Source organism: Rhineura floridana, chromosome 1 (genome assembly GCF_030035675.1).
Source record: "Rhineura floridana isolate rRhiFlo1 chromosome 1, rRhiFlo1.hap2, whole genome shotgun sequence".
NCBI lineage: Eukaryota > Metazoa > Chordata > Lepidosauria > Squamata > Rhineuridae > Rhineura > Rhineura floridana.
The window spans coordinates 30,026,139-30,087,695 of NC_084480.1; the positions used below are offsets into that span (position 1 = coordinate 30,026,139).

A 61,557-nucleotide genomic window follows, 5' to 3' on the forward strand; every position below is an offset into this window, starting at 1 on the left:
ATTTTATAGTGCAACAGATTATTGCCATTGTTTAGTGAGAGGGAAAGTGCAGTCCATCAAGCTAATAATAAAAGGTCATTCATTTATTGTCACCAAATATGCAACATGTGACCTTTTTGAAAAGGCAGTGTAGATTATGCATGAACTTTAAGTGATCCTGGAAAGTTTTGAAATGTCACCTTAGGCATTTCTGTCAAGTAAAATGCCCATACTTCCATAATAGAGCAAATTATGGTTGAGTCAATTCAACCAAAATGCTCAAAATATAATGCATCATAATCAACATTGTAATTATTTCATACTAGAAAGAAAATCATCTACATATTAAATGGTGCCTCTTGTCCAACAGCAACAGCAATAACATTTGCAAAAATTAGTTTTTCAACTTTAAAATTTTCAAGCTTACAGTATTACATCACTATTTCCTGCCACAAACATGTAATCTGTGAGTGTCATACACATGCTTTTTAAAAACGTCACAGATGTATCAATATGGTGTTTAAAATGTATGTACATTGGGGTGAGCAGATTTCAGGTTTGCAGGATCTACTTCGTTTACTACTAGAAACCTGAGATCCACAAGTTGGACACAGGTACAAAAGACATACTGTTTGAATTAAAGAGTTATGAACACAGGAATTTATCTTGAGTACCTGACCTGTGTTCACAGTCTTTCCACAGAAAAATCCATTCCTGGTTACCTGCTGACCCACCCTTTCTTCATTTATGCAGCATTTTTCCTGTTTTTTTTCTTCTTTTGTTTTTATTTTGCAGATAAAAAAATTGTTTACTTAACTTTAACAATAAAACTAATCCACCAATCTGTACTTACATATGTAAGCAGTCCAAATAAGTATCCAAATGAGATAGGTGATTACAAAACAGACATTTAAACACAGAAAAGGCTGTAAGACCATACCACTGAGCAGTAGATTATGAGGGTCTGCCCTTCCAGCACTTAGTCTCATTGTTTCCATAAGGGCTTGCAGGATCCATTTTCATTGTCCACCTCCTAGTCCCAGGAATATGGTGTAAAAGTGTGTGGACATCCACAAGTATGGGCTCCCGATGGGAGGAAGGGCAGGATATAAATCAAATAATAAATAAATAAATAATAAGTATCAAGGATTTTTCAAAAAAAAAAGTCATTATGAACAATAATTTCTATCCAGAAAGGGGGAGAAAAAAACCCCAGGACCCACTCACGTCATATGTCAGAGTGACATTATAAGCATTGCATTGCCAACATCTATCTGAACTAGCCAATTCCTTCCTATAAAGATTGTGTGGAGACCAGCATACCAAGAACATCAATTTTTATTGAATCAAACTCAGTTTAAAATCTTCATATAGATGCTAAAGCTATGGATGGAACTCTCTAAATCCCTATTCCATTAATCTCTTAAATTCCTAAACATTCCGTTTACAACGTTCCAACAAACTTTTATAAACTTCTACAATGGGTTTAGCCTTCCAATTATTTCCTCCAGCAATGTGGGAGATGCCAAGGCATTTAAAGGTGACTGTCCATAGACACCAAAAGTTGCTGTAGTTGAAGATATTGCTATTGAGCAGTGGCAAATTTCAGCAGTATAATTTTGGGGTGTATTTGTGTGTTCATTTCGTGGTTGCTTTTGTTTAGTAACTGGCATGAGAAATCCTTGCTGATCTGTTAGAAATCACACAAAGATCTACCAGGCACCTGGTTGGCCACTGTGAGAACAGGATGCTGGACTAGATGGGCCACTGGCCTGATCCAGCAGGCTCTTCTTATGTTCTTATGTTCTTATCTTGATCCACCTTCTGCCTAGTCATGATGTACATAATGAATTATTGTATGCGTATGTGTGAGGGTAAGGCTTGTTGAAGAGATGGGCTTGCTGTCAGAAATGTCAACATGTCTTGCAGCAGATCAAATATGAGGAGCCACTTCTGGAGAAAATATTGCAAAAAAGAAATTTCCAGTATACAACAACTTTATAGAGTGAGATTATCTGGGTCAAGATTGATGAATAGGGACAGAGTATGGCATCACTTGAGCCTTCTGTGAGCAAAACATGAGCTGGTGTTTGGCTAACATTCCAAACATTTGTTTCAAATTACCACATTCAGTACATTTTCTAGGGTTGTAAACCTATTAATTCTGCTGAGCCATGGAAATAATAAAGCAACAAAATTGATTGCAGCATGCCTCTCCATGTTTGGAATGAGCACACCCAATGAGTATAATACAGATGAGTGTATAGACTATCTTGCATTGTAAAAATAAAGTTTGATTTAGAGAGTTTAGGTAAAAATTTATGTAAGGCAGCAAGAGATCTAAAGAATATGAAGGGTCTACTCCAAGCATCCTGCTTGTTACTTGAGGGAAAGGGAAGAGGTTGAGGTGAGAGTATGCAACCCCCAGGCTCTGCTCAGGTGATTGCTGTAAAACCAAACCATGGTTTAGCATTAAGTCTGAATGCATCCAGTAAATGCGGGACTGAATAATTCTGTGCAAGTTTCATTAAGTAACATCCACCCTTATTTCAGAATATTAGTGCTTTCAACATCAGAAGTGGAGAACCTTGTTCACATACAATTGCACTGGTTTGAAATGAGGACAGAGGTACAATGTCCTTTCCAAATGAAAAGAACACTATCCACTCAGGATACTGTGCTTTGTACAAAGTGGCAGTAAGTAGGTGGACTTTTTACAAGGTCTGCTTCCTTTAGATGAAGGAACACTAGAAACTTAGGTTGTCTTTGTAACATCTGTTTATTTACAAATACTCAAGCAGAGCATATTGGAAGCAGTCACCTAAAATAGGCAACACAACCAATAAGCATCAAACCTCCAAATCAAACAGAGTGCCATTGAAGGCCCCCAATACCATTTTACCTTCTTGCAAACCAGCTGTGAAAAATGATAGGAAGCTACTTTGTACTGAGTCAGACCATTGGTCTATCTAGCTTGGTATTATCTACATTTATTAGCAGTGCCTATCTAGGATTTCAGACAGGAGTCTTCCAGCCCTGGAATTGAAGTGCCAGGAATTGAACCCGCACCTTTTGCATATAAAGCATGTGCTCAGAGCTTGGAAGATTACTTTTAAAAAGTAATAAATTACAGTTACAGTTACATGGCCCAAAAAAGTAGTAATTAACATTACAATTACAATTGCTCTGAAAGTAACTGATTACTTTACTTTTTCTCAAAAGTAATCACTACAGTTACATTTCAGTTACTTTTTTAAAAAAATGCCTACAAGGTGCTGGCCTTGGCTGCTGCACATCTAAGAAGCCTAAAACAACATTAAAAATAAACACACACATACAGATGTAGTAGAATAATTCTTTTTATCCATAAGATAGCAATGGTTGGCTCTCCACTGGTAAGGGAGGGAGGGAGGGAGGCAGAGGCCACAACTCAGATCTTTGCACATCAAATCAAGTGCAACCCCCCCCTCAGCCAGCCAGCACAATCTCTCTCACTTAACCACCTCCTGGATCCTGCCCTGCCACCAACTAAGGGACACTTACCCAAGCAAATATTTTCCCTGAGATGCAAAAAAGTTAAAATACTGCAAATGCAGCACAGTAGCCAGAGACACGTCGTCATCTTTCACCTCCACAGTTCTTTATCTCCATTCTGCTTCTTCCTCCTTCTCCTCCTTTATCCATGTCCTTGCCCTCTGGCTCCTTTTTCCCTCCACTCCATTTTTTAAAACAGTTGTTTTCTCCACTCCACCCCGTCTCACTCTCCACCTCCTCCCTTGTCCCCTCCTACCCACCCACAGATCATGACAATAATAAAAGTTAAAGAGGAAAGCACAAAAGCAAGAATACAGCTGAACGTCAAGAAGACTAAAATAATGACAACAAAAGATTTATGTAATTTTAAAGTTGACAATGAGGACTTTGAACTTGTCAAGGATTATCAATACCTCGGCACAGTCATTAGTCAAAATGGAGTCAATAGTGAAGAAATCAGAAGAAGGCTAGGACTGGGGAGCGCAGCTATGAGAGAACTAGAAAAGGTTCTCAAATGCAAAGATATATCACAGAACACCAAAGTCAGGATCATTCAGACCATGATATTCCCGATCTCTACGTATGGATGTGAAAGTTGGACAGTGAAAAAAGAGGATAAGAGAAAAATCCACTCATGTGAAATGTGGTGTTGGAGGAGAGCTTTGCGCATACCATGGACTGCAAAAAAGTCAAATAATTGGGTGTTAGAACATATTAAACCAGAACTATCACTAGAAGCTAAAATGATGAAACTGAGGTTATCATACTTTGGACACATACTGAGAAGACAGGATTCACTAGAAAAGACAATAATGCTGGGGAAAACAGAAGGGAGCAGAAAAAGAGGAAAGCCAAACAAGAGATGGATTGATTCCATAAAGAAAGCCACAGAGACCTGAACTTACATGATCTGAACAGGGTGGTGCATGACATGCTCTTGGAGGTCACTGATTCATAGGGTTGCCATAAGTTGTAATCAAGGAAGGCACATAACAACAAAAATATTTAAGGGGAGGGAATTCCAAAGGGTAGGCGACACTACACTTAAGATCCATTTCCTATGTTGTGTGGAACAGATCTCCTGATAACATGGTATCTGCAGGAGGCCCTCACCTGCAAAGTGCAGTGATCGACTGGGTATATAAGGGATAAGACGGTCTGTCAGGTATCCTGGTCCTAAGCTGTATAGGGCTTTGTACACCACAACTAGAACCTTAACATTACCCCAGTAGCAAACAGGCAGCCAGTGCAATTCTTTCAGTAGTGGAGTGACATGTTGGTGACACCCTGCTCCAGTGAGCAGTCTCGCTGCTGCATTTTGCACCAGGTGCAGCTTCCGAACCAACGTCAGGGGTAGCCCCACATAGAGTGCATTACGGTAATCCAATCTGGAGGTTATCAGTGCATGGACAACAGTGGTCAGGCTATCCCTGTCCAGAAACTGCCACAGCTGTCTTACCATCCAAAGCTGGTAAAAGGCACTGCTAGCCATGGAGGTCACCTGGGCCTCTAGTGACAAAGATGGATCCAGGAGTACCCCCAGACTATGACCTGCTGTTTCATAGGGAGTACAAAAATTACTTGTGCCTTCCATTAGGGTCATTCACACCTACAGTACACAGAGGCAAACCTGAGTTTGCAATTGAGTGTACTCCCATCAGAGGAGGCATGTTCAGGTGTTCAGTTGAACTTGTGAATCCTCAAAGTGTGGACAGGGGTAGGGGCGTATACGTAAGCCCCACCCCAATGTCCCCATGCCCATTGGCCTCACCTACTCAATCCCTGAACTTAGTGAGAGGGAAGGTCTGAAGTGGCTTTTACTTGGGCTCACATGAACATGAGCAAAAGCATCCATGTGGTTGAGGACCCTGCTTTCTCAGGGTCCTCAATCGTGCAAAGGTCTCAACTCATGTTTGAACAAGCACCGGTAAAGTCTCCCTTCATATATTCCCTGCTCAACATGGAAAGGTTGAGGGCTGAATGGGCAGGACTAATGTGCACAGGGACTTGGGGGCAGAGCTTATGGGTGCACCCCTGCTCCCATCCACAGTCTGAACACTCACACTCAAGTCTGAGTATAGACATTTGGATGATTAAGTGATATATAAACTCTATTAAATAAATAAATGTGTTCTGGTAAACACCTGAACACACCTACAGCTGCAGCCAGCTCTTGGCTCCCTAATTAATGGACCAGTCTAATATATGTGTTTACAAACACATATTCACCTTTCTGCTTTCCTTTTTTTTAAAGATGTACAGCTAATGATATAATGTGTGAATGCATTTAGAAAAAAAAAGGGTCTTAGAGCTAGTGTCAACACTTACATTTGATTTAAACACATTTCCCAGTCTAGGGAAATTTTTGAATCATATTTAGCTATCTTCATGTTTACAAATTATAAAGTGGCTCTATCTGTTTGAAGATGGATTGATTTTGGAAATGACATCATTCAAAAAAAGAGCAAACAAACATGAGCAGCATCCTAGAGGCATTTGGGTCTGAAACTGAGAAGTGATATGGTAAAAAGAAAAGGAATAGCAGCTGTGATGATTTTCCTTTGACAGCAATACTAATATGTAGTCTAAGTAGGACACCTAAATGGGATGCTTGCCCATTTTGCTTATTTTCTTTTTTTGTCTCTGTGGTAGCTCATCATAGATGAGCCATATTTTACTAGAACATCACAGTAGCACCAATTCATTGACTGCTACTCTGGAGCCAGTCATGGCATTACTTCTCTCTACTCATGACTTTAAGATATAAGTATGGAAGAACAAATAAAGCAGAGGTTGCCAAGGGATGCCCTCCTGGTGTTGTTGAACTCCAACACCCATCAGCCCAGACAACAGGTATCACGGGAGTTATAGATCCAACAGGTTTAAGCTTTTCCTCTCACAGCTGTTTATAATTCCTTTTGTTGGTTTAGCTACACTTCTTGTAACATCTTTGGCTGTATTATGTGATTTTTCAGATGGAGCAACCAGAATTGAATGCCATATTCTAAAGAGGGGTGGCCCAAGTCATTTTGCTGCCTTAGGCAAAGAACAAAATGGCACCCCTTCCCAACTCCATGTACAGAATCTGACTGGACAGACAGATGAATCTTACTTCAATAATAGCAAAGGGACAGCATCCTCTACCACACCTGACACAGCAGACCAGATTACAGGCCCAGGAGAGGCTATGGGGCAACAGAGGAACGGCTGGGTGGGCTCAAGAGGAATAGCCAGGAGGAATAGCTGCTACTGTTGCTGCTGAGCACCTGCCAACTAAGGTGGCTGCCTCACTCTGCCTAGTGGTAGGGCAGGTCATGATTCTAAAGGAGGACTTTTTTTAATAAGGAGACTCATAAATTGAATAGAATGAAACATAAAATAAAATAAGGTCCATGATTAAAATAAAGCTCAACATAACACAGACGAAAAGCAATCTGTACATCTTGAACTTTATTAACTTTACCAAAGTTGCCTACATTTAAAGGATGTTTTAAAAGAAGCACTTTCCAAGCTTGGTAAATAATGTTTATCCTGTTTCTTCCTTAGCGCAACACTGGAATGGCTAGTCCTTCTCATGGCCACCCAACTTGCTTTATTTCAACAGCTTTAGCAGTATGAAAACAAATTAAAGCCATTTATTTCTAAAGTTCTGCACCCTGACAAATTTTCCTCTTTAAAAAACCCTCTGCTTATAATAGGGGGGTTTTTTTGGAGGGGGGGGGTTCTACAATTAACAAACTTATCTCAGGAAAGAAAAATTTCAGACAAACCCAATAGGAGTGCTGCCATAATGTTTATCCCCAAGATAATTTAGCTTGGCCAGCAATTTTCTGAACTCCCATAGCTCTTGCCGCACAGACATCTGAAACTATTTCAATCTACCACATTACAGAAAGGGATAATACAGACTCTCAGAAAGCTTTCGGGGCCTAAGAATAATGCCCTCAAATTTATGACCCAATCCTGAAACTTTCTGTGCCAGCATATAAATTCTATAGAAGGGGCATATCAACAACTATTCCAGAGCTTGGAAGAGCTTGGAGGGAAAGCCAGTGACAGGCAGAGGCGGGGGGGGGAGAGCCAGTGACAGGCAGTGGCGGGGGGGAGAGCCAGTGACAGGCAGTGGCGCGGGGGGGGAGAGCCAGTGACAGGCAGCGGCGGGGGCGGGAGAGCCAGCGACAGGCGGTGGCGGTGAGGGAGAGCCAGTGACAGGCGGTGGCGGTGAGGGAGAGCCAGCGACAGGCGGCGGTGGGGAGGGAAAGCCAGCGACAGGCGGCGGCGGAGGCAACGACAGGCGGGAAGGGGGTGGCAGGACGAGCGGTGGGAGCGCGCGCACACACACTATCATCACTAACCTCAGCTCTTCTGCTTCTGCCTTCTCCTTTCTTGCCCTCCGGTGCGATCTGGCTCTCCGCTTCCTCCCTCGTGCCTCCTAATACAGAGCACGAGGGAAGAGCAACACTGGACAGAAGCCTAGTGTGAGGCACATGTCTTTTTCCACCAATCACAGGAGCAGACTGCCCCTGTTCCCCCCCGCGTAACGTCCAAATGTAACGCGGGAAACGTTATAGTTACAGCTAAAAAGTAATAAAATTACCACTTGTTCTCTTACAAGCAAAATGTAACAAAGTTACCCATTCGTTACGCAAAAAAGAAACAAATTACAAGTAACTCGTTATTTTTAACGAGTTACTTCCAAGCTCTGCATGTGCTCTCCACTAAACTGGAGCCCTTTCCCAATCATTCCTGCTGGCTACATATCAGCTCTGGAAAGGAGAAAGCTTTTAGCATCTCAGGAAGACCATAGCACACTCATAAGCAATCTAACTCCCAAAGTTCAAAGGCTTAGCTAAAATGAAAGCAGGAGTCTAAGACACACAAATACGACAGCCTTTAAAAATCAATCCTGACAAAGTGCTGTTTGATTGCTATACTGGCTGCAGGACTTTGAAAAGAGATGTCATGTTTTCACTCTTTCCTTAAAAAAAATCAAATGGCAAGGCTAATAGCTGAAATATAGCTGATAAACCAGCTACATTGGAATTCTAGCTTGCCTGAGCTGTGAATTGCTGCCTACTTTAATCCCAAGTAATGAAAAATCTCTCTTGTCGCTTGACTTTAAATTCACTTGAAAAAGTCTGTCCCCTCCCCCACTCCTTGAAGCCTCTATAAGGACAGGTTTGTCCTATCTAGCCCTTCTAGCGGAGGTGTTAAGCCAGGATGTTTGATCAAATCATGCATTCTGGATAAAAAGCATTAAAGTTGCCATGGGCACACCATGATAATGCCTACACATTTCCTGATATGGATCTACCCTCACATATACTCCTGTATGGAAATAAATGAGTTTTAATTTGATTCTGTGCTTATAAATGAATATTCTCTACATCAAGTGAATGTTCCCAATTGTGAGGGTAATGGTCACACAGTAAAAAATGTAATGCCAGATATAAAATGGGAGCACATAGACAATAAACAATAAACATAGAACAAGGGTCTTCATGTTCACAATGGTCACATAACATAAATCTGATCAGTGCAAGACAGTGTCTCTGAAAATATTTTATATTCATCACTGATCTAATATGGTATTATTATAAGTATAGTGACTGAAAATAATCCAAAAATAAACATGCATATTTCTTGGTTATGTGTTCAAACTGATACTATATTATGAGATATAAAGACAATCATGGTAACTATTTATGAATATTTATGCTTGGAAAAGTCACAACTGCATACAAAAATGTGTTTATTAGAAGAAATTCGCACTAAAATGCTGGAGACATTTCGTGAGGATTTTTTTTTAAAAAAAAATGGAAATTGCTGTAGAAATATGGAGAACTGAATTTAAGACTGGAAAAATTAGAAACTGAGAGTACTGAAATTGACAGATCTTTTCATCCCTAGTTGCTACTGGGATCCACTTTTCATTTCCCAATCCATCTGCTGGACTTTGGATGGCTTTGAAGAGCATTTCCCCAGATATCTCCTCCCCAATAGATTGCACACATAGTATGCTGTTTGAGAGCCACCACCTGTGTTGGTGAAATATTCTCCAGGGATTGTGCCATGCTTCATTAACTTTGCACAATATTTATTTATTATTACATTTATATCCTGCCTTTCATCCAAGGAGCTCAAGGTAGTGTACATAGTTTTCCCCCTCTCCATTTTATCCTCATAACAACCCTTTCAGATAGGTTAGGCTAAGAGGCAGTGACTAGCCCAAGGTCACCTAGTGAGCTTCATGGCCGGGTATGAATTTGAACCCTGGCCTCACAGGTCATGGTCCAACACTTTCACCACTTCACCACACACTGGCTCTTCAATCCACTGGTTCTGTTATGCAGAAATACTACAGACCTTTCAAGTAGCACCGTGGTAGTATCAGGCATAGGGATGTAGGAGAAATTTGATTCAGTTTGCATTTAAAACTGAATTTATCAAGTTTGCACCTTCCAAAACAAAATGAGAACCAAAGCCACCCTGCAAAATTCTTACTTATCTGAATTTTGCAGTGCAATTCTCCAACCAAACGTTTACAAAAATTCATATATTATGGGGAAATTGCATAGAAAATGAATATATTAGTGAAAATAAGGTACAAAATTCATTATATTAGGAGCAATTGCTTGCAAAAATGTGTGCATTAGCCAAAACTGCATACAAAAATGTGTTTACTAGGAGGAATGCCCATTAAAACACTGAAAAATATGGATAGGATTTTTTTTTAAATCACAAATTGCTGCAGAACTGAATTTAAAATTGGAAAAATGAGAAACTGAGCAAACAGAAATTGACAGATTTTTGTCTATCCCTAACCAGGAGTATATGTTAGGGCTTTTGCCAGTGTCAGAAATGCATCTGCGACATCTGGAAATATGGTCCATGTCCCAGGTCACATCATACCCAGTGAATGCAGGAAACATAGTTAATGCTGATGCTTTCCTTGGTCCCAAAGGGATGGCAATGTCATATGCTGCAATGTACCTGTGGTTCTTGCTCACACCAAATGATACCCATACTCAGTTCACTGGAATGTGTTGCAGGCTGAACATAATTATGACAACCACATCTGTGTCTGCTGTTCTGACCATGATCTTTTGCTTCCCACTATGAGGTGCATCTGACAGATGCAGCATTAGATCTGAACTGCGGCAAGGGATTTCAGACCAGACCAGCTTGGAGAACCCTTTGTTGTGCAGAGAGCACCATAACATCTCAAATCAAGAGCACTACTGTACCTTTGATGATTTTTAAACAATTATCTAAAACACAATGTGTGACCACACTGGTGTGCTTGGCAACTAGTGCTTTTCTGTGCAAAAAGCAAGGAATCAACTATGCACATGGAGCAACTTAGCAAACAAGCTGGATCAATCCATATTTCTTGCTGGTCATAGTTGCTGCACTATTCACTGGTAGACTGAACCAATTACTCCAGATTCATCTTCATCATCATCATCACCATCACCATCATAATCAAGAATTATATCCTAACTTTCTACAAAAGTCCCCAAGACAGCTTACATAAATCAATAAAAAAGACAATCTAAAAACAAAGTTGTCCAAAGCTTTTGAAAATATTGTTTTCCACAACAGCTGTTAGCAGCTCTTTGCAAAATAGTGTTTCTTCCTCATTTTCTTCTTCCCACACACATACCATATTCAAGGAGAAAGCACACTTTGAGATGTCTGTTGACTCATCTAATTGTATTGCAAAATGAACCTTTTATTTTCTGTAGTGGAGTACTGGTAGTTTTAAATGATTTATTAATTATTTGTTTTATTAAGATTCTATAAACTGCCCTTCATCAAAGATATCAAGGGGACGAACTATTATTACAAAAGCAGCCATACCATCATTAAAAAAACATTCAAACCCAATAAAATGCAATCATAAAACAGAATTAAAAGGCAGGAATGACACAGAAGGCTGATCTGTCTAACTTAAAATGTCCAGGCAAACAGAAAAGCTTTGACCTGGCACCAAAAGCATTGCCAAGTGGATGCCAGTCAGATCTCTAATGGGAGGGTGTTCCACAACCAGGAACAAAATCAGAAGTGCCATCAGATTTTTTTAATGTGATATATGACAAAGTGTTCAGCTGTAACGATGCCTACATGCTTTGCTAAGCATTTAGGAACACAGGAAACTGCCTTATGCTGATTCAGACCATAGGTCCACCAAGCTTAGATGCGGGGAATCTTTTTCACCCCAAGGGCCATATTCTCTTCTAGACAAACATCTGGGGGCCACATGTCAGTGGTGGGTGAGGCAAGAAAAAAAAGCAACTAATTTTTTTTGGGGGGAAAGCAACTAATAAATATCATTAGTAAATAAATAATAATAACTAAATAAGAAGCAAAAGTGGGTGGAGCAACTAATGCTCATTTTACCATTGTACAGCAAGCTTGTGTCTACACACACTGAACCATCCCTCTTTATGATTCATCCTGGCAAGCAAGAAGAATTGTTAGAGTTCAAGGGCAATGACCAGATAGAAAAGCCTGGAGGGCCACATTCAGCCCTCAGGCCTGAGGTTTCTCTTCCATGTTTAACTGGAGATGTTAGGTTCAACAGAGATAAAAACAAAGGACCTTTGGCATGCCAAGTATGATCCCTCTCCATGTAGCTTGATAGATCCCATATATGTTCTAACTGCCTTAATGCACTAGAGTTCCTCCATCTCAGACTAATTTTGTTCTAAATTCAGTCGCTGTTGAAGAGCAAAAGTACTGTACTAAGCAAACTTGCCTTGTCAGGTTTTCACATAGGGAAATATTATTTAAACAAAACAGCAGGTTCACATGTGAAGTTCTCATACCTGAGGTAATCAGCAATGTCTTCATTTCTTTCTACAGTGTCAACCAGTTGCCAGAACAGAGTTGCACTACCCACATAAAGGGTCATATGACTGTCCCTGAGACTTTCTGATGGATGTGTAAGAATTTTCACTTGATCAGCCTTTAGTAAGGATTCTCTCTCTCTCTCTCTCTCTCTCTCACACACACACACACACACACACACACACACACACACACAGAAGTTGTTCATCTTCACATGGATTACAGCTGGTTCCAAGACTCAGTTAATGAAATGTTAGTTGATTAAATTAATTAAACTCATTAACTAGTTTGAACTGATTAATCAACTGATGAAATCACTGCAAATTTGCATATGACTACAGCAATCCTTTCAGAAAAGGCATTCCCTTCACTGTGAGAGAAACAACTGGACCGGGGGGGGCAGGGAATGGCTCTTCTAAGGTGGGCCCTGCCATCTACAGTTTCTATACATTAAAAATAACATTTTTCTAAAAGATATTTTTGTCAGTTGGGGACGCTTTTTGTCAGTTAAAAGGTTTTATCTGAGTAAACGAACTGATTAATCAATGAAAGGTTGCAGCCAGTTTTATGCTTTGCTGAGGCGTATTACTCAAATACAGTGGTGGCTTGTGAGGGTGTGTGTGGCGGCAGTGGTAACCTCCTGGCGGTGGCTCTGTGCTCATTGGGTCAGGGATGTGGCAGGGTGAGGTGAGGTGGTGGCAAGGTTGTGGGGAGTTCCGGGGTTGGCACAGCACCCTTGTGGGGTCATCACCACCAACCTGGAGCTTCCCCAACCTCGCCACCACTGCCATCCTGATGAGCAGAGTGCCCATGCCGGAAGGTCACCACTGCCTTCCCAATCCCCTCATAAACCCGTCCTAACAAGCGAGGCACTTCTTCCAGGAGGACAACATTATCCCCGCCCCCACTCACAGAGCCCCTGGTGATCAACTATAGATGGTTAACTGGTAGCCTGGAGTTCTCTTTCGGTGCTTGCATGAGGGAGGGCAGGAGTATTTATTTATTTATTTATTTAACTTGTATACCACTTTATATTTCAAAAAATTTCAAAGTGGTTTACATTTCAACAAAAATCAATATAAATTCGACATTTAATACAGTTGCTAGTAATAAGAACAACAATAATCCACATTTTAAGTAACATAATTGAGCAATAAATCTCTAAACAATCTACATAAAATGAAAACAAAGTGAATCATATACAAAACAAAACAAAAAACATTATAAAATGTATCTAAAAATTCTCTTGAATATTACAAAAAAAGCATTCTCACATCTAATAATGCAGATCAGGAATTCAAAAAAAGATGTATATATCCTGTTAGTTGTCTTGTGTTGTATTTGTAACATGGCATGGCTGTAATCCACTGGGGTTCATTCTGGTGGTGGTGGGGATCCGGTAAAGACAAAGAGACAGCAAGGAGGAGGAGACATCAAGAGCAGGCAATGGGTCCTCAGCTGGGATGTGGATCTTAACATGTGCCCAACAATGCCGATCCCTTTGGTCTTCCAGAACCTTTCTTTAGAAACTTGAAGCTGACTAGAGTGATTGGTTGCTTCATAAAAGACATTGCTTCCTTGATGTTGTCTTGCCAACAATGGGCTTTCTGAAATTTTTCTGTTGCATCAGCCAGTCTCTTTAATGCCTGGACTTTTTGGCCACCAGACCCTCAATGTCCCCTGCCACTTTCCCCACTATTTTCTTTGGGACGTTCTCTCTTATTTCAAACTGGTTCTTTTTTTCATTGTAGAGTGCACTGTCTGTCTGCCCCATTCTGACACATTGCTATCTTCTTTTTTCCCCGGAGTTAGAAGGTCGGTTTCTAAAGAAGAGAGCCTCCTTTGCTCTGAGTTGGCAGAATTATAAATTGTGTGGAGAGCCTCTGCTACCCATAGAGGCTCCCCATTTCATACATTCACCCTCCAACTCATGGCTGAAAAAGTCAGTGATTGTAATGCCGAATGTGTTGGGTCTCATTGAGATATGCAGAGTCCAGCAATACATCCCTTTAATGCCCTAAATAAGGGTCTGAAACTGCTTAATGATATGTTATATGATATAAACATATGTCTTTGTAATAGGTAGAAGCTTTAAAGCTATATCCTGTAAAGAGTTAATTCTTTGTAAAAATGGATGATGTCACATGATGTCATAAGAGGGGAGTGGCCAAAGGCAGTCTAATTAAAATAGATTAGGAAGAGCTAGAGGCTCCATGTCATAGACTCACAGACAGGAAGACGGGGGTTTACTGGGCAGTGCCAGACAGGCAAGTCCCATATAAGGAACCTGTACAGGAAGCACCAAATATGGGGAAGCCAAATATGAGTAATTATATTGACCAAGCCTACCAAGCAATTAGTCATATGGGTTCGAGGCTGGCTCATGCAGTGGCTGGCTGACTGTCATGAGGATGGCACATGACTGACTCTGATTGGTTGCACAGGAGGACAGCTCCTGGGAAGTGGGGACAGCCCACTAATATATAGGTGATAGTAGCCCATTGCTCCATGAGATTCCATGAACCAGTGTTAACACTTAGATGCAGGAAGGAGTGTGTGACTAATGACCCAGCAACCGCTACTGGTAAGATCTAGGAAGGAGTCTCCCAGTAGCTGAAAAGTGAAGCATAATATTTCTTGTTGTGTTAAAAGCTAAGTAGCTCTGTAGAATTGAGTGCCTTGATTATACTGTTAATAAACCAAGCTAATTGACACAGCTGGTGTTAATTTTCATTGCTTATCTGGATTTGTTTAAAAGAACCATTCGCCAGTGAAAGATTTATGGCAAAACAGTGATGTGCTGCACGCTTGTGCATTACTTGACTGTGCACTCGTGCAATACAAATCAAATACCCAAATAGGACTTCAGGCTCTCTAAACACTGCAGAAATACATTGATAACACAAGCAAAGACCAAAACCGTAATAGTAATTCTCATTTGTCATGCTTCATCACATTGAATGCTAATACCAACCAGATGCATTCAAGCTCCTCAACAGGTCTCTGACACTGCTAGCTGTATGTCCACTGAAGTTATGGAGTCATTCTACCAGCTTGTTCAAGTCCACATTATCCTATTTCTTCTTTTCAATATGCTGCTGACTGGTTATGTGACAATTTCCCCTCAGTGTGTTCACTGATGCGCGGATACTGACACTCATATGCGTAATGCACACCCAGACTAATTGCAGTCTTGTTTACTGCTCTCCCTTGTGTCAGCCCCCCTTATGTTATAACAGTTCTCCTCAATGCTTGTTTTGTGACAAGGGCTGTCCAAAAGCCTGTCCAGCATCTGCCCTCTGAGAGATTCTCTGGGAACAGGTACGTGTTGTTGTTATTATTGTATTTTAAAAAATCATATCCTTCTCTTCAGCAGCAACCGGCGGGGCGGAGTGGGGTGGTGAAGCACTGCTTACCTGGCTTTCCAAAGTGGAGGCTGCTGTTGGTAACCAAGAGGGGGAGAGGCAAGGTGGAGGGGAAATCGTTGTGGTGTGCCTCCAGCAGTGGAAGTCACTGCTTCCCTTACATGGAGCTCCCAATGTTCTCCCATCCACAGGGTTCATCATCTCTTTAACAACATCAGTGCTCCTAGATCATTTTCTGAATGCATGGTGCATATTATTTTAACATGTTGTATATAAAGTTTCAATCATTATAGAATTTAAGAACATAAAAACAGAAGAAAAGCCTGCTGGATCAAGCCAGTGGCCCATCTCGTCCAGCATCCTATTCTCACAGGGGCCAACCAGATGCCTATGGGAAGCCCGCAAGTAAGACCTGACTGCAATAGCACTGTCCCTTCCTGTGGTTTCCAGCAACTGGTATTCAGAAGCATACTGCCTCTGACAGTGGAGGTAGAACATAGACATTAGGATAAGTAGCCACTGATGGCCTTATCCTCCATGAATTTGCCCAGTCCTCCTTTAAAACCATCCAAGTTAGTGGCCATCACTGCCTCTTGTGGGAGCAAATTTCAGAGTTTAACTTTCTGCTGTGTGAAGAAGTACTTTCTTTTGTCTGTCCTGAATCTTCCCACATTCAACTTTATTGAATGTCCATGAGTTCTGTGTTTGTTATGTGCCTTCAAGTCGGTTACGACTTATGGCAACCCTATGAATCAGTGACCTCCAATAGCATCTGTCATAAAGCACCCTGTTCAGATCTTGTAAGTTCAGGTTTGTGGCTTCCTTTATGGAATCAATACATCTCTTGTTCGGTCTTCCTCTTTTTCTATTCCCTTCTGTTTTCCCCAGCATTATCATCTTTTCTAGTGAATCATGACTTCTGATGATGTGTCCAAAATATGATAACCTCAGTTTCATCATTTTAGCTTCTAATGATAGTTCTGGTTTAATTTGTTCTAACACCTAATTATTTGTCTTTTTCGCAGTCCATGGTATCCACAAAGCTCTCCTCTAACACCATATTTCAAATCAGTTGATTTTTCTCTTATCTGCTTTTTTTACTGTCCAACTTTCACATCCATACATAGGAATCAGGAATACCATGGTCTGAATGATCTTGACTTTAGTGTTCAGTGATACATCTTTGCATTTGAGGATCTTTTTTAGTTCTCTCATAGCTGCCTTCGCCAGTCCTAGCCTTCTTGTAACACGTAATCCTAGCATTCTTGGCCACATTTCACCCAAACCTAGTTTTGTTGTAGACAGTGCGCCTAAAGTTGGATTTCAGTGGACATCCAGATAAGTTGCTGTATGTATTCATTTAAGCCAGGGTTGGGAAACCAGCCAGTGTGGTGTAGTGGTTAAGGTGGTGGACTACGACCTGGGAGAACAGGGTTTGAATCCCCACATAGCCATGAAGCTCACTGGGTGACCTTGGGCCAGTCACTGCCTCTCAGTCTCATGAAAACCCTATTCATAGGGTCGCCATAAGTCGGGATCAATTGAAGGCAGTCCATTGGGGGGGAACCTCAGGCCCGGGTTCCAATGAGGCCCTTCAAGCCTCTCTGTCTGGCCCTTGGGACTCTCCCCAAGCCACACCCTCTCCTCAACCCCACTCCCTCTACCTAAGCCACACCCGTCATCAGCACTGATTTGCACCCTTCTTAATTGTTTTTGCCTGATATGTCCTTGAACTCTGATAATGCGTCCTGCTTGCCTGGATGAAGGGCAGAGCGGATTGCGTATAGAAACCAGCCAATTGTACAAATGTAAAATTTGTATTTGTTGCTCTGCCCATGATTGCCTTTGGCCACACTCATCAATGGGATATGGCCCCAGAAGGTGTCCTAGAAAGGAATTCAGTTCCTTGGGCTAGAAAAGGTTTTCCACCCCTGATTTAAGTCCTTGTTTGCTTCCAGGTATGGGCATATTTTTATCTTCTGTTACCACATTATCTTAACATCAAAGAAAGTGTGTGCACAAACAGCCATTGCCCTGACAGGAAAGAAACATATAGTGCAGATGGCGTGCTATGCGATCTCCTTGTAGAGTCGCTTACCAGCCAGAATTTCATGAACCAGAATTTTATCCTTTGGGCTCATTGCCAGGACGAGTGCATGCAAAGCCAGAAATAAAATTCAACAGAGTTGTTTCTTTATGCATGGATGAGGTGCCTCAGCACTCAGATACACCAAATGTGATGGGATGGTTGCTTTTGTAGCATACTCTGAACGTTGTATGTTGTGTACACATTGTACCTTGTTTGCACTTCCTGAAACAATACACATACCAAAATGCAACTATCCTTTGAAATGTGCACTTCTCCAAATATTGCAATGCAGTTCTCCGATCAGGAAATGTGTACAAAAATGTGTGTATTAGCGGAAAGTGTGCATAAAAATAATATACCAAAATGTGTTATATTACAGAAAATTGCTTGCCAAATTGTGTATATTGGACAAAAGTGCAAATAAACGTGTATATTAGGAGAAATGTGCACTATAATGCTGACAAATTTTCAAAGCATTTTTTTTAGCGTGCAAACTGATGAAGAAATGTGATGAACTGAACTTAAGAACAGAAAGATGAAACAGTGAGCAAACAAACTTGACAAATCTCTATGTGAGACCCATAAAAAGTGGTGCATGGAGTTGGGTGACATCATTTTGCAGTGTGCATTTCACAGAATTGCCAGCCACTGGCATTCAGCCCTGTAGGTATGTAGTCCAGGGTTGTGGGGGCTCATAGACCCCCTACTTTTTGGAGAGCAGGATCCCTGCAGGGTCTCTATGTACAAGTAAATCAGCATGACAGTGGAACATATTAGGCACTGAGAAGAATCTTCTCACTAACAACATGCTTCCTTGTCCTTTTGTGCTGATTGGAGCCAGAGTGAAAGGACATTAGTCAGTCAATGAGAAGACTCTTTTCAACAGCTAACACACACCTCCCCTTTCATGCTGATTGGCTCCTAGGGCAAGTGAGAACTGAGCTTTATGGCAAAGTACCATGGTTTCCCAAATCCTAATCCCACACTTGGCTTCATTTCAGAATTCTTAAAATCAAAATGTTTCTGGCAACATTTCACCACCAGAGAAAGAGATAGAGATTAAATTGGGGAGGGGAAGCCTATGCACACAGCGGTTTATTCTGCTTCTATAATTCTGTAATTGCAAGAGAGAAAGTGAATGCTGGGGGTGTGGCTGTGAGGGGGAATGGTATGGCTATCATGAATGGACACTGCACTTCTGAATTTGCCACTATGCTACTGCCTACCAGACAAGAGCAGAACCTCAACCTCTTCTTCCCAACTTTATTGAACTTCACAGATTTGTTTATTTGATTTATATCCCACCCTTCCTCCCAGTAGGAGCCCAGGGCGGCACTTGTTGGGAGGATAAAGTGGATAGAACGCAAAATGAAGTGCCATTGATGGTAAGCAGTCCAGCACCATACATTTTCATGTCTATGAAGCAATGCTCCCTAAAATATAAAAAGACATGGAAGAGAGCTGAAAATTCTCCTATGCAGATCTTGATGTCAAACATTCTCTAAATATTCCCTGAATGCTTGAAAACTGATAAACCATTTGATCCATTTTTGAAGGAACTGGGTGCAGCCTGAAGAGAAGACGAAGCAGGGGCCTGATCACACTCTGCCTGAAGGCTGTCACACAGAAGAGGGCAGAGACCTGTTCTTTGGTGTCCCAGAGGGCAGAACTAAATCTAATCGGTTGAAGTTGCAAGAGGGTAAATCTGTCTTAAATATTAGAAGAAAGGTAATGGTAAGAGCAGTTTGACCATTACCTTGGTGGGCATTCTCAACTAAACATAGGAAACTGGTTTATATCGAATCAGCCATTGGTACAACTCGCCTAGTATTATCTGCAGTGACTGGCAGTGGCTCTGCAGGATTTCAGACTAGGGTCTCTCCCAGCCCTCCCTGGAGATGATGCTTGGAATGTGTCTTTCAAGTCTGATGATGCCTCTTGCTTGTCTGGATGGGGGCTAGAGAAGGGTGTGTGTATAAACTAGCCTACTGTACAAAGGTAAAATTTGCATTTGTTGCTCCACCTGCTTTTGCCTCTGCCCACATCCACTACTGGTGTGAGGCCCCCAGAAGGTTGCCCAGAAGGGATTGTGGCCCCCGAGCTCAAAGAGGTTCCTCACTACTGATTTAAGAAGATGTTGTTTTGCTGAAACTGTTATGGAAGGAGGTGTTGCTGTGCATATTTTTTTTTATGAATTTCATGTGTTTGGGTGTAAATGTGCTTTTATAATAATGTATTTTACATGTGTTTTTGCTCTTAAATATGTTGCAAGTTCCTTCAAGAGGTTTTTGTATAACAATTAATTAACATACAAAGGATGATGATGATGATGATTACAGTGCAACCCTAAGCAGGTTTCTTGGCAGTAAGGCCCACTGAATTCAATGGGACATACTCCAGGGTAAACATACCTAGGAATGGAGCTTTAATGTTTTTTGTTTGATAATATTGAATAGCTAGCATGTAGGTTCTATTCATACTGGACAATGTCTGATTGCTGGCATGAAACAGTATGGATTTGTTTTAAGCTCTGCCTTTGAGCTCCGCCATCACATTTAAGTTTCTTATTGTATATACAAGATATGGGAAATTTTGTTTTCATATCTTATTTTATTATTTTCGTTCATTTATGTATTGAATTTATATCCCTCCCTTCCTTGGCAGCAAACACATCAATTTAACAAGAAGAAGAACCAAAACATTCTAAAACCAGTTTAAAACATCCCAAAAACAGTTACAGTTACATTTCTTTCATCCAATGACCTCTGGGTTGCCAGGAATAGTTTCCTGCAGCCATTAAATGCCTGGGTATACAGGAATGTTTTCAAATTTCTCCTAAAAGTCAATAATGATGGAGACAGACACACCTCACTGGAGAGGACATTCCACAAACAGGAAGCCACCACTGAAAAGGCCGTCAGAGGTCAACACCAACCATGCAGTCCCCGGTGGCAGCTCTACCAAAAAGGCCTCTTAGATCAGGGGATCTTTTTTCTGTCAAAGGCACTCCCTTTGGGGTAATTTGTTGGGGGGCACATGTCTGCGGTGGATGGAGCCAGAATTGATGGTGTGGGGGCCATCCTCTTCCTTCACACATGCTTCCTGCCGCCCCCAGACACCTGAACTTAAAGAGGACTTCCTTCCATCTATAACTGTATCAGTTTGGGCATCTCCTCCCACTCCGCCTTCCTTCTTTCCCTCCAGCTCCACTCCTCACCTGAAATTGGGCATGCAGCCCTCAGCTGCAGGTTCCCTATCCCTTTCTTCGGCTGTAATCCTAACCCCACTTACCAGGAAGGAAGACCCATTGAATTTAATAGGATTTACTTCTGAATAGAGATTGTTAGGATTGCACTGTTAGTCTGTTTTTTCCTCATGTGGTTCACTGTGACATGCACTCTTTTAAAAATTGACCTAATTGCCAAACAGCTCCCTTTCCAGCTCTTCTTATGTGGCTTGGGGAAGATCCTTTGATCAGCCAACTGCATACTCATGCAAGAAAACAGACACTTGGCATCCATGTGATTCTTGCCATGCTCCAATCATGAATATATTTGTTATGTAAGAACCTGGAGCAATATTCAAATAATATTATTATTTTAAAATTGTGAACAAATGTAACCCAGGAATTGCAACACTTCAGAACAATGGTAATGATTAAAGGAGATGTTGAGCTTACTGGCCAAGCAGAGTCCAATTGAGAAATGAAAGCAGAGAAATGAAAAGGCACAAACCAACCTAAGGCTGCGAGCCTAACCCCACTTACCTGGGAGTTCAATAGTTCAATGCTGAATTCAATAGGATTTACATATGAGCAAAAATTGTTAGGATTGTGATGTAAATGAAGCACTTTAAAGCCTGAACATAGGTTTATTTGCTCAGAAGTAAGCCCCACTGAATTCAGTGAGACTTGCCTCCAAGTAACAGGCCATGGGATTACTGCCTTAAAGCCCCACTGATTTTAGTGGGAGCAATTTAATCTGCAATCCTATGCACATTTATTTGGGAGTAAGTGCCATGGATCTCACATTCATACTCCAAGTAAACATATAACTCCAATTTAATGTGAATGTGAGAAAAATGATGTGTTTTGTGTGGCACACAATTAACAGTATTTGGTATCTCAATTTGATGACCTAATGTGGGTTCCAATTTTCAGTTTAGCAACCCAGTGGGTCAGGAAATAAAGCATAACCAGTGCTAAAAAACCACAAACTCAAGCATTGTGCATCAATAAACCAGTTACAGTTATACTCTTGAGTCTGGGGTTTTTATCACTGGTTAGCTCTGTGAGGAGAATAGGAGTCTCTGAACAACTCTCAGCACCCTTCACAAACTGCCATTCCCAGGATTCTTTGGGGGAAGCCATGACTATTAAAATGGAATAATAGTGGAATAAATGTGTAGTTTGAATGTGGCCAAGGTGCCATCCAGATATTGGTCTTCAAGTGCCATCAATTCCAGCCAGCATGGCTAATGGTCAGGGATGATGGGATCTGTGAATTGTCTACAAAGGTTACTGGCAGCTGCTGTCCAGAAATTCCATGAAGAGCCTTCTTTAGCCTTACTTGAAGATGTTGGGGATTGATCCTGGCATCTTTTTCATGAAGTAACAACGTGTCATCAACCAGTAGAGGAGTTGTGCTCAGGCTGCCTAGGAACCTGTCACTCTCTGCCACAGACTCTGAAAGTGAATGACAGCAATGGACTCACAGGGAAGAAAAGGAAGTACAGCTTCACACAATTCATAATAAACATGTGGAATTCATTACCATAAGAAATGGGGATAGGATGGCCACTAGCTAAGATACATTTTGGGGGTTTTTTAAAAAATTTCGTCGAGGTTTGCAGGGCAGGCCCTACCAGTTAGGTAGAGGGAAGTGGCCGCCTCAGACAACTGATTTGGATGTTGTGAAAGGGCAGCAAATTGTCAGTTATCTCACTTATCATTGTGGAATTTGTAACACCAGAGAAGAGGAGAGGCATGGGATTTTCTGTCTCATGCAAAAAAAACTTAGCTGACCTTGGGTATTTATACCTTGACTTGGGGGGGGGGGCTGTTTGCTGCTCTGGCACAGGCAGCAAAATATCTTGGACCAGCCTTAAAAATGAGGGCCATCAATAGCTATTAGCTTTAACAATACAGGATTATGATGCCTGCAAACGCTAGAAGATCTCGGTTGCAGTTTTCAGTCTGTTTATCAATTTATCCATTGCCTCAAAGAGCTGTTAAAACAAAGCAAAAGTCTTCATTTGATCCAGAGGAGGGACTCCCAAACAGACTATCCTACACAATATGCCACAAGCAGAGAGCAGGTGCATCACAAAGGCAATCTCTGTAGAGCATTTGGTCAAGGTGATTCAGACTCAGGCTGTGGGCACACTAGTTGCTTACAGTAAAGGGTTTCCATTGGCCACACCTGGAGAGGCAACTGGTTGATCTGCAAATCAGTTGCGAAATCTGTCTGAAGCTGAATTTTTAAAATGCCCACATGGATTTAGAATAAAAAGGGGCAGAGCTTGATTAGCATTGTGTGCCCCAATTTTCAGAAAAGAGAGGTGGAGATGCACTGGAACCCACACAACAGTAAATGTGTCTCCAGTAATAGTACCAACAAAACAATCTGAGTTTCGGAATATAAAAACGAGCAAACTTCATTCCCAGTCCTGAAATGGAGTGTGCACAGGCTCATACAACAGCATGGGGTCCTTTGCCCACTGGAGCTCCACAATCACCACCTTAATGTGGTGACAGGGAAGAGGTTTGGTTTCAGGCCAGCTCTTGTTTAAGCTCAGTTCTGTATCATTTGAAAAGATCCTTCCTTTCCAAATTGGCTGGCTGGCTGGCTGACTTCTCCTGAATCTGCTCACAGTGGCAGCCAGCCACAGCATTCAGGCTTAACTCAGTCCAGGCCCTGTGCAGAGGTCAAAGAGGCATATGTCTGGAACCTGCTCTGCTTGTTGCAATCCCCTTGCTCCCAGAAATGGAGGCTATGGCAAGCAGTACAGGTTCTGTGCTCAGGTGCCCCTGACATCTTCAGTGGTTTTAAGGCCCATGTAGCCATCCACTCCCCGCATGGCTGCTGACAGCTGAGTACCACTGGCACTGGTATCCCAGGCATTGCTGCAAAAGGCCCTGATCCCAGGAACCAAGCTTCTGCCCTTTAGCACCACTGCTGCTGCTGCCTGCACCCATCTGCTCTGCTGTCGCTGCTGGCCAGCTTACTCTAATGTAAAGGGAATCCAGTCCAGCCCATGTTTTATATATTCCAATTTACCAGACTCTAGAGATGTACCAATTCTGGTTTTACACAAAAGCTCAGGAGCTGGGGGGGGGAAGGGGAAGAGATCAGATCTAGCCAGCCAGATCCTTGTCTCTTCGTGGGCCAAATCTAGCAGGTAGGCAGGGCCACCTGCCTCTCAATCACCTGATATGTGATGACAAAAAGATCATGGTCCTTCAGGATCTTAATGCAGAGACTCTGAGGAAAAGATGCAACTTGAGACCAGCAACACAGAAGCTACAAGCTGCAAACGTTAAATATTACTGGGGTGTCCCATTTCATCTTTGTGTTGTAATAGATGGCACGTTACACAGCCACCACAAGAAAAGAAGCTTGTCACATTCTCCACTTAGTAAATATAGGAATCCCATGGGATATGGAAAAACTAGACAAAGAAGAAGATTCCATGGAGCTTCAGGATTCAGAGACTTGGAACATGGTCTCTTCTAGAAAAAAATGCCCTAGGTTTAATAAGCAGGAGACAATGGTTAACACTCATCGTCCTCTATATTCCAACTCCCTTTCCCAGAGAGGGAAGTGACATTAAAGGTTAAATCTAATTTTCTGCCTCCAACATGGTTAAATTGGTTATAATGCTTCAGCAATCTTCACTATTTTCTAAAAGCTTTAAACTGGGGTTAATACAGAAATATAATGTAAAATTTAACAATTATAAAAAAGGGGGGGACTGTTTAATACTGAAAGTGGCTGGACGGGGAATAGCCATGTCAATTTGTTGGTTTTATTCCCCAGATGTATTACCCGCTTAGGATAACACTCTCGAAGCAGTGTTACAGGACCTCACCATGGGGTGAGGATGCTGCCAGTAGTGGGTTTTATTAATTCTACTGTTGGAAGTTTTAATATCTGTTGTTATGTCTCTTTGACGCATGTCTGGCAAACCTGAAATACTGTGAACATGAGAAGTACACTTTGCTGGCTAAAATATTGGGATGAAGCAACTTTTCTCTTTTCTCTTTTATTATGGACAGTATCGTAAAAATTTACACACTGAATGTTAAAGGCCTAGATAATCCAGTCAAAAGACAAAGGGTTTCAAATTGTATTTTAAAGGGAAAACCCCATATAATTTTTATTCAAGAAACTCATGCTAGCAAAGAAATCTCAAGACTTTTGCCCCACAATTACTATAAAGAGCAATACTCATCCCATGGCTCCTCTAAAAGTAGAAGCGTGGCTTTACTAATAGCAAAATCGTTACCTTTTAAACACATTCAGACTTGCAAGGACACAGAAGGTCGTTTGTTATTTGTTAAAGGTAGTTTGGGCACCCAAAAATTAACCTTAGCGTCTCTATATGCCCCCAACAAAAAACAATTATATTTTCTCTCTTCCTGCTTAACAAAATTACAGAGCTTTGCAGAGCTGATAACCGGAGGAGATTTTAATTGGGCTGCAGATTCTATTTGGGAGAAATCTGCAGGCAATATGACAACTACCACTACTCAATCCAACAACAAATCTGACTTTCAAGACATCCTAACCAAATTTAGCTTAGTGGATGCGTGGAGAAAATTGCATAAAACAGAGAGGGATTACACATATTATTCATCCAGGTATAAAAGCTATTATAAAATAGACTACCTCCCAATATCCGCTACATTACAAAACGCACTGCAAGAATCTCAGATTGGGTTATTTACAGTATCTGATCATTCTCCCATATGGGCAACATTAAGTATAAAGAAAAGACAAAGAAAGAATTATACCATCTTGGCAATTAGATAACTCTTTGCTCATAAACCAACTAGCTGCAGGATCAATTCAAATAGCAATCAAGGGTTACTTCACACAGCCTAGATACTGGAATCAAAGACAGCATCACATGGGATGCAATGAAGGCTGTAATACAGGAATGTTATATTGCAGAGAAAAATAAGGTACAAAAACAAACATCTATCCTAAGAAATAGTCTTTATGAGGAATTACAAAAATGAGAACAGCAACATAAACAATTAGGATCACCTAAAGTTAAACTCAAATTGGATTCTGTGAGAAGGAAACTAGAAGCTCTAGAAGTCTCTAAGATTTCAAAAAAATATGATTTACCTTAAACAAAAAAATTATGAAAAGGGCAACCAAAATTCTAAACTCTTAGCTAATTTACTTCATCACAAAATCTCCTCTCAAAGAATCACTGGGTGTGGCCAGGGTAAGGGGTAAGCAGATGGACTTGCCCTTGCCCCCAGCAGGGGCTGGTCGCCTGAGAGCTGTATGGCAAGATGCTTGCTTATAGACAGTTCCCGCACCTAGGTTTCCCTCTGCAGGTCACTTTAAAAGGATTTTTTGCTATAATTTAATAAAGTGGCCTTTGTTCAACCCAAGCTGATGTGTCTGTGTCTTATTTCACCCCTCAGTCACAAATGATGTCTCGATCGCCCGCACAGCATGGACGAGTGGCGCGTAGCTGCCCATGGGGGTGATGCCAGCGCCGCCATCTTCGATGTGGGCAACATCACGCATTGCAATTATGCACACATGATGTGTGGCATGGTGAGGCAAGGCCCTGGGCTTATTTAAGTCCAGGCCGCCCCTCCTATCCTCCTCTTTTGGCGTGCGACGGCCACCCCACCCTCCCTCTCTTTTATGGTGTGTTTAGAGGTCACTTCGGGGCTGAGTAGGAATTTTTATCCTGCCCACCCCAGTTGGCGGGCAAGTTTTTTGCCTACTCCACACTATGAGAATGGGAGTGAATCAGGTTAGGGGGCGTTGTGATTTTGGCTGATTTGGCTAATTTGGCATGGTCAGAAAGTTAATGCCTTAGAGAGGGCAGTTTTTTTATTATGGCACGGGTGCGGGAAGGGAAATAGGTAAGGACAGCTAGGTGGTCCCTTTAGGCACCTTTGGAGGTGATTGGCGGTTCCAGAGGCCTGTCTGTCAGGGCTTTACAGCTTGAGGGCAGGATATGGGCTGCTTCTGGGGCCAACTTACCTCATCCACCTGAGAGTTGTACGGCCCCAGGGGTGGTGATGTGAGAAGGCCCCCCTACTCACCTACTGGGTGTGGCCGGGGTAAGCAGATGGGCTTGCCTTTGCCCCCAGCAGGGGCTGATCCCCCGAGACCTGTATGGCAAGATGCTTGCTTATAGACAGTTCCCACACCTAGGTTTCCCTCTGCAGGTCACTTTAAAAGGATTTTTTGCTATAATTTAATAAAGTGGCCTTTGTTCAACCCAAGCTGATGTGTCTGTGTCTTATTTCACCCCTCAGTCACAAATGATGTCTCGATCGCCCGCACAGCATGGACGAGTGGCGCGTAGCTGCCCATGGGGGCGATGCCAGCGCCGCCATCTTCGATGTGGGCAACATCACGCATTGCAATTATGCACACATGATGTGTGGCATGGTGAGGCAAGGCCCTGGGCTTATTTAAGTCCAGGCCGCCCCTCCTATCCTCCTCTTTTGGCGTGCGACGGCCACCCCACCCTCCCTCTCTTTTATGGTGTGTTTAGAGGTCACTTCGGGGCTGAGTAGGAATTTTTATCCTGCCCACCCCAGTTGGCGGGCAAGTTTTTTGCCTACTCCACACTATGAGAATGGGAGTGAATCAGGTTAGGGGGCGTTGTGATTTTGGCTGATTTGGCTAATTTGGCATGGTCAGAAAGTTAATGCCTTAGAGAGGGCAGTTTTTTTATTATGGCACGGGTGCGGGAAGGGAAATAGGTAAGGACAGCTAGGTGGTCCCTTTAGGCACCTTTGGAGGTGATTGGCGGTTCCAGAGGCCTGTCTGTCAGGGCTTTACAGCTTGAGGGCAGGATATGGGCTGCTTCTGGGGCCAACTTACCTCATCCACCTGAGAGTTGTACGGCCCCAGGGGTGGTGATGTGAGAAGGCCCCCCTACTCACCTACTGGGTGTGGCCGGGGTAAGCAGATGGGCTTGCCTTTGCCCCCAGCAGGGGCTGATCCCCCGAGACCTGTATGGCAAGATGCTTGCTTATAGACAGTTCCCACACCTAGGTTTCCCTCTGCAGGTCACTTTAAAAGGGTTTTTTGCTATAATTTAATAAAGTGGCCCTTGTTCAACCCAAGCTGATGTGTCTGTGTCTTATTTTGCCTCTCAGTCGCAATTTACTTCGTCACAAAATCTCCTCTCAAAGAATCTGGTGTATTAAACAAGAGGATGGATGACACATATATAAAACTAAATAAATTCATGCTGCATTTAAATCATATCACCAAAGGCTGTACCAAGACCCAGAGCCTAATGTGATAAACGTATTGTCTTTCCTCGAGATACTTAAAGTTACAAAACTGGATCATGACCACCAATCTGTTTTAAATAACAGGTTTACTGAAACTGAAGTTAAAGATGTTATTAAACTTTCCTCTTCTCCAAGGCATTTTAGCATGTGTTTTTAAATTGCTTTTTAAAGATGTGTTTTTATAATAATAATAAATAATAAAATTTTATTTGTGAATCGCCTATCTGACCGACCAAACGGCCACTCTAGGCGACGTACATTGCCACAATAAAATACAATATAAAACCCAAAATACAATAATTAAAATTAAACAACATTAAACTAAACAACATTAAAAACTGACCCACCCACGGAGACCCCATAGGCCTGCCTGAATAGCCAGGTCTTCAAGGCCCGGCGGAAACCTGTCAGGGAGGGGGTATGGCGAAGGTCGAAAGGAAGGGAATTCCAGAGGGTGGGGGCAACAATAGAAAATGCCCTCTCTCTGGTCCACACCAGCCTAGCTGTTTTAGCTGATGGGACCGAGAGAAGGTCTTGTGTGGCTGATCTTGTCAGGCGGCATAATTGGTGATGCTGGAGGTGCTCCTTCAGATAAACTGGGCCAGAACCGTATAGGGCTTTAAAGGTCAACACCAACACCTTGAATTGGGCCCGGTAGACAACTGGTAACCAGTGTAGATCTACTAACACCGGGGTGATATGATCACAGCGACGGCTGTTCATAATCAAGCGCGCCGCCGCATTCTGCATCAGCTGTAATTTCCGGACCATCTTCAACGGTAACCCCACATAGAGCGCATTACAGTAGTCTAAGCGAGAGGAGACCAGGGCATGTATCACCCGTGGGAGCAGATGGACAGGAAGGTAGGGTTGCAGCCTCCGTATCAGATGTAATTGATACCAAGCCGCCCGGCTCACTGCCCAGACCTGAGCCTCCATGGACAGCTGGGAGTCAAGAATGACCCCAAGGCTGCGGACCTGGTCTTTCAGGGGTAATCTTACCCCATTAAACACCAGGTCTATGTCTCCCAACCTTCTCTTATCTCCCACGAGCAACACCTCGGTCTTGTCGGGGTTCAGTTTCAGCCTATTCCTTTCCATCCATTCACTTACGGAATCCAGGCACTTGGACATGGTATCCACAGCCAACTCTGGTGAGGACTTGAACGAGAGATAGAGCTGAGTGTCATCCGCATATTGGTGACACTGCAGCCCAAATCTCCTGATGATGGCTCCCAGTGGCTTTACATAGATGTTGAATAGCATGGGGGAGAGGATAGATCCCTGTGGCACTCCACAATTGACAGGCCAAGGGTCTGAAACCTCATCCCCCAATGCCACCCATTGATGTCTGTCTGAGAGATAGGAACGGAGCCATCGTAAAACAGTGCCCCCAGTTCCCAATCCCCCCAGACGATCTAAAAGGATACCGTGGTCGATGGTATCAAAAGCCGCTGAGAGATCCAGGAGGACGAGGAAGGTATATTCTCCTCTATCCAGCGCCCTCCTCATATCATCCACCAGGGCAACCAAGGCTGTTTCAGTTCCATGGCCAGTCCTGAAGCCCGATTGGAATGGATCGAGATAATCTGCTTCATCCAAGTGTGTCTGTAACTGTTTGGCCACCACGCGCTCAATCACCTTGCCCAAAAATGGCAAATTAGAGACTGGGCGAAAGTTGTTTAACTCTTGGGGATCCAAGGAGGGCTTTTTCAAGATGGGTTTTATTACTGCCTCCTTGAGGGCTGTTGGCATTGCACCCTCTTCCAAGGATGCATTTACCACTGCCCTGATCCCTTCGCTCAGCCTCTCTTTGCACCTCATAATGAGCCATGAAGGGCAAGGATCCAACAGACAGGTGGTTGGCTTCACAGTAGAGAGCACCTTGTCCACTTCCTCAGAAGGGAGAGGCTGAAACCGATCCCACCAGACCAGAATGCAACTGGCCGCCTCTAGCTCACTTCCTGTGTCCACGGCGTACGGAATCATGCTCTTCAGGCGTTCAATTTTATCGGCAAAGTGTTTAGCAAATATGTCACAGGAGGCTTTAGAATGCTCCATGGGTTCCTGAGCAACTGGACCGACCAGGCTGCGGACCACTTGGAACAACCTCCTGGGACAACACTCTGCAGACGCAATAGAGGCAGCAAAGAATTCCTTCTTTGTTACCTTTGTTGCCATCTGGTAGGCTGCTATTGCTGCTCTAACCAGTGTCCGATCGTCTTCAGAGCAGGATTTCCGCTACCGGCGCTCTAGTCGTCTCACCTCCTGTCTCAGGCTCCGCAACCGTGGTGTATACCAGGGTGCTATCTGAGCTCTGTTCAGGGGGAGAGGACGTTTCGGAGCCACCCGGTCTACTGCCCTAGTGAGCTCCCTATTCCACTCCATCACCAGGGCTTCGACCAGGCGTCCTTCGGCAGGCTCCAAATCTCCCAGTGCATTCAGGAATCCATTCGGATCCATCAGGCGCCTGGGGCGGACCATCCTAATAGGTCCTTGTCCCCTGCGAAGGGTATGTGGCATTGAGAGGTCTATATTCACCAGATAGTGATCTATAAATTTGTATATATGTTTTTAATGTTTTTAATTGTTGTAAACTGCCCAGACAGCTTCGGCTATGGAGCAGTATATAAATTCAATCAATCAATCAATCAATCAATCAATCAATCAATCAATCAAAAGGCTTAAAAATAATAAAGCTCCAGTGCCGGATGGTTTTTCCACGGATTTTTATGAGAAATTCAGCTTACTCCTGGTTCCTCACTTAACAAAACTATTTACTGCAATTTGGGAAGGTAATTAAATTCAATCATCCTGGAAAACCTCACATATAATTTTAATCCCCAAACCAGGTAAATATCCCTCCAGTATGAATAACTATAGACCAATTAATTTGCTGAACCAAGTCCAAAAGATATTTACTTCAGTTTTAGCCAACAGACTTAGTTTTATTTATTTATTTATTCATTCATTCATTCATTACATTTATACCCCGCCTTTCTTTTCATGATAGAAACCCAAGGCGGCTTACATGACCACTGTCATAAACCCAGACCCAGCTGGTTTTATTAAAGGCAGACAAATCTCGGACCCAATTAGGAGATTACTAAATATCTTTTGGCATAGCAGAAAATACCAAAAACCACTAGCAGTCTTCAAATTAGATGGTCTAAAAGCATTTGATTCTTTATGTTGGGACTTTTTGACTCAGGTTATGCAGCATTATGGGTTTGGAGATACATTCATTAACCCCATTCAAAATCTATATAAGCAAAGCTCAGCTAGCATCAGAGTTAACACATTCTAATCGGGCCTTTAGGATGCCCTCTCTCACCTCTCTTATTTGCTCTTATCATGGAACCCTTGGTGCGAGAGGACATCAATATTAAAGGATATAATATGAATTGAGCTACTCACAAAATAAGGTTATTTGCGGATGATGTAGCCCTTCTCTTGTGGGACCCAATATCATCCTTAGACAGCCTGACAAAGTTGTTCCATTCATATAAAGAAATGGCTGGATTCACAATTAACTATACTAAATCCTAATCTTAATTTATAAATTTAGGCCCCACCACACAGAAAATAATTAAAATGGCTCTGGGTATTCTGTTTGTGCCAAATCATTTAAATATCTTGGTGTCTTCCTCTCTAAAAACACAAACAAACTGTTTTATTTAAATTATAACCCGATCATTAGGAAGCTTAGAAATCTAAAATCCTGGAAAAACCTATTTGTCTCAATGTCAGGCAGAATAGCTGCAACACAAATGATGATACTTACCCGCTTTTTATACCTATTTCATATTTTACCCATTACTATACCCAGAAAAATAAGGAAATCATGGCAACAAACAATAAATTTATTTTTCAACAGAAAAAAACTAGGCTAGCCCAATCTTTAATATATCATAAATCAAATTTAGGGGGATGGGGCATACCAAACTTATATTACTATAATGCCTTCCAAATCCACCAAATGGTGTATCTAATTAGAAATATAGATGAGAAACATTGGGTTGAGATGGAAACTAAAATTGCTTTAGATGTGTCTTTGAAGGCCCTACCTTTTTTGCATATCAAACCCCAATTTATTAATAACATGCTTAACCCCTTCACTAAATGCATATTTACATCCTGGAAATTATGGCAACACAAGCTAACCCCCATAATTTCACCTTTAATACCTATTGTTTTTCACCCCAAATTCCATACTCCAGACAAAGAATCTCAATTAAAGAATTGGAGCGCCAAAGGACTGTACAAATTGTGCAACTTCTATATAAATTCTGTTCCTCTTTCATCTGAACAATTAAAACTTATATTACAAGGCATAAAATTGAATTGGCTAATGGTTGCTCAAGTATGCAGCTTCATTTTGCTGACTTATGTTATACAAGCAACAAGACCCATCATACAATTTGAACAGTTACTCCAGGATATGCGTTGGGGAGATAAAGGCTTAGTCTCTACAATATACTCAATATTACTCAACACATCTTTAAAATCTACTCTTTCATTGAAAAACCAATGGGAATTAGATTTAGAGTCTGAAATTCAACCTGGAGACTGGAATAGATTATGGGAGGAACGTCAGTTTAAATCTGTTTCTCGTTAAGTAAAAGAACACTCATTAAAACTGGTACATCACTGGTATTGCACACCTGTCCAAATCTCGCGTATGTTTTCCCCGCTTTTTTAGAGGGGCTGTGGGAAGATCAGAACATACTTTCATTTGTGGTGGGAATGTGAGCGTGTACAAGACTTTTGGTTGCTGATTTATAATGAAATGTTAGCCATATCTCAAGAGCACTTTGCATGTCCCCCAAAATGGTTGTTATTAAACATTTTTTACAAAGCACACGCAAAACTATTCTCTAAAGAACTTATCATGTACATGACTTTGGCAGCAAAGATGACAATCACGTCACAATGGAAAACAACAACAAATCTCTCAATTGGACATTGGTACAATTCCTTATGTAATATTGCCATAATGGAAAAGCTCACACATGAACTGAAGTCAAGACTAGGAAAAGAAACTGCCGACTCTTTTTATATAATTTGGCATCCATTTATTGAATACATTTCTGAAGATTAATTTGCTCATTGCCCATCCATAGAAGCCTGGCAAATCTGGAAATATGTTTAATCGCAGTAATGTCTAGTTAGTCAGGTGAAGTGGGTGATTTTCTTGCCAGCTAGGCAACACATAGTCTTTGCTTCTGGAAATGTATCTTGAGAGGTTTTGGTCTCTTGTATATTTTTGTTAAATTTTGTTCATGTTTAGTTACAACAGTATTGAATGGTCATGTATAAGAAATCTTGGTGTTATTTGGAGAATTGATACCTGCAAGAAAATAAAGTTTATACAAATAATAATAATACACAGATACAATCAGCAAATATTAAAAACAAAGTAGGCTGAGAGCCTATGTGGATAGGGTTGCTGAAATAAAATAGTTTCAGCAGAGGTATAAAACAGTATAACGAGGGTGCCTGCTTGATGTTAATAGGTAGGGAGCGTTGGGAGTAAAGCACCATACTTGTAACAAGTAACCTGAACCAGTGAGGGGTAATAGACAGAAAGGAAACCTGTGCTTCCCTTGCTGATTCCTTCTTTAGTAACTACTTGTTGATGGTTTTTGTCAACCACTTAGAGGCTTTTTTATAATCAAGGACTATATAAATTTTGTTAAATAAAATAAACGTAGATCATTTTTTCAGGCTTTACTTCCTTCCTCTTCCTCATTAGATAGAGTTAGTGTTAGTGTTAAACCCATGACTCCATAATGGTTACATATGTCTGTACTCAGACATTTTCTCTATTTTATTTTCCAGGAGTGATAAATCTTAAGTTTCTCTTTCCTTTCAGCCACCAGGATTATCAGACTGCATACACACATACTTACCAAATTATATTCATATATATCACTCCGCTGCTGTATATACCAAACTCCAGTAGGGAGTTCCAAAGCATAGGTGCTGCCACAATGAAAGACTGTCTTCTAACTGACCAACTCCAAACTCACGTATATATATACAACGTAGCAGCCCTTAATCTGTCAGCTGATGGCAAAGGCCAGAGCGTGCTTCCCTTTGATTCTGCAGTCCCAAGGCTACTGGCACTTGGAGCTGAGTGTCCTTTCTGGCACGGAGGAGGTTGGCAAGCAAGCATCCTACAGCTGCTCCTTCTCTGACTAATGGATGTGACCAGGCTGGTCTTCCTTTGACTGTTACGGTGTTCTTGGGAGGCAGAGGGTGCAGGTTTCCAGGGGCTATTAGGTCATCTGACTGATGGATGGAGCCAAAGTGTGCTGTCCTTCTGCTCTGCAGTTCCAGAGCAATTGGCAGGTGACACCCAGTTGTAAACACAGGCAAATATATCTGCCCAGGAGTCATCAACTTTGTTGGGCCAATGGGCAATTTGGAATTTTGAAAAAGTGCTGTGGGCACCAGTCAGAAAATGGCTGCCATCGGGGTGTGGCACAACACATCTAAAAGAGTAGAAAAAGAGAGAAGACTACAAAATAGTACATACATGCCTCCCCCCTCAATGGAAAAAATACACTTATATCAGCTACCGTCACACTCACAGAGATAAGCTCTTTGTACCTGTCATCTCTTCAGAATGGAAGGGAGGGTTGTATGTCCAGTCCTGTCATCCAGTGAAATGTGGGCATGTTTGAGGGGGCATGCTCAATGTACCAGCGCAAACATAAACTAAGCAGAAATAGTGAACATTCTCTCACACATTGTGGAGTGTGAGGGGATATTTACTTAGACCTTTTGTGGGCACCATCAGAGGTACTGGTGGGTATGCTGGCACCCACAGACACCATGTTGCCGACCCCTGATGTAGCTATCAAATCAGAGATTGCAGCCTTATCAATAACCTATCAATTACTGCCTTGAAATAACCTCTGAAGAGCAGATTTAAGAACATAAGAAGAGCCTGCTGGATCAGGCCAGTGGCCCATCTAGTCCAGCATCCTGTTCTCACAGTGGCCAACCAGGTGCCTGGGGGAAGCCCGCAAGCAGGACCCGAGTGCAAGAACACTCTCCCCTCCTGAGGCTTCCGGCAACTGGTTTTCAGAAGCATGCTGCCTCTGACTAGGGTGGCACAGCACAGCCATCACGGCTAGTAGCCATTGATAGCCCTGTCCTCCATGAATTTGTCTAATCTTCTTTTAAAGCCATCCAAGCTGGTGGCCATTACTGCATCTTGTGGGAGCAAATTCCATAGTTAACTATGCGCTGAGTAAAGAAGTACTTCCTTTTGTCTGTCCTGAATCTTCCAACATTCAGCTTCTTTGAACGTCCACGAGTTCCAGTATTATGAGAGAGGGAGAAGAACTTTTCTCTATCCACTTTCTCAATGCCATGCATAATTTTATACACTTCTATCATGTCTCCTCTGACCCGCCTTTTCTCTAAACTAAAAAGCCCCAAATGCTGCAACCTTTCCTCATAAGGGAGTCGCTCCATCCCCTTGATCATTCTGGTTGCCCTCTTCTGAACCTTTTCCAACTCTATAATATCCTTTTTGAGATGAGGCGACCAGAACTGTACACAGTATTCCAAATGCGGCCGCACCATAGATTTATACAACGGCATTATGATATCGGCTGTTTTATTTTCAATACCTTTCCTAATTATCGCTAGCATGGAATTTGCCTTTTTCACAGCTGCCGCACACTGGGTCGATATTTTCATCGTGCTGTCCACTACAACCCTGAGGTCTCTCTCCTGGTCGGTCACTGCCAGTTCAGACCCCATGAGCATATATGTGAAATTAAGATTTTTTGTTCCAATATGCATAATTTTACACTTGTTTATATTGAATTGCATTTGCCATTTTTCCGCCCATTCTCTCAGTTTGGAGAGGTCTTTTTGGAGCTCTTCGCAATCCCTTTTTGTTTTAACAACCCTGAACAATTTAGTGTCGTCAGCAAACTTGGCCACTTCACTGCTCACTCCTAATTCTAGGTCATTAATGAACAAGTTGAAAAGTACAGGTCCCAATACCGATCCTTGAGGGACTCCACTTTCTACAGCCCTCCATTGGGAGAACTGTCCGTTTATTCCTACTCTCTGCTTTCTGCTTCTTAACCAATTCCTTATCCACAAGAGGACCTCTCCTCTTATTCCATGACTGCTAAGCTTCCTTAGAAGTCTTTGGTGAGGTACCTTGTCAAATTTCAGTTTGATCATCGCACTGATGTGACTTAAAAGTCAGGTCACAGAGGTGGTATGGGGGAAGAAGGGTCATGTGACACCAGACTTTGATTTAAAGGAGTTTAATTATGGATAGGCCTGACTTGTACATTACCAAGTTATCACTGATGCCAAGTTTCCCACCAGAAAAATCAGGTCATTTTTGTTTGTATAACCTGATCCTATATGAAGCAATATTTGGCTTTCCTTAGAAAGGCCAGAGTCTAGCCTCACTATCTAACCTTTTTATTGACCATTATGATAATTCTTCAGTCTTTTATAGCTGCCAATGTGTCAAATCAGTGCCATACACCTTTGCCGCCCCCCAAGAAAGTGCAGAAAGTGCAGAAAGAACTGGCTATTCCTTCACTGCCAGCATCATGAATACAAGCCAACAATGAATATCATGTCATAACAGCAACATGTAAGGATTTAAATTTATGACACAAAGCCCCTTGAGGTTTATATCCCCTCATATCTTGTACACAAAGTTGGAACATTTTTTAACTATTGCCCTGAAAGGTTGAAGATGGCAAATACATTATGAGCACGAAGAAGAGCTAGTCAGTCATATAACACAAAAGCTGAGTGTATTCTAAGGTGGCCGTGTGAATGACAGCAAAAAAAAAAAAAAAAAGAGGAAATGCATTACCCAAAAAGAGCAAAAGAAGACACAGGTTTGCCTTAAAAAAATACAGATGCTAATTTATATGTGTAGATGCAAATTTAGAAATAACGGATGATACTCGTTTGCCATACTCGGAGTAGAAGTTAATGGACTTAAGTAACTCAAGTCCATTCATTTCAATGGGCTTACTCTGAGTATGACTATCATTAGAAATCACCCAGTTGCTCTAATGTAAATAGAAGTGCAGTGAATTGCACCATAAGGAGTGAGGAAACTGTGACCAGGTGACCTGTGAGCTTGCTCAGTCTGCTGCCAGGTGCGCACTGTTGGTGGGCAACATCAAAGCCCTTTCTGCTGCCCCTTCTTATGTTTCTTTATCTTCAAGCTGGACTTGGATGGTACAGCCCTTCAAACAGAGGACTGTCCTGTAAAGCAGGGCAATTGGCCATTCTAGGTCCTTTTGACTTCAGGCATAGGTCTGAAAATATATGGACCTGCCACCAATGGTTGATAATTACTAATACGGTATTGCCCCAGAGGTAAAGCGGGCCCAAGACCTTTTGCTGTCTAACGCAGAGCAGCAAATGACATTCAGACACACCCAGGTGCATAGTACCCAAGACCGGTCAACTTATTTTGGCACCTGAGGCAGGTAGACCCATAAGCACCTCTCCCCTTCCCTGGAAATAAAAATATAATAATAATGCCGTCATGGGTTTTAAGGGGAGGTCAGTCTAGATGACTTCACAGTGCATCTTCAAGCCTAGTGATTATGACTCTAAAAGATCCAGGATTAGCAAGAGTAATGGGACTGGCTCATCATTTTGTCTTCCACCTAGCTGGGAAGAAGGGGCAAGCTGAGCCTCCAGGGTTTTTTTTTATTAAGACTGGGAGAGACACAGAAGGCTGTGGTGTTCTCTGGAAGAATCCTTTGGTGCTGGAGGCCTCCTAGAAATGTAGCAGGGCAGGAGGATTCGTTGGAGAGTTAATGCTGTGAACTTTCCAACTTATGCTCAGACTGTATATGAGTGTAAATAAAACCACATTACAAATTATAGGGATGGCTACATCTGTTGATTTTGGTGTGTTTTATGTTCATCATTTTTTCCAATCTTAAATTTGGTTCACCCCCTTATTTTTAAAAAAAGTTTGCATCTTTATGTACATTTCTCCTAATGTACCTATTTTTGTACACAGTTTTGCCAAGTGTACGCATTTTTGCAAGCAATTTTCATCCAACAGAATGCATCTTTGTAGGTTGTTTTCATTACTCTACACATTTGTCTGTGCATTCCTTTGGTTGGAGAACTGCACCACACAAGTCAGAGAAGTGCTAATTTTGAATGAGGCTGTGTTTTTTGTTTGTGTGTTGGTATGGGAAGTGCAAATTTGGTAGGTTTGTATTAAAATGTGAATTGTATTAATTTCTCTCCCCCCCCCCCGCCTCATCCCTATGCCACAGAAACACCATCAGTTTCCAGGGACATTCAATCCAAGGAAACCAAACTCAGGGTATATGCTGGAACCCCTGGAACCTCTCACCACTTTGAAATTTGGATGCATGTAACAATACATTAAGTAACTAACAATTTGCTGCCCAAATTCAGCTGCACAAGTGAGCTGCTTCACTCTGCCTAATAGTAGAGCCAGCTCCGGAAAGTGGAACCTCTGTGAAAGAACAGCCACATTTCAATGAGCAAAATGAAGCATTTGGCTTAACTAGCTTTTAAAGCATTCTCTTGGTTGACTGAAAATATAACTCAAACACTGAGCAGTCAGAATGAAATTTGATGTGCACAACTAGGACACAATTCTTCAGTACAAGTTCAAATAACTTGAACACCTGTTTTTGAGGAAGCCTGTAAAACACACAGTAATGCAGTATCTGCCTTAAAGATTGAGACTGGAATATAGTTTCCTTATACCCGGTCAGATTATTTGTACATTTAGCCCAGGATTGCTCCCCAGACCAGCAGCTCACCAGGGTTCCCAGGTGAGGTCTTACCCTTCAGCTGCCACTTGGTCCTTTTATAACTAAAGATGCCAGGAATTAACCCATGGGCCTTTAGAATGCAAAGCATGCACTCAGATACTTCAATGCTGGCTTCTCTGTAAATATTGGGTTCAAAGTGGTGAGCACACTGAACACTGTTCAACGTGTCACATTCAAAGCAGGAGGTGGAATGGAACGTTCAGTTCAGTTTCAGTATGTTTGGTCTACAGACCGTAAACAGGAGTGCAATGGAGTCTCTTGAAAGAAGACATTGCTGGTTGCCTGGAATGCTGAACTGGACCACTCCATGCAGCAAGTTTTGTTGCAGGTCCCATTTGTGATGGCTAATAGCTGTTGACAGAATTTCTTTGCATGGATTTGTCTAATATTTTATTAAAAGAATAAAAATAAAGCTCCACTGAAGGTTTTTGCAGGAGATAGAATGCTATGTTATGGCTAGAAAGTTATTCTAAAATATCCATTCTGCATGGGGGGGGGGGGGAAGAAGACAAAACAAAGCATTTGGTAACAGAAGAGAAAGGATTGTCCCTCTGGCTCAGTATTCTACTCAATAAGGAGCCAAGGTCAGCAAAAAGAGACAGGAAGATGCAACAAATACATATATACACGATGTTCCAGATGACATTGGGGACAAACAAAAGGGAATGGATATCCTTTTCATGCTTCTGAGCTTCCAGAAGCCTGTTCAGACTTTGGACTTAAAGGACTTATTACTGTGTGGGTGGGTGTGTATGCTTTTCAGATGGCTTCACTTATTTCAAAATGTGGTAAGCAAGCCTGGCTGAGTTTGATCAGACCCCTGTTCATTCTGCTGAATGGGGCCCTGGACATCTGCCCCAAAGCCCTGCCCTGATGGTACCACTGCCAGAGTTATCTTTCGATTCCAACAGCAGACGTTTGTCTGCCTGCTGTTGGAAACAAAATGCTTGGATTATTTGATAGACTTTGATCTGATCCAGCAAGGTCATTCTCATGCTATTAGCATTTTCATGCTTTTGTAAAAATTATAGCTTGGCCCTGGGAACATGAATTATATTTTTCACTCCTGAAAGTGAATGCAGTCCTTCAGTTCCTTGGGCTGAGTGGGCAGACACACAAGCAACGATTGTATAGAACAGAGATAAAATAACCACCATTGATTGGTTCTCTCAGGGACCAGGATATTACGAACAACTGAAATAAAGAGTGCCAGCTAGCATTAAACCTTCTGTAGAGTAATAGCTGTAATTTGAAACAAAATGGAAGATAAGAATAATAGCGGGAGGAGGAAGCTGGCATAAATGCTGCTGATATAATTGGCCTGTTGGTATTAATGCATCCTAGCAACTGCTGTCATTCAGAGAAATCAACAGTGGGACAGAGATGAACAAAGGGACTGATGTTCGGTGGAGTTGTTCAATGGAGCATTGCTTGTGCGTTGCAAATACTCTCTGATGATTTAAAAGGTTTTTTTTAAAAAATACTTAGAAACTTATGTTTGATTGATGGAGAATTCAGAAGGGCATTTACAATGAACTCTATATGAGAGGGAATTCATCTACTAGGAGGTCTGTCATTTCAGCTCAGGGATTCCACAGTGGAGTTCAGATGCCTTGGGGGTAATGAAGATGTACAGTGGCAGCAGTCCTATGTATCAGGTCGCTTCCAGATGAGCCAGTTTATTGAGCATTCATCCTGATCTGTTTGTAGGGAGATTAAACTATTTTGTTTTCCCATCACTTCCCTAATTGGAAAAAGCCTGATTTTGGGGAGGAGTGGGTTTGTTGTGCAAGAGCTCCAAATCAATTTTAATGGTGCAACTTGAATTTGCCAGTGTGTGATAGAATCCTTCCTGGAAGCAGCCTGAAATGTAGGTTGCCACAGAATTTCTATAAAAAGGGAGTGACTGAAGAGCAGCATGAGCAGGTGTGCGTCCTTGAACCCTTCTCCCATCCATGCATTCCCACCAGTAAATGTTTCACCTGATTATTCTTCTCCCAGTGGAATTCCACACCCCACATACACCCCACCAGGAACCTACCATAGTAGCACTTCCCCACCAGTCAAGCCACTTCTGGTCATGACATTATCAGGTCTACTTTGCATCTTGCCATGATAACACACTAAAGGAGAGGCCTGGCCACCAGCCTGCTCTTTGCTGCGCTTTACTGGCACCACTGGCTACAGATGGTCAAAGGCTGTTATTGCAGCTTCCAGCCCGTGGACACAAGCAATCAGTAGGCTTTCACCTACTGTTATAAAGCTATCCTTACTATAGCCAAGTATTGGCCAGAGATTCATATTTACTGAAGAGATGCATCAAGAACAATTTGATATTTTCTTACTTTGGGTGTATAAAAATAATTACCAGGTTTAAAAAATCAAACAGCTTTCATGGCTCTGATGAAGGAAGCTTAGATCAGAAGCACATCCAGCTAAATAAACAGCTTATTACAAGAAGCACTGGAGCTTGTATCCAATCTGTTCCACCGACTGTACCTACACCAGCTAACTTGACTGCTGGCTTGCCTCCAGACCACCAACGATGGCTGCTACAAGCAATGTTCTTGAAGTGTTTCGGGAAGTATCTCTTGCTGTGCTCAATAATGAACTTGCTTCATCCTTATAATTTTACTGGCAAAAATTCTGTTTTGGATGCAACAAAAAACACAGGAAGTGGTTGCTCATTTCGATGGAGGTACGTCAGAAGCATCCTCTTCCTTTCATCATTTCATCAGAGGCAAATGTAATTCTGCATTAAAAGCTTCAGTAGCTTCATCTACTGATTAAACTGACAGCCCCTACAAACATTTTCATCAGCCTGCAAAGCTGATAAAACTGACTATGTTAGGAATATTGGAAACTGCCTTATAGTGAGTCAAGCCATTGGTACATCTAGTTTAGTACTGTCTGCACAGACTTGCAGTGGCTCTCCAGCATTTCAGACAAGGATCTTTCCAGCCCTACCTGGAGATGCTGGGAACCAAACCTTTTGCATGCAAACCATGCAAACTTAGCTACAATTGTCTGCCTACCTACATTTTCAGTTACACAGTAGCCTTTAGTCTTTTCAGACACAAGACCTGCTTTTAGCTCCAACTTACTGCATAAAACCATATCCTATCTTTTACCATATATGTCTCACTCTCCCTTTCTGTCTTAAAGAACTTTTTTTAAAAAGAAATTTGTTTTTGTTTTGTTTTTTTTAAAAGGAAGGTCATATACATCAAGCAGATGATAAACATAACTTCAAGTAAATGACCAAGACAATGACCATAACATGTTCTACCAATACAGCTGGTAATATTGGGGACATTCCCTGGGCTAATAGAGGCAAGGTTCAAAAGGACAATGAGCAGAACATTATGAATTCTGCCAAATAAACTCTGCCAAATGTACTTTGATGGAATAAAAATCCAAAATGGTTGTTTGTTGATGGTGAAGTAAATGTCCATCATATTGCCACAAAATACTCTTGGGTCTTCCTGGCCCCGCTGAGTCTTTAAATGATTAATTGGCTCCTCTGAAATGACAACAAACAGTGCCTTTGAATGCCATCTGTCCACATTTGGACATGAGGAATCTTTCCAGTCCGGTAAAATGACCAATTGGGCTGCAACCATTAAATAAATTACTAGCTCTTTCCACACAATAGTTACATTACTCCCCTCAAACACCGAAACATAGTTTGGAGTCTGGCATCATGTTTTCCCCAGTAACAACCTCAATTTCTTTCACCACCTGTTCCCCATAAGTGTGTACCCCTGGGCAAACCCACCAGAGGTGCCAGTAACATTTTCATCCAATGTGAAATGCAGTCCTGTTTGGGAGGGGGCACTGAGGAAGGGTGGTGAAGCAATTCACAAACAGAAGAGAAGGAAAGCCTACTGAAATTGTGCTGCAAATAACACTGGAGAAGCAGCCTCCTCCCTACTCTCTGGCTCTCTCTGCATGCATGCTGTTCATATTTACATGCTGCCCCATAACAAAAAATTCTCTGGGTGACTTACAGAATAAAACAATATTTTTTAAAAGCACATTCCAATAACATACAGCAAAACACAGCAAATAAAACACCAGTGAAGTTCAAAACAGAACAATTAAAAGCAAGAAGCAGGGTATTAAAAAAATCACAGAGGTAAAGCAATATAAAGAACCACCACATCATTTAAAAGGCCTGGGATTTATTTCTTTTTAAAGGTATTTCTCTGGCAGGCCTCTCTGGAGAGAGTATTCTATAACCAGGGAGCCACACAAAGAAGCATTTGACATTCTTACACAGAAGGACCACTGTTGGCATCTGACAAAAATGTTTGTGAAAACGGCCTCCCTTTTAGATGAGCCCTCTCTCTTTCTTAACAACACCAACACCCTAACAATAAAACAGAAAACAGTGGTGACGCATGATCCATGTTAAGTTAGAATGATAAAGTTTGGGCTCTAAACCCAACTATTTTCTGCAGGAGTGCATGCCATAGCTGGAGGCAGCAAGTGGCCCATGAGATTCAATCTATGCATCTGGCTGAGGAGCCAACCCAGGGTCAAAACGCTTACAGGTCCAGATGGGCCTCTATTGACACCTTGCACAACAAGACCCCTCCTGAGGCAGAAGCTGCAGTACAACCCTATAGCAATCTCCAGCAGTGGCATTGTGGTGGCAGAAATCAGGCCAATACTTCTCTGATCCTGCAAGCTGCCACAGTGATGGAGGGAATAGGCACCTGGTGCAAAACAAAAAGGATATCTCTAAAGATTGTTGCATTCTCCACATATTTTGAATTTGACCTTATCAAGGGAAAATTACCATTTGCTTATTCGTGAAAATTGTTCAAAAGGCTGCATGCTGCAATTATCTTAAGCAAACTTCTAAGCCTTACACCAGGAGTGGGGAACATTTTTCAACCCTCCATGGGCCATTTTTGACAGGTAGGTGTGCTGTCAGCACCGATCAGCTGAACAGTACTGACAGCAAGCCCTGGGTGGTCTGTTTGCAGGCACACGTTACATTCAAGTCATGCCTGCAAATGAACATTTTTCTTCCGCAGACCTTCAGAACTGTCTGCAAAGCCAGTCTGTAGAGGAAAAGTGTCCAAACCATGCCTGCAAATTGACAACTTCAAAGGGGCTGGCTGTCAGTGAGCCCCACTTTCCACAGAACAATTGGGAGCATGCTTTAAGTTTCCATTTGTTCCTTTGCAGCTGCGTCTTCACCTGCCCCATACCTGATGTTACATATGACATCAGGTGTGGGGCAGGTTAGCGTGGGTTGGAGAAAATGGCCTTAAGAGCCAAATAAGGATCACTGCAGGGCCTAAATAGGCCTGCTGGCCAGTTTCCTTCCTTACACCTTGCCTGTAATAGTGAGGAGTAGATTTTGATAGAGCAATATAACCAAGAGTGTGCATTTAGTAGATCTCAAAGATAGCTGTCTATGAGGCTATCACTGTTTTCTTTTTCTTCTTTTTGTCTAGGACATTTTCATCTTTTTTTACCTTGGAGAACCAGAAATCAGCACAGCAAGTCCTCTGTTGAAGATTTTCATATTTTTTATTTGTTTATTTATATCCCACCCTTCTTCCCAGTGTACATACATACACACATATGCCACCCTGGGCTCCTACTTTGCCGCCCTGGGCTCCTACTGGGAGGAAGGGGATATAAATCTAATAAATAATAAATATATTGTGTGGGTTTGGTATATATGTTTGCAGATGCTTTCAGAAGTGGCTCTCCATTCTGCTTAATATATTTTTAAAAAGTAAGTCTAGTGTCCTTTATCATAAAACAAATATTGTCCCCCTAGTAAGTTTATTTCAGCTGCAGGCTCTTCTTTCATTGCTCAGACATACTGTGGAGTTCATGCAACACTATCTATGTGCTCCCTTTAGCTTCTAAAAAACATGGGAGCCATTTATTAATTTATAGAAAAACCAGGATGGTTTGAAATGATGAGATGTGGTAGGCAATAATTCCTGCTCACTAGAAACTGGTGCAGAGGCGAGTGTTCTGCATTCGTGTTCATTGCTGTTCAGTTCCTAGTCCCCAAAAGACAGCACTGGAGGAAAAAACATTTTCAGAGCTGGGAGGAAAATGCTGGGCTTTTTATGGCGCTGGCATTGAAAAATAGGAATATTGCTGTTTCCACAATTACTTATAAAGTTAAAGTTAAGTGGCATTTTGGATCTTTAATTGCTAGAGCGCTAAGCAACACTAGATAGAGATACAGTCACAACCACAACCACTGCAGTGATAGAAAAAGAGATCCCTTCAGTCTTCCCCAAGCTGGTGCTGTCCAGATGTTTTGGACTTCAGCTGCCAATATCCTTGGCCATGCTGGCTCAGGCTGATGGGAGTTGAACTCCAAAACTGCAGGTGACCAGGTTGGAGAAGGCTGCATAAATAACAGAATGACCAAAAAAAAAAAAAGATCCCTAACAGATCAGACCAAATATCCATCTAGACTAGCATTCAGCTTCCCACAGTGGTAAACTAGGAGACTTTGGAACAGGGATGGGGAACCTGAAGCCCTCCACATGCTGTTGGACTCCAACTTCCATCAACCCCAGCTAGTATGGCTAATCCTCAAGGATTATGGGAGTTGTAGTCCAATGACATCTAGCCAGATGTTCCCCATCAGTGCTTTAGAAAGTCCACATGCAGGATGTGAAGGCAAACAAAACTTTCCCCCCTATTTTTGTTTTGTTTTTCTGAAAAAAAATATGTGAAAGGGTATAGCTTGAAGCTTGTTTCAGTCTGGGCCATGAAAAATATTATGACAAATAATGAAGAGTCAAGAGCAGAAACTGATAGCGATTGCTCAGAAAATGAGACTGATTAAATTTCATGTAGTATTCAATGAGTTTTCTCTCTTTTTCTAATCTCTTTATGGAAATGAGTGTTTTATGTCTGCTTGACACTACGGAGGACTGGAGGAGACACAATAATTTCCAGAATTTATTTTTTTTTACTGTAACATTGATGAATTCTCCTATTTTTATTGGGGAGGGGTTTGCCTGCTCCTCATCAACTGGCAAAATGAAAGAGATGCTCGCTTCCTTACAGTTCAGCACTTTGTAGATCCACTTGTGGTAATTAAAAAAAATTAAATTATTATCAGAATAAACTGTACTTTTAACATACCAAACATGATAATTTAATGGCAGACCAAGTAATACGATGATACATTTTATGTTCCTAAAGTAGCAAAGTGACTTTTGATCTGTAAAAGGTACTAAAAAACAAAAGTACTGCATATTTTTCAATTTCCTCCCAAATTTCCATTTCCCTCCTTAAAAAAACCAGGAAAAATGTTTTCAGCCATGGCTTCAAAATTTCTGGAAGTTTTACATCTCTGTCAAGAGTGCTGAGAATTCTTAGAAGACCCCTCACAGAGCTACAATACCCAGCACCTGTGGCAAACTATAGCTCCCAGGATTCTTTGGGGGAAGACATAACTGTTAAAGCGGTATACGAGTGCTTTAAATGCATGGTGAGGATGTGACCTTAATGATTGCAGTAGACATTTGGGGGTTCCCAAAGCCCAAAATGTTAATGTAATTCATTGGTCAATGCCAGAAAACATTATCTTTCAACCTCAGGTTTTGCCCTATCGGAGCTTAAACCTTTACTGAAAGCTTTTGTTGAATTAGCGTTTTAATTTATTATTGAAACAACTGGTTTTCTATGGTATCACCAAGCTAATAATTCACCTTGGACACTTGGCCCAACTATGGACAGTAAATAGTGGAGACTGGTCAAGGAGACAGTGCTCATAATGGCCCCGAATCAAAGCCAAGCAAAGAGTTGGACTCACAGCAGAAATATTAGATTACAGTTTTACTAGAGAAGGCCAGTAGACTACTGAGGAATTGGGGGGGGGGAGTTGACTTTGCATCATGTAGCTCTAGTCCCTTGGGCCAAATGGAGCTCTTTGTAGGTCCTTTGCCATAGTGCATTTTCCCTCTGCTTGTTGCATGCTGAGGTGTGGATTGTGAGAAACACCATAGCCCTATTCAGGCATTTAGTCTTGAAAGCGTGAGGCCACAGGAACACAGAAGGCTGCCTAATACTGGAGTCAGACCACTAGTCCATCTATCACAGTCTTGTCTACACTGACTGGCAGGGTTTCAGGCAGTGTTCTCTCCCATCAGAATTGCTCCCATCCTTACCTGAAGATGCCAGGGATTGAACCTGGGGCCTTCTGAATACAAAGCAACTGTTCCACCTCTGAGCTACAGCCCTTCCCCACAAAATGTGTAGGGTTGGCTATGCCTTCTCCACCCTTCAACCTTCCTGCAAGGTCTAAGCATGTTCAGCAGAAGTCCCCTTCAGAGGTTTCCACTCAACAGAGGAAGGGCAGGGTCAGCACAGCTAGTGGGCTCGGAGACATTGGGGCTCCTTGTATACCTTGTGCCCTCACACTTTCAGGTTGAATGCCTGAATAGGGCTAGTGAGGTGGCATTGCTCAGAACTACTTTTATGCTAGCGATGGTGGTAGAGAAGAGAGCAGCAGGCTATGGAAGGAGGGAGACAGAATTAGGGATGGGGAGAAATTTGATTCAGTTTATATTTAAAGCAGAATCTTATCAAATTCGTACTTTCCAAAACACCATGAGAACCAAAACACAGCCATCCTTCTAAATTCCCACTTACCTGAATTTTGCAATGAAGTTCTCCAACCAATGTTTATAAAAATGCATATATTATGATAAGATCACCAACCCAGCTCCCACAGGTGGCATGGCAGCCATGAAGGCTTTCATTGGTGTCCCCGGCCAGGGATCCTAGACTCTGAGATTTCATAAAAAAAAAAAAGTAAGTCTCTAGACCTCCTAGAAAGGTCATTATAAAGAAAAATGTGCAGGTACCTTTCTAAGCAATTTCTGTGAAATGAGCCAGCCTGGCTGCTCCTACCTGTCAATGTTTTTAGCCAATGAGAGTTTTGATAAGTGAATTCTTTGGACATCAGGCAACAGGTATCCTAGGTTCCTAAAGAACTGTTGTTTTTACCTCCCCATTAGTCTTATTTACACATCCTTGGAATCTCTACAGTTTGCTCTTTCTTTTTCCCTAGTAACTAGAATGCATCTTTCCTGTGGTGAGTTCATCTGAGATCAGGTACTCCCTTGCAGTAATTTTCTGCAAATACTACTACACAATAAGTGTAGGTGGATGTTAAAAGAATTCCCAACCCACAATTGCCTGCTTCTACCTTCAAGTTTAAAGAGACAGAAAAAATAATGAAAGCTTCTTTCACATGTGAAGAAAGCTTTTGAGAAATTGAACAGAATAGTGCTATGCAGAAACCTCCAATTTTTCAAAACCTTTCATCACATGTGAAAGAAGCTTTCATTATTAAGTTCTCTGCCTCGTTTCTTGGGGCGCTTTAGAATTTCTTTAGAATTTTCTTTAAACATTTGGTGGAAGTAGGATTGGGTTTAATTTATAATTGTAAAGTTGGTTGGGCTTTTCTTCCCAATAAACATTTATCCAACAATCTCCAGCCCCACCAGCTGCCTGTGCTTCCTGATCTCATCTATGGGGGAATTACTCCATGGCACCCACCCCTGAGTTTAAAAGTAAGTGTAGGAAACCAGGGGAGTGGTGATCAAGCACCTGAGATTGGTGAGGAAAATTCTTTCTTTTATCTCTTTAAACAAAATATTTCAGCACTGATTCCTTTAAAAGTAAAAAGACACCACTTTTACAGGAAATTTAATATTTGCATTTAGGAGAAAGCCCAGGTGAGGATATCATGGGTTCTATAAGAAGTATGGGCAACCGGGAAGGCTATGCAGACTTCAGGAGAGCTAATCTGTGAGATGCAAGGACACTCACAAACATCCCTTGGCCACCTTGAAAGGAAAGCAAGCACAACAGAAATCCTGCACCCCAACCATGAGAATTTCACCATTTTTTTCTCTCCCTTTGATGATTTTGAATGCAGTGTCTTTTCTCATTAATTATTAGTATTAATAATTATTAATTATATTTATATATCTTCTTTCATTTCAAGAAGAAATACCAAAGTGGTTCACAAACAAAAAACCAATAGCAAAATAACAAGAATAAAACCAATCAAAACTACAGCTATTTATACTTTGTAAAATACATAGTTAAACAACTACATTAAAATATAATTAAAATTGATGGAGAATGGTTGAATAACTGCAGGAAATGTTTGGCACAGCACTAGAATAGAATCTGTTATTAGGGGTGAAAAGTATTTGATGAAAGAGAAAGAAATAAGCAATGGCTAAGCCAATCGCCTAAGATATGGTGTATAAAAATATGTCCTTGTTGTCACTGAAGTGATAAGCCTGCTATGTAAGGTCTTTGAACTAAAAATGGTGGGGATTAAACATAGGACCTTCTGCATGCAAAACATATACTCTGCCACTGAGCTATGGTAATCAGTAGACATAATAATACTTATCTTCAGGCAGTGAGATGGATCACAAATATATTGTGTCCCCAAGCCTTTTAAGTTGAGACCTATCCCAGTATGCATCTGTATTGGAACTGCTTTTTTTAATATGTTCTTAAATCTTCTTTTTTTAAAATGCTTTTAATCTTAGAAGATGTTTTGAAAGCTTTTTTTAATAAACATTTTTAAATATGTTTTGTTTTAATGTGTTTTAAAGTTTGTTTTTATGATGTTTTAAAGTTTTTAGTGCTTTTGTTTGCTGCCCTGGGCTTCTCATGGGAGGAAGGGCGGGATATAAATAAAATAATAAATAAATAAATAAGCCTCCTTTTGGCCTGTGTGCAAATTCAGAATTTGGGGGGGGGGGGAGTGACATGGAAGTATCAATAAAATGAGGGCATGGCCAGTCACAGAATGTTGGAAGCGTCCGTTCCCCCACCTCCCATCTCTCTCTCCCAGTAGTAGGATTAACACACACAAAATAGGAACGTTTTCCTTCCTTCCTTCAACATCATTGTGCTAGCTAGTCATACACTTTTCCTGGTTTAAGACTTGGTCAGGCTATTCTCTTATTAAGAACATAATAAAATAAGAAATGCCCTGCTGGATGGCTAGATGGCTAAAGACCCATCCAGTCCAGCATCTCGTTCTTATGGTGGCCAACCAGATATTTATGGGAAGCCTGCAAACAGGGCCTGAGGGCAAAAGCTTCACTATCCCTACGTGTGTGCCCCAGCAACACAGATGATGGTCGGTGTTAATAGGCCAGTTCATATGGGAGAAGGTGGTCCTTCATGGTATATGCATGTTTTTATTTATTTATTTATAATTTGTCCCTCACCCAAATGTCCCAGGGCAGAAATATATACAATCTGAACCAAAAATTGAGCCAATGTGGTTGTAGTGGTTAGAGTGTTGGATTAGAACCTGGGAGACCAGGGTTCAAATCCCCACTCAGCCATAAACCTAACTGGGTGACCTTGGTCCGTTGTTGTTGTTGTTATATGCTTTCAAGTCGACTACGACTTATGGCAACCCTATGAATCAGCGACCTCCAACAGCATCTGTCATGAACTACCCTGTTCAGATCTTGTAAGTTCTGGTCTGTGGCTTCCTTTATGGAATCAATCCATCTCTTGTTTGGTGTTCCTCTTTTTCTACTCCCTTCTGTTTTCCCCAGCATTATTGTCTTTTCTAGTGAATCATGTCTTTTCATTGTGTGTCTAAAGTATGATAACCTCAGTTTCATCATTTTAACTTCTAGTGATAGTTCTAGTTTAATTTGTTCTAACACCCAATTATTTGTCTTTTTCGCAGTCCATGATATGCACAAAGCTCTTCTCCACCACCACATTTCAAATGAGTTTATTTTTCTCTTACCAGCTTTTTTCACTGTCCAGCTTTCACATCCATACATAGAGATCGGGAATACCGTGATTTGAATGATTCTGAGTTTAGCGTTCAGTGATACATCTTTGCATTTGAGGACCTTTTCTAGTTCTCCACAGCCTTCTTCTGATTTCTTGACTATTGTCTCAATTTTGGTTAATGATTATCCCAAAGTATTGATAATGCTTGACAAGTTCAATGTCCTTGTTGTCAACTTTAAAGTTACATAAATCTACTGTTATTACTTTAGTCTTCGTCATGTTCAGCTGTACTCCTGCTTTTGTGCTTTCCTCTTTAACTGTCATCAGCTTTTGTTTCAAATAATTACTGGTTTCTGCTAGTAGTATGGTATCGTCTGCATATCTTAATTTATTGATATTTCTCCCTCCAATTTGCACACCTCCATCTTGGTCCAATCCCACTTTCCGTATGATATGTTCTGCATATAGATTAAACAAATAGGGTGATAAAATACATCTGTCTCACACCCTTTCTGACTGGAAACCAATCGGTTTCTCCATATTCTGTCCTTACAGAGTGTAGGTTGCGCATCAGGACAATCAGATGTTATGGCACCCCCATTTCTTTTAAAGCATTCCATAGTTTTTCATGACCTACACAGTCAAAGGCTTTGCTGTAATCTATAAAGCACAGGGTGATTTCCTTCTGAAATTCCTTGGTCCATTCCATTATCCAACATATGTTTGGGATATGATCTCTGGTACCTCTTCCCTTTCTAAATCCAACTTGGACATCTTGCACTTCTCACTCCATATATGGTAAGAGCCTTTGTTGTAGAATCTTGAGCATTACTTTACTTGAATGGGATATTAAGGAAATAGTTTGATAATTACTGCATTCCCTGGGATCCCCTTTCTTTGGAATTGGGATATATATTGAACACTTCCAGTCTGTGGACCGTTGTTTTCTTTTCCATATTTGTTGACAAATTTTTGACAGATTCAGTCTCAGTAGCTTGTAGCAACTCTATTTGTATGCCATCTGTTTTTTGTTATTTGTTTCTTCCAAGTATTTTAAGAGCAGCTTTCACCTCACATTCTAAAATTTCTGGTTCTCCATCATACGGTTCCTCCATAACTGAATCTGTTATCCTTGCATCTCTTTAATTATAGAGTTCTTCAATATATTGCTTCCATCTTCCTTTTATTTATCTCGGTCAGTCAGTGTGCTCCCCTGTTGATTATTCAACATCCCTACTCTTGGTTTAAATTTCTCTTTAATTTCTTTAAGCTTTTGGAATAGGGTTCTTGTTCCTCGGTCCAGTCACAGTCTTTCAGCCTAACGTACCTCCTAGGGTTGTTGTAAGGATAAAATGGAGAGGGAGGCAAACCATGTACACTACCTTGAGCTCCTTGGAGGAAAGGTGGGATATAAATCTAATAATAAATAAAATAATTTACAAAGCATGAAACAAAATACAGAATTCAGTTACAAATAAAATCAGTAGCAACAACAGACATTTAAATATCCAGCATGACAATCCTAAATGCAAAATGCACTTGCTGTCAATTCTGTCTTGATATGGAGCTTGGCTATAGCAAAGGTTTCCTGGCATAACCTGGAATGAATTTCCTACGATCACATACATCTTATTAGGTTGAAAATTAATTATGGATGACTCATTAAGATGTTTTTGTTTTACAGACAAGCACTAATTTTATGACTGGGTATCTAATCAGTAAGGTACCACCAATATAATTGGATAATTCCCCTATAAAACTGTGATAACAGGATTGTTGCAATTGTAAATTAAATCAGATTAGGGGCATGAAAGTTGCTGATACCTTTTAGAGCTGCTCATTTTATCTAGTGTGAACTTTGGAGCAAAACTGATGCAACGCATGTAGGAATTTTGAGGCAAGATGAAATAATGTGAGTATTTCCTCTTTAATGAGTTACTAACTTTCCCAAAGAGAAAAAAAAATCAGGAAGCTCAGCCTGGGATATCTCACAGATTGCACCAATGTTTTCCATATTTGAAACATAAATTTGAAAAATGGTAGGTGCAGACATATGCTAGGACTCTTCTTCCTAATATGTCCATGTGGTCCTTCCTTACATGTATTTCCCCTTCGTCTCCATTAGAAACAGACTAATAGGAACATAACAAGTTTTGACTTTATAAAATGCACCTGGATTTGGAATCAAAATCCTCTCCCCTAAAGTGCTTGCAGACTCAGTTTATGCCATCTTTTGTTTGCATCATCCATTTTTGTGCTCTTTTCCATCCATCATAAAATGACCTCTAGGGTCTGATTTTCCCACAGAACAGCAGCATAATGTCATCCTGGCAGTATCTGTGGCCTGAGAACAAATCAATACTTTAGTTTGCACAAAAAAAGATAAAATAAATTAGGGGGGGAAGCATTTCCAGAATCATTCCCAAGGGAGGATTTACAGGAAGCAAAGACCTGAACCTCAGTGACTCCAGGATAGCTGCAAGGTGTAGACTAAAAATAGCTCCTTGTGTGGCAACAAGAGAATCAGAATCTTATCTAGCACCTATCTAACACTTGATATTCTCACATTCCCATCTCATATCCTCAAAAAAACCCCTCTGTTGCTGCTGGTGGTGTTTGATACTGATTGGGCAATTCACATGGAAAGACAGGGTACACATTTAACAATTACATTTAACAAATAATGACACTAACACCTGGAAACATTAATCAGTGAGTAACCACTATAATTAGACCATTAGATGCAGATTCAAAATGAGGGTTGACAGTGCAAACTTACCTACCTACACGATTGTCTCGTACCTTATATGACCAATGGATCACTGTGCTCTGCAGAAGAGGGCCTCCTGCAGATACCTTCTTATCAGGAGGACTGTACTGTATATAGGAATCAGTGACACCTAACCCTTTGGAATTTGCTCCCATTCCATATTAGACAGGTGACAACTCTGTTGTCTCCTTCCTCTTTTGATGTTTTTAACTGAAGAGTCGGAAACTGCATCCCAGTTTGACGGAACGCTAGCGGATCAGGGCCAGCAAGTGGATCCCCATCCTATTTGGAGCCCAGTATCACAACCCACCATGGTTCTGTGAAGGAGTCTGCTCCTTTTGGGATTTCTAGCTTATTGGACTCCATGTCCTCTTTGATGTACAGTGCAACACCACCCACGGTATGCCCTTTCCTGTCCTTCCTATAGTTTGTATCCAGAGATAACCAGTCCCACTGGTTCTTGCCATTCCACCAGGTTTCTGTGCTGCCCACTATATCTATGCTCTCCTCTAAGACCAAGCCCTAAAGCTCACAGACCTTGGCTCAGAGGCTTCTAGCATTAGCATATAAATAAGTATACATGGTGTTTTTCTCCAAATGTCTTTGGCACATTCCTTTTACCTTTCAGTGCTTTGGCCTTTTCGGATTGCAATCAAGTGTCCCTGCACTCTCACTGCCTTTATCTACCTCTTCCGCAACTGGACATGCAGAAACATTTTCACCCGCAACCCTGCAGAATGCTTTGTTTTGAATCAGATGCTTCTGAACTCCTGTCGGCTTCCCCCTCCTTTCCCTGCAATCAGTTTAAAAGATGCTCTGTCCCCTTTTTTTATCTGAAGAGACAACAATCTGGTTCCATCCTGGTTCAAGTGGAACCTGCTCCTTTTGTAGATGTTCTGCCTCGTCCCAAAATGTTCTCCAGTGCCTAAGAAATCCAAACCTCACTTCCCTAGTCTGATGCAGCCATCTCATCCACGTATTGAAACTACTCACCTATGCCTGACTAGCTGGTCCTACATGTGGAACCAGTAGCATTTCATGCTCCTTTTTATATTAAACATTTAAAAGCAAGGCATTATGTTAACTAAAAACTAGAGGGGGGAAATTGGTTACAACGATTATAATGATGGTTGTCATCCAATGAAAGATATTAGGTTGCAACCCTATATAAGTGAAGGGCTGTAGCTCAGTGGCACAGCATTGGCTTTCCGCGCAGAAGGTCCTAGGTTCAATCCCCACAACTCAAGGAATAGCTGGGAACTTCTACTGCCTCAAACCTGGGAGAGCCATTGCCAGCCAGTGTAGGCCAGAGATGGGGAACCTGTTGTCCTCAGATTATGTTGGACTCCAACTCCCATCAGCCCAATGGACAGGAATGGTAGGAGTAGGAGTCCAGCAACATCTGGAGGGCCACAGGTTCACCATGCCTGTTGTAGCAATACTGAGCTAAATGGAGAAATGGCCTGACTCGGGGTGCTTTCACACTGCACTTTATTCTGTTATTCTGACGATTTCTTACCTGGTAATTTGCGCATTATATTTGATCTTTCACATGACGCACAAGCTAGCTCTGGAATTCTAGTGGAATGTAGTGCAAGTTTAGCGCAAATTTCCATGATAAATGATACCAGAAATAATCCATTGGCTAGGCTGGGAACCCAGAAGAAAGCGGGAGTTTTTCGCTTAGCTGCAGCCACTCACATGACAGGCATCCCAGGATGCAGTGCGTTCCCACCCTTTAGTCAAGCAGTGTTTTGTTTGTTTTGCTTGACAAACGCTGTACCAGTATTCTAGCATTGGCACAAACAGCAGCAGCATTTCCCCCCCACACCCCTGTCTTGGTACAACTAAAACAATTTAAAAAGTCAGATCCTAAAGGGAGACGACTTGCATGGCGATGGGACGAGATCTTAGACCTCCTACACAATGGGGAACAGTGTGCATGGGTGAGAGACAAAAACAAGCCGTGTGAAAGACCGTTGCGCGAAATGCCAGTATATCGGCTGAAAAAGTTGCTGTTCCTTAACGCAACAGGTACTGCAGTGTGAAAGGGATTTTAGAAATCGGTACAGAAGCGCTATCTTTTTAATCCGTTAAACTAACGCAATCAGCCCCATGTGTGAAAGCAGCCTTGGTGTAAGGTAACTTCCTTGTTTTCAGCGTCTACAGTAGCATACACACTTACCCCTGGGACCCAGCTCTCTTGAACACAGTGTGACTTCTGAGAAAACATTCATATTATGGTGATATTGACCAATAAACTGCCTGCCTTCTAATTCATTCAGCTCAAATAAATCTTAATATTAACAAAATTCCAATATTGGTTCTGGGGTTTTGTGAGAACTCAAGCTTAGTCAAACAGTTAGGACACACTGTTAGGGCTCTACAGATGGAATGAATTTGTGCCCCAAAATTCACCTTTGAGAATTTTTAAGTCAGAGATCTCTTTTGATGGTGTCTGGCTGAGGATGGAGATTTTCCTTTGATGTGAGGATCATTCATTCATTGGCGATCACTTGTGGCCGAGTAAGATTGTCTTCCAGGGCAAGGTATTTAACAGTGGGTCCGAAAGTGACTGTGGAGGCCAATTCTGGATCCAACAGCCTCCCACAGTGAGGACATAGGTCTCCAGATGGAAGATGGTCACAATGAGGATTTGCTTGACGTGCCTTCCGCTTAGCTCGCTTGTCCCTTTCACCCTGTAATCGTGCTTCTTCAAAGTCCATAGCACCTTTGATAATGGCCGACCTCCAATTGGGATGTTCATGGGCCAAGGCTTCCCAGTTTTCGATGCTTATGTTACATTTTTTTAGATTAGCTTTGAGAACATCTTTAAACCTCTTTTGCTGTCCACCGATATTCCATTTTCCATCCTTAAGTTGGGAGTAAAGTAGCTGCTTTGGAAGACGGTGATCAGGCATTCGAACAACATGGCCGGTCCAGAGAAGTTGATGTTGGAGGATCATTGTTTCAACACTGGTGGTCTTTGCTTCTTCCAATACGCTGACATTAGTCCGCCTATCTTCCCAAGTAATTTGCAGACTTTTCTGGAGGCAGCGTTGGTGGAATCTTTCAAGAAGTTGGGAGTGGCATTTATAGATGGTCCATGTTTCACAGGCATGCAGTAAGGCCGATAGTACAATGGCTTTGTAAATAAGCATTTTGGTCTCCCTGCGAGTATTCCGATCCTCGAACACTCTACGCTTCATTTGGGAGAATGCGGCACTCGCAGAGCTCAGATGATGCTGAATTTCAGCGTCGATGTCAGATATGTGATGCTCAATAGGTGCCTGGGAAGATTCTAGTTTTCTTGTTGAACAAAGGCATTGAAACATGTGCTAGCCCGATAGGCTAGCCCCACCCTGTGCTGCTCACATAACTGATGGTCACACACACCACCGTCTGTGCATTTGGCCAGTGTGTGAACAGGCTGTATGTCAGGTGTAGAGAACTTTTGGCCCTCCAGTTGTTACTGAATTCCAGCTCCCATAATCCCTGGCCATTGGCCATGCTTGCTGGGGTTGATGAGAGTTGTAGTGCCTCAATATCTGGAGGGTCAAAGATTCCTCATGCTTGCTCTCTGTGTATACAGTTCCTCCATGTGAGTTTGACCTCATATAGCATCTGAACTTGTGGATGGAGGGGAGCAGGCTAGCCCGCATGGTCCCATGATGCCCCCACATGTAGGGGGCATTTGAACACCCCAAATGGTGTTTCATATAGGAATCAGGGGATTCCTTCAGTCCTATTTCAAGTATTCCAATATCCCTTAGTTTCCAGTTTACATTAATAATAATAATAATAATAATAATAATAATTTATTATTATTTCATTTATAACCCACCTTTTCCTCAGAACTGGGACTCAAGGCAGTTTACAAAAATTAAAACAAATATAGTTAAAAGCATATAAATAAAACATACAGAAGTTATTGAACTAACCCTAACATTAAAGCCATTTAAAAGATATTAAAGAACACAAAATAAAAATCAGTAAAAACAGCACCCTATTTAATATCCATGCAATCAGTTCCCCAATTCCAATAGGAATTTTGGGTTTCAAAATGCCAGCAATAAACTTGTATAATGTGTCCCTGCAATGTAACAATAAATTGGGGTAGGGGTGCGGATAGAGGGAGACTTAACAAACAACAACAAAACCCCTGCAGGAAGATGTTTATTTTTATTTTTTAATGGAAATGTATAGTTCAAAACTTTGGTGGGTATGAACAATTTGTTGAATTTATGTTATTAGTGAATATTCATTTGAGCTTTAAATATTACATATCAGAACCAAAGCAGTCCTTCTAAAAAGCAAATGTGCCCTTCACTCAGCGCCATCAGTTAAAATTTGCCTTCTCTGAAGAAGACTGGCCTTTACTGATTAATCAAAACCTTTCAACCAACCAGAGTGTGTGCAGCCACCATAACAATAGCTAGTACTGAACAATTGTTTACAATATTCATTGTTCAGAGGCCAGGATCTAAAGAGACAGGAAACTAATTCTGTGAATCTAAAGGGTTTCCCCCCCCCCCGAAACAGGAGCCTCCCATGCGATGGGGCAAATTACTTTTGAAACAGAAGGGGGGGAAATGTCAGAAATTCCACCCAGGCTATAAGTCTGTATAAGATCTTGCATAAGTCTAAACAGTGTTTTGGATCTGAGCCATATTATAAATTTTACCTTTGCTCCCAAAATGTTTCCTATCATTGTCTGGCTGGGAGAATATTCAGTGAATGTTCTCTGAATATTTGTTCCCTATGTTTGACACAAAATTATGGTCACTTCCAGACAACCTGTTTGCTAAGCATTCATCCTGATGTGTTTGCACGTTTGCAAAGTGGGGGTATATCTTGTCCAGTGTTTATTCAGCATTTGTTCTGATTTGTTTGCTGGGAGGTTATGTGACATCACATCTAGCAATTGTTATCACACAGTATCCTGTTCCTTGTCCCACCAGTATCCATACTAGCAAAAGTCCTTTTTCTTTTTTAATGTGGGTTTGTTGTGCAAGGGCACCTAACCCACGTTGATTACACAGCCTGAATTTTCCGGTGTGTGATTGAAACCCACCTGCAAAACAGCAGCAGTCTGTTTCATATTCATTTGTTGTCTTTGCTCAACTACAGGGTTCTGCCAGTCTTTCAAATAAGTTTTGTAAACAGCTCATTCCGCTTCATAACAATCTCTTCGTTTAGTACTGCTTATTCCATAAGAAGGCAAAGATAGTGAGTCACTGCTGGTAGAGCAATTTTGCTCCAAAAATGTTTTTGTCAATCTCAAAGTGATTTACAGAAGGAATTAAAACAATAAAATTATTGCCAAAAGAGTTAAAGACAGGTATTTTAAAACATTCAAAATAATAAAACCAACAATGAGTTAACAGATAGAAAGCATAATAGCTTCTACATACCTGAGTAGGCTTGCCTAAACAAAAAATGTTTTTAGCAGGTGTTGAAAAGAGTACAATGAAGGGGTCTACCTAATGTAATAGGCAGGGAGTTCCAAAGTGTAGGTGCTGCCATATGAAAGGACAGATTTCTTACAAGAGCAGAAAAAGTACTATGTGGTACCTGTAACATGGAACGCACCCCTTGAACTTGCCCTGATAGCAAATCAGCAACCAGTGCAGATTTCAGAGCAGAGATATTATGTGCTGATAGGGTCTCACTCATGTCAGCAATCATGCCACAGTATTCTGCACTAACTGCAGCCCCCAGGTCAAGTTGTGCCGCATGAGGATTTCTGTGCATTTGGCTGACTGGCTGCCAGGATTTTTTTTCATTTGGGTTTTTGGTTATGAATCCTGATTGGTTGTGGGATGCTGCGTTTTCTGCCTTACTCACCGGAATCTTCTTGTGGTTGGTATGATATTGAATTTAGGAAATCATCACTGTCTTTTGTTTTTGTTTTCCTATTTGCATTTCATTTACCTTTAACTTCACTCCCTTACATCCGTAGAAGCAAGAACAGTGGTTCCATGTACTCAGCTCAACCCTCTTAAATGCACTAATGATGCATCATGTTGGTTGCATGATGGTCTCTTTCTTGCCCAAGAGTGGTAAAAGAGAGTTCACATACTGGGAAGTGTAGCTGCAATTGTTGTTCCTAAGCTGCTGCCTGTAAAGGTAGACCAAACCATGTTTGTTTTCTCTCTGTCAGTTATTACTCACTGGAATTGGGTTGGCTGTCAAAGTGAGTTTATAGCAGCCCACAGGGAGACAGAAAAGCACAGAGAATCTTCTTACTCATTTCTCAGACCTCTTTCTGAAGTGAAGGGTCAACTCTGTAAAGAGGATTGGAGCAGCCATGTTAAAAGATAGGGGCAGGGGATTCCAGGCAGAGGTTTGCCAGCCCTAGTTGGATATGGATATCTTTGCAGAGGATTCCTGGTCAAAGTATACCAACAACACAATCCAAACCATATCTACTGAGAAGTCCTGTTGAGTTCTATGGGGCTTAGTCCCTTAGGAAATGTGTTTAGGACTGCAGCCTTAAGGGGCATCCATCTTTACTCCTGAGTGCCCCCATCTAACATCTCCACAGCTCCTTTTTTCCTACAATGGCCTTCTGGTGTTTGGCCTGGCCTGTGGGCACTTAAACCATTCTTGCCAGAATCAAGTAGGCTAGATTAAATGTTCCCTACCAAGACTCCATCTTTTAGCTAAGATTTCTATCTTAATTTCCAATCAGATAAATGTTATTGTTTGCTAGCTAGCCATCTTCACATTTTCTTGGTGGTGTTGCTTGCTTTCCGAGCTTGAAAGAAAGCTGATATTTTGCCAAGCCTGCCATAGATCCTGAGACATGGTATGAACCTGTAAATAGCTTTTTCAGAAACTGTGAACCCTAATAAACACGCCATGTGAAAGGTATTTACAAAACCAGCACATGACTCCTTCAGACCTCACATATGAGGAATCCAGTTCTGAGCAAGGGAAAGCATTTTAAAAACTATGTGATGCAGATCATCTTGTGTATTGAACACATGCAACTTTTTCCCTATATGGACATTGCCAGCCCCTCTCCTGCACGTTTTGCTGACACAGAAGCTGGATGATAGGGAAAACTGTGTCTGCTGTGTTTTTGTCTGTCATGCAGCTATGAGAGACACAGAATAAAATTTAGCAACCATAACTGGGAGCATAGAAAGTACCCTGAAAAGGGGGTAGCCAAGTCTCTTAGCCTTTTTTGCCATGTGAACCACATGGTTAATGTGCAGTGAAGCACATTGACCCAAGATCCCAACATCAGGGATGAAAAATCCTGAATCAGCCACCTTGACTCCATATTTTGGATTATCACCCGATGGTGAAAAATCTTAGTTGATTAATTGGATGATTAATCTTTCATTTAGTTGATTAATCTACTGAGTAAATTTGCATGTGGGTAAAAGTAATAGTTCTGAAGCAAGACATATGCTTGTTTTTGGTTTTAGATTATATATACCCTATTGTAGCTTCTGTTTTCCCTATATGGCAAAACAGAGTTTTAAACCATTTTAAAATGGTTTGCAGTTTTTTATACTTGCCTTGATAGTAATATTTTAAAAAAGATTAATTGACTTTAATTCCAGATTTACAACTCCCCTTCCTCAAAAGAAATTGGACTGCAAATATACTCATAGCTTTGTTGTCTGAGCACTCAGAATATCTGTAAACATTCCATGCCATCACAGCAACTCAGCCAATCAGTGGCAGAGGCATTATACAGATAAATGACCAGATGGAATGGCCACTGATGGACTTGGTTCCAAGAGAGGAGAAACATTCAGTCCCAAGTCCAATGAAAGGAAAGGCTTCTCTGTCTCTCCCTCTCTTTCTGC

At 41.5% G+C, this 61,557-nt stretch overlaps 1 long non-coding RNA gene across 1 annotated transcript; it reads right to left on the reverse strand.

The window, feature by feature from the left end:
- Positions 1-33,422: 33,422 nt before the first annotated feature.
- LOC133375669 (uncharacterized) lies at positions 33,423-51,075 on the reverse strand. The gene is made up of 3 exons (XR_009760292.1): positions 50,972-51,075; positions 47,818-47,955; positions 33,423-33,677 (listed from the first exon to the last, which is right to left on the reverse strand). It is a non-coding gene; the product is annotated as an uncharacterized LOC133375669 (long non-coding RNA).
- Positions 51,076-61,557: the final 10,482 nt, after the last annotated feature.